General features: G+C 39.0%; 2 protein-coding genes across 2 annotated transcripts; both read left to right on the top strand.

Annotated features, from left to right (window-relative positions):
• The first annotated feature begins 40586 nt into the window (after positions 1 to 40586).
• On the top strand, positions 40587 to 42229 carry LOC136219314 (chaperone protein dnaJ 20, chloroplastic-like). The gene is made up of 2 exons (XM_066006680.1): positions 40587 to 41132; positions 41839 to 42229. The coding sequence occupies exons 1-2, from the start codon at positions 40689 to 40691 to the stop codon at positions 41998 to 42000; spliced, it is 606 nt and encodes a 201-aa protein (XP_065862752.1). The 5' UTR covers positions 40587 to 40688; the 3' UTR covers positions 42001 to 42229.
• A 5984-nt stretch (positions 42230 to 48213) lies between these two features.
• On the top strand, positions 48214 to 49093 carry LOC136220981 (chaperone protein dnaJ 20, chloroplastic-like). Its single transcript, XM_066008855.1, has 2 exons — positions 48214 to 48651; positions 48764 to 49093. The coding sequence occupies exons 1-2, from the start codon at positions 48229 to 48231 to the stop codon at positions 48896 to 48898; spliced, it is 558 nt and encodes a 185-aa protein (XP_065864927.1). The 5' UTR covers positions 48214 to 48228; the 3' UTR covers positions 48899 to 49093.
• The last annotated feature ends 22996 nt before the right edge of the window (positions 49094 to 72089 follow it).

Raw genomic sequence — 72089 nt, 5'->3', positions numbered from 1 at the left:
ATCAGTAACCGCCATTAATGAGGCATTAATGGAGACTTTCTAGTTACCTGGAGTTACGACTACATGATTATAAATAGCTTGCATTCCAAGCTATTGAGGTACACATTCACGCTCTCCTAAACCCTACTTTGTCATTACCGTTTATTCTTTTATTATATACTGACTTTGGCATCAGAGCTTCCCCCCGCCGAACCCAACGGCGCCCCCCGCAGGGAAGGAATCCGATCAAGAGTTCAACACCAGTCATCACATACTATAAAGTATGTAAACATGAACTAGCTTGGTTTATGGACACGTGTAATCCTATATTTATCTGTGTATGTATGAACAAAAAGAAAAAGGGATAATATGCAAAAATACCCCTAACATTTATAGTTAGGAGCAATTTTACCCTTAACGTTTAAAACGATTCAATTTTATCCTTAACGTTTAAAATGATGCAATTTTACTCCTAATGTTGGTAAGTTGGATCAATTTCATACATTATTATAAAATGCAGATATTTTGTTCCTTATTCTACATCAATTGCACGTCTGTTGATTCTAAAAAGGAGATTTTATATTTTTTCTAATTTAATAATAGAATTGAAGATATTTTTTTAATATATATTCTGCACCAATTAAAAATATTCAAATATCTCGCCGAATTTTTTTGTCCAATTCATACAAAATGCAGTATATTTTTTTTAATCTTTTTTCCATATTTAATCATATGCTTGTGATCTGTTACTAATGAATGATAAAATGACGCACATGTGAATTGTAGATGACAAGATTCATGACCGATAAGACAATTTGATGAATTATTTCTCAGATTGATCCAATTTGCCAAACTTAAGGGCAAAATTACACCATTAGACGTTAGGAGTCAAATTGTGTCTAGCTGTAAACGTTAGGGTATTTTTGCACCTTATTCCAAAGGAAAAACCATAAATTTTAATTTACTTTTTTGTTTGATTTATAATTTTAATTAATAACACATTAAGATTCTAAAATAAAATAAATTTCAAAATTTTTATGGAAAATGTCCAAATTTGAGATGATAATTATGTAATGGGAAATCGTAAAAAATATAAGAAACTATTTCTTTTTTTTTTATAAAAATATAAGAAACTATTCAAATGTACTGAAACGGTTATATAAAATGAAAACAATAAAATTTTGTTTTTATAGGAGAAAAGTAAAGATAATGAAAAGATAAGAAAAAAAAACTTTAACAATATACACTTATGCTTCGTAAACTGCTAAAAACGTAATCAAGATGCAATTAATAATAGTTATAAGATTCTTAGTTACTTTTATCTATAAAAATATTGTACTGGGTAAATTAGTCTTTTTTGTTATATTCTAGCCATTCTAACTACAATTTTTCTATCCAAATGTCTTTACCGTATTTATTTTACATTAAGCTTTTATTTTTATTTTCCAGTTTAAGGGTGCAATCTCATGCTCTAAAAAGTAAATAAAGTTATATATATATATATATTCATGCAAGAATTGCTATTTATAGCAATTTGACAATCTAATTTTACTACCTTAATGTGAATTTGGTAATAAAATTCAATCATAAATTGCTTCCCTTTTGAACTGAAGCCCTGTACTAAGAAGCTTTAATATTATGTTAATAAAATAGTTAATCCAAAAATTTGAATTAAATAAGTAAAATTTAAGATAATTTATTCTCTAATTGTAGATAAATATTACCATAGCGTAAACTACAATACAAAGTATCATTGACTCTAAACTTTATACTATAAGGCAAATTGCAAATTATCCAAAAAGAATACTGCGCAATTTGTAGCAACTTAGGAAAAGTCGCTACTTTCAAACTATTAGCAAATTATTAAATGATAAGAGACTTTCAAATTATACATTGACCTTCAACTCTATCCAATTGATTCAAATTAGCTCCCAAATTATTATTATAGATTTTTTTTTCTTTTTTTGAGAATTCCAATCCATTTACCTGACTTTTTTTTATACAATAAATACAACATTAATTTTAATTTTCTAATTTATCTTTATCCCTGTTTAGTAAAGAGCTTTTTGGAATAAAATTAGAGGTTTGAGTCACTTTAGAGATTTTGACTAGTCCAATCTTTAATAGTGATGTTTGATGGAGAGAGGTTTGAAAAAGCTTATTGAGTCTAAAAAGATAATTTTGAAAAAGCTCATAGGAGCCTTTTCAATTAGCTTATTGCTTCATATCTTTTATAGGATATTTTTATCCATATTTGCTACCATCTAACCCCAAATAACCCAAATAAAGACTTTATCGTATCCTTATTTGTCATTTTATACAAACAGCTATTAACAATCAGCTAATTTTTACCAAACAAGTTTACACACTCAGCTAATCAAATCATCTAACCAAAAAAATAATCAACTATCAGCTCTTGCAAAGAACAAAACATTTAACTCAGTTTGATTTGATTCAACCAATCAAATTTAACTAACTAGATTAAACATTTTTGGGAGTCTTGAAAATAAGAGTTAATTTATTCCTTCTCTACCTACCATTAAACAGACCTGTTTTTTTTTTGGGTGGTGAAAGTAAGGGAAGTGGCAAATTTTTAATTGAAGGCGTGGTACATGGGAAAGGGAAGGCATCCCAACTATGTTGGCACCCCTAACCGCAGACCCAAACCAAATTTATTAAAAAGAATAAAAGAATACAAAAGTTGAGTAGTGAAAACAGAAAATTAGGCAAAACGATAAACATGTCGCTTGCTAAAATTACATAAATAAGCTGATGCGCAAAATTCAGGGATTGCTTCCCACCAATGTTCCCCATTACTTGTATGCCAGAAATTAGCCAAACGATCTGCGACCTGGTTACCCTCTATATAGATGTGTGTAACCGCTAAAGTCATGGAGGAAGCTTGTCTTAAACATTTCAACCAGTCCAAGCGAATGGTCCAATGGACTAACCCGGTGCCACCACGTAGAAGTCTAACCACGTAGACCGAATCACTTTCGATGATGCGTCCATCCACGATTATAGGCCACGTTTATGCCATAGATTGCAGCAACAAGCTCAGCAACATATGGGAAGGACTGTGGGATTGGGAAGGCAAACGCACCTAATAAGTGTCCATTCTCGGCTCGAAAAATCCCCCCCGCCACCTGCAGGGCCAGGACTGCCAATGACCGAGGCGTCTGAGTTTAATTTGATCCACCCGGAAGGAGGAGACTACCAGCAGACCGGGATTACTCTAGGGGCTCTATGCAGCCGCTGACTTAGCCCAAGCTCGCTAATAACATGTAATTCAGTCACGGAGTTCCACATTCCTCCCGTGGTGAGCCTGTTTGATTCGCGGATCAGGTCCTAGAGGCGTCGCAGCGCAAGGTGTATATTAGGCTTTTCATCGTCGAATACCGCTTTGTTTCGGAGCCACCAGATTAACCACAATGCACTAACGATAGCAGCCGCCCATAATGTTGCAAACTTTGGACTAAAACGTTGCAACAAGGCTGTGTTAATTAGAGCTGGTAACGTGGAATCAACGCAAACCTGTCGTCCGAAGAGCGAGCCAATCCCAATCCATATCTGCTTGGAGAATTGACAGGTGATAAAAATGTGATCAGCCGTTTCCTGCGAGTTGCCACAAAGACTACACCGGGAGACAATTGAGATTCCTCTCCGACACATCCTATCATGAGTGGGAAGGTAGCCGAGGCACTCCCGCCAGCAGACCATCGACCGTGATGGAGGGATGGCGTGTTGCCATATAAACTGACACCAACGTTGATTTACTTTCGGGGGCCTTAACCAAGCATAGAGGAGCTTAGCAGATAGGCAGCCGGTCACCGATGGCTTCCAAAAACAAGTGTCAACTGGGTCTGAATCCTTCATGACAGTTATAACTCTATCCAAAACGTCATCCGGGGTAGTCCAGACCAACCATTTTCAGTGATGAAATCCCCTGTCGTCTCTTTACATTTTCGTTTTTATGCTTCGCTTAGACCAACCTAATACGCAACCGTGGGGAAGATCCAATTGCCATTCCAGAAGTTCAAGTTCGACTGTGAGCCAATCCGCCAGAAGCAATGATCGCTTAGCAGCTTGTGCACCCAGTTCGACCCCCATATAGTCGAATTAACCACAACACGAGGCAAACCTGCAACGCTAATGAAGCGGGAGCGAAGCAGATTAAAGCAAAGCACATTCTCTTGAATTATGCCCCAAGCAAGTTTGCCAAGAAGTGCAGTATTGAGAGTGCTGATGTAAAAATACTTCAAATCTCTAAGAGCAATTTTATTTTTAAGGTTTAAAATGATACAATTTTACTCTTAAGATTGGTAGTAAAAAGTAAATTTACTCATAATATTGACAAGGTCAATTTGAGAAATAAATAATCAGTATGTCTTCTCAATCATGAATCTTTTCATCTACACTTCATATGTGCGTTATTCTATTACTTATTATAATAACAGATCACAAACATATGAATAGACGTGAAAAAATAAAAAAGAATAGTATATTCTATTTTGTACGAGTTGGATAAAAATTTAAATATTTCATCGAATTTAAAAATATTAATCTTCAATTCTACTATTAAATCATAAAAAAATGTGCTTTTTTAGAACTAACTGTTATGCAACTTGTGCATAATAAGGAACAAAATATTTTTGTTTTATAATAATGCCTGAAATTGTCCAATTTGGCAACATTATGAGTAAAATTGCTATTGACTGCCAATATTAGAGATAAAATTACACAATTTTAGATGTAAGCTTGCTTCCAACTATCAATATTTGAGATATTTTTGCATATTATCCTAATAATATAAAAAATGGAGGAAGGGAGGGGTATTTATCATTTTAAGTTTTCAAAGTATTTTTTAATTTAAACTATATTAATGAGTTTAATATATATATATATATATATATATATATATTTTAAAAAAATTGCGCAATGCGCTTACATTAAAGAAGAAAGAAAAATCCCCACTAGATCTGGATGTGATTCGAACCCATGACCTCCCAAGACATAGGTAAGCTCTCAACCACTAAGCTAAGAGCTTCACCACAAGTTTAATATTTTTTTGTTACTTAATTACTCCTTTAACTTCGCTCTACTTTAATTAAAGTGTATCAATAAATTTTTAAAATCCTTCAACATCCTCTCATACTCTGTTGGATAACACTAGTTAACATATTAAAGAGTACTTTAATTTAATGAATATTATAAAGTAAGGATTCATCAACAAAAAAAAAAGGATAAATGGTATTTAAGTCTAATGTGTATAAAAGGTTATTAAATTGAAGTCTCTTCTGGTAACGGACGCCGCGATTAGGTTTGCTCTGTAACCTTACCACCGCTCGTTTGATTCTAGTGTGAGTTGTCTCTCCATCCGATGAGAGAGAGTCTCAGATGGTACTTTAAGCGGTTGAAGTTGGTTGTGGTCAGGTGGGAGTCGCGATTGAAGGAAAGATGGAGGCAATAATGGAGTCGCTAGCCATTACGCGGGGGGGGGGGGGGAGCTGATGTTCTCAAGTTAGTGGTTCTGTAGGGACTATCGACAGTGATGGATACCGGTTTTGTGTACCTGGGACGATTTGTGATAGACAAGGCTCTTAACTTCACTGTTTTTAAAAATCGGCTTGCCATGCTCTGGAGGACATGTCGGGGGATTAACATCGAGGAGGTGAGTACTAATTTATATTCGTGTGAATTTTTTTATCCGGTGGATAGAGATAGGGTGCTAGCCGTGGGTCTTTGGACCTTCAATGACTATGTGTTGATTATGAATTGTTGGTACTTGGGACTAAGTCCAGAGGTTGTTGAGTTGTTTGAAATGCTAATTTGGATTCAGATTCACAGGTTACCAGCTGAGGTAATATAAAAAAAAAGGTGGGGAAACAACTGGGAGACTTTATTGGTCTTTTTCAGGAATATGATGTGAATAATAATATTGGATTTCACAAACAATATATGAGGATGCAGATTCTAGTTGACAGCCAAAAACCTTTGAAAAGGTTTAAGAAAATTAAGAAAGCTTGAGACGAATGGTCTCTTGTTGTGTTTAAATATGAACGATTGGGAGTATTTTGCTATATTTGTAGATTGTTGGGTCACACTTATATATATTGTGACAAATTGTTTGAATTGCTTGGTAATGTAGTTTCTAGAGAATGAGCCCGGGGGGGGATGGCTGAAGGCTCCAATCCGAAGAGGAGGGGATCTGGATGGGGCACGGTGGCTCTGGGAGGAGCGTGGAGAGGGAGGACTAAATTGGGGTATGAGTGGTAATGGAGGGCAGGGTAATACTAGGCTTGGGATTTTGAGGGATATTTCTGACATTCCCAGGGGTTCTACGGGTAAGGGAAAAATTACTGGGGTGAAACATCTCATTAAGAAGTGGTCATTTCACCATTGTTGGGTCACCAAATTTTGGCGAGCTCTGTAATGCAGGTTCGCTAGACATTATAAATTGTATAAGTTAGAGCTGTCGTGGGTTGGGAAATCATATGACAGTTCGATCCTTGAAAGAGCAGGTACATTTCCAAAAACCAGATTGTATATTTTTGATTGAGATATTAGCCGAAGATCATTATATCACTGCTTTTAAGCAACAGTTACAGTTTAATGGTTGTTTTACGGTTGATAGGAATGGTAGAAGTGGAGGTTTAACATTGTTGCGGAAATCTGGGGTTAATGTACTTGTGACGAGTTATGCTTACTTTCTTTTTAATAAAATAAGTATTATTTTATCCATTTTTATTATTGGGTTAATTTTACATTTCATCATTCAATAATGAAAAGATATAAAGTAATATTTCCTTTATCAAAATAAAAATAATCATAAAAGGCACATGCTTACAAATTGCAAATTATCCAAAAAGAAGACTATATACACATTCGATAACTTTCAAACTATTAGCATAGATATCAAAATAATGAATGATTTATTGTACATTAACCCTTCTAAGTGGATGGGTGGATCCAATTGATTCAAAATACTAGTATGACACCTCACATTATTGGTGCATTAATAATATATTACACTTTAATAAATAAAATACAAATATTATATAGTTAATCAATTTAATATTTTTAATGTATTAAATTATTGATTATATAATATTAAATTATTAAGATGATTCCTAATTTTAATCATTTATTTAACAGATAAGTAGAAAACAAAAAATTCTATAATTTTAGTAAGAGCAATTTTATTTTTAAAGTTTAAAATATTTAAAATTTAAAATAGTGCAATTTTATTTTTAATATTGGTAATAAAGAACAAAATTACTATTAATATTGACAAATTGATTCAATTTAAGAAATAATTCATCAAACTGTATTTTCAGTCATGAATTTTTTCACCTACACTTTATATGTGCATTAATTTATTACTCATTATAGTAACAGATCACAAACATATAAATAGGCATGAAAAATATTAAAAAGAAAAAAATTATATTGTATTTTGTACAAGTTAGATAAAAATATTCAAATATTTTGTCGAATTTAGAATCTCCAATTCTACTATTAAATCATAAAAAATATATTTTTTTTAGAACCAGCTAATAAGTAATTGAAGTAGAATAAAAAATAAAATATTTGTATTTTATAATAATGTTTGAAATTGACCCAATTAACCACATTAGAGGTAAAGTTTACTCTTGACTGCCAATATTAAAAGTAAAATTATACCACTTAAAAAACGTTTGAGATAAAATTACCCCAATCGATATTAGAAGTATTTCTTTTTACCTTATCCTTTCTTTAACCTAATATTGTTCATGTTGTGCGGAATTAACGAAAGATAAATAATAAATTAATCGAAAACACAGATTACGTGGTTCACCAACGTTGTGTTGGCTACTCCACGGGCAGAAGGAGAATAATATTATTAGGAGGCAGAAAAACAGATTACATGATTAGGTTTATATAATGAGGTATTCATAATACCCAATCTAACCTAATCCAACTAGGAACCCATGATCCCAATCCAACTAGGAATCCATGATCCCAATCCAACTAGGAACCCATGCTAGTGCAGTAGGAAGCTTGATGTATGCAATGGTCTGCACTGGACCTGATATTGCATAGTCTGTTAGTGTTGTTAGCAGGTTTATAGGAGAACCTGGAAAGCTATTTGCAGTCTACAGTGACTTTGTCTCTCAGATAAAATTACTATTTAAAACGTTCACAGATAAAATTACTATTGATATTTTTTTACCTTATCCTTTATTTAACCTAATACTGTTCATGTTGAATTAAACATCTTACAACCAAATCAATCTCCCGCAAATCCAAAATTTCAGCTGTTTGTAACACACGGAGGGCACCACAAGTGCCTGATCAGGCGCGTGAATTACACACGCCTGATTTGGCGCTTGAGGTGCCTCAATCAAAAAGCAATTCTGCTTTTTGAAATAGGTTATTTCCTATTCTGATCCATGGCCAATTACATATTTGGTCCCTGCATATAAAATTAATATTTTTTTTCCTCCATAAAAGTTTAAATAACAAGCTCTCTCTAACGGGGTATTACTTATCTTTGTTACTTTTATCCCCAAAACCACAATGGTTATAACTTACCATTATGGATGAGCTTACTACTTTTGAGACACCGACAACACTAGTCATTCTTTATCTTTTACTTTTGGCCTAATGCTTCTCCAGCCTCCTAAACTTGTCCAAATTGGTCACTTTACCCCCCAACTCATCGAATGTCTCATTTACCCCTTTAACTCCATAAAAGTGGTATTTCTCACCCCCTCAACTTATCCATTTATCCCTCCAACTCATAGAATGTTCTATTTACCCCTTTAACTCCATAAAAGTGGTATTTCTCACCCCCTCAACTTATCCATTTATCCCTCCAACTCATAGAATGTTCTATTTACTCCTTTAACTCCATAAAAGTGGTATTTTTCACCCTTTACAATTCGTTATGGAAGCCTAAATTGCTAACTTTTTTTAAACGTTAAACCTATATTTATGATATTTTGTAAGTGGAACCTAAATTGATACTTCCCCAAAAATCATAGGCTTATTTTGGTACATTAACTTGTTTGTATTAATGTTCTTGTTATTTGTATTTTTTATTCGTTCTTTCTCTTTTCAACTTTTTTGACTACTATAAATGGATAAGAAATACCATTTTTATGGAGTTAAGAGGATAAATAGGATCATAAGTGGTGAGAAATACCACTTTTATGGAGTTAAGGGGGTAAATAGGATATTCGATGAGTTGAGAAGGGGTAAACTGACAAATTTGGACAAGTTAAGGGGGTGAGAAATACCATTTTTATGGAGTTAAGGGGGTAAATAGGATATTCGATGAGTTGGAGGGGTAAAATGACCAATTTAGACAAGTTAAGAGGGCTGGAGAAGCATTAAGCCTTTACTTTTTTTGAAACTCAATCTTCGTTCATTGGAGCAAAAATTAACCCAAAATTGAAAAGGAAACAAAAAAGGCAGACATAATTTGCCATATTAAGTAGAAATATTATATACACTTTAAATGCATAAATTGTTAATTAGTTTTCGTAATAATGATGGTGGGGAATAATCTTTGAAAAAACAGGTGAAATTACGTATAGAAAACGATATACATAAATTATAATAGTGAATCTATATATGGATCAAGTCAAAGTCTACCTTGTGTCCACAACTTATACATTTATACTTAAAAAAATAAATCAAAAATTAAACTTAGATTAATTTATAACTATCAACGATAAAAATAAAATAATTCAATGAATATAATTTTAATATTTTTCTTAACAAAATAAGAGAAAATTTAAAGCTAGGAAAGTGATGACGACATCTTGTGCTCGTACGTGGGGCAAAAGATAGAACCCGTGGAGCGTGAGTCTAATGCTAAGAGGGGAGGAAGAGAACTATGCGTAGAAGAGACCACTAATCTAGTCCACGCGAAGCGTGTTATAAGACAAACGGAGCGTGGATGAATGGTTCGAGAAGGGAATGAAGATGCAGCTGACGAGGACCAGTTCCAGAGGCCCACTCACGCGGAGCGTCCTTCAAGGCACGCGAAGGGTGAGATAGTTAAAGCAGTCTTCAACGTCAAGCAAAGAAGAGGGGAAAGACTAGGGTTAAACTTTATCCACTTGACTGCCTTGCCCTTGCCTCTTTTTATTTCCTTAATTTACTCCTTAATTGTCTCCTTCTATTTCCTTAGTTTCACTCCTTAATTTACTTCTTGATTGCCTCTTTCTATTTCCTTATTTTAATTCCTTAAATTACTCTTTTTAATTCCTTAATTTACTCTTTTAAGATTACCCCAATCTACCATTATTTATACCTTTTAATTAATTATGTAGTTGCCCTTTTGTGTAATTTGTTTTAGGGTTTTTGAGATACTATAAATACATCCCTTTCTTTATGATCAAGACAACTTTTATCAATCAATTTTATTATCTTCTTCATTGAAGCTTGTTAGGGTTTTCAACCTCAATAATAGGGGATCTATGATTTCCTACGGATTTTCGACCGTAAAACCGGGATTCACTCCTTCAAGTTCAGCTTGAGAAGAAAACATCTTTGTTAGTTTACGATTAAAACTAACACGTTCCGAAATAATTTGTATCATTTGGTATCAGAGCCGATCGTTTTCCTAACAGAGACTTCTTTCGACTATGGTTCAACCAAGCTTTTCACAATTATTAATGGAGTATACCTCCAAGAGCCTTGAAGAATGGCAAGCCGAAGTAAGAGAGATAGATCTAGAGCTTGCCAAGACGATGAAAAAGACAAGAGAGAACTTGGAGCAAGAGGAGATGGAAAGACTCCAAAGGGGAACCCGAAATAGCCGGAGGCGGCAATGTCGAGCCCAACGAAAAAAGATGAAGAAACCTCCATTTTTCCTTCTAAAGATCCCTCACCAATCTTTTCTCTTTTTTCACATTAAAGAGGTAAATCCCAATCTCCCAATTTCTCATGTTGAAATTGTGGATAGTCCCATTGTTAGGGAGAAATTGGATGTTTGTGATGTTGAAGTGGATTTAGATTCTTCTTGTGAATTTGTTGATCATAAAATTAGGGAGGATGATTTAAATTCGTTCATAGATGGGAAGGAAGGGATGCTTATACGTAAAAACATGGGGAAGGTTGACTTGGTGAGTGGTAATATTGAGGAAACCCATGTTGCAAGGGATGCTCCCTATATGAGTGATAAAATTACCTTTGACCATAACTTCATTGGTATGCTTGAAGGAGGTGAGGGCATTCATCTTGAGAAAGAGGAGAGTGGGTTTAGGTTTGTTAGTCTATTGGGGGAGAATGAGGAAACCACTTGTCGTGTGGAAATTGATGGCTATGGGGATGGGCGAGATGTTGGTGGTTCTACCATGTTGGGTTGTAGCATGTCTTTTGAATCGGGCGACTTGTCACGTGAATTAGTCGGTTTGAATTATAGGGAGAAGCGGATGGAGACGATAGGTCATATGAGAGAACGGATTATGGACGAAGAGGGAAGTGAAATGCCATATGATCATGAAGAAGATGAGCTAGAAGAGGAGATTGGTGAAGATGAAAATCAGTCCGAGAATGAGCTAGAGAGAAGTGTGGATCGAGATTGTTATGAAGGCGAATTCGAGGCTGAAGTTAAAGAGGGAGTGAGCGCTTCCGAAGATGAAATACGTGAGGATGGTGACTCTTATCATCGTACAAATAAGTTTGATTATGATTGGGATGCTAGAGTGTATTATTATGAGGATGAACGTATGAGAATTGAGTGGAACCGATATGGGGCCGCTTGTGAAGAAGATGAAGATGGAGTCTATGACGGTGAGAGTGAGCGTCGGTGTGTTGAGTGGGATCGGCACGGGACTCCTTACAAAGATGATGAAGATCGATTCCATCGTGATGATGAGTTGGAGGATGTTGACCGGTCCTACCACGATGATATTTATGAGTATGATGGAGGTAGGGTCCATCATGAAGATGAGTCGGGAAGTGTTGAGTGGAGCCAAAGTGAAGGCACCTATGAAGGTGATGGTGATGAGCATAATGTGTATTTGGTGACGAGGGTGCCAATGCATAGTGAAGAGGAACATAGCCAACATCATCGATTATTTAGGACTCGATGCTTAGTTCTTGGGAGAAAGTGTGAGATGGTAATCGACGGAGGAAGCCAAGTGAATATCATTAGTCGGTCCATCTTGAGTAAGTTTGGGTTGGTTCCTGAGCCACATCATAGACCTTACTGCATTGGTTGGGTCAACGAGGTGGAAAATGATTCAAGTTACTTACCGGTGTACGGTTCCTTTCACCATTGGAGCTTATGAGGATGAAGCTATGTGTGATGTGGTAGAGATGGATGCTTGCGACGTGCTACTAGGTAGGCCATGTCAATTTGATTGTGATGCCTCACATGCGAAAAGAAGCAACACCTACACCATACGCAAAGGCAAAGTCCGATACATCCTTACACCTTTGAAGAGTTCCCCTAGTGCTAAAAGGAAAACCCTTTTGGAAGATTGTCCAACTTGGGAGTTGAATGTGAATGGGTGCATTGGTGGAACGGGTGAGACATTGAATCGTGTTGACTTGGGTTCCATGGATGAGTTAGCTAGCCACTCCCCTAATAAAGTCAAATCCAAGGAGGAGAGTGAGGTTGAGAAGGGGGTGAGCAAAGTTGAAAGTAAGGAAATTGAGCCGATGTCCGAGGATGAAAAACACATGCCTTTCAACGAGCCACCTAAAGGGCTTCCACCTTTGAGGAAGCTACCACATGACATAGCATGGGATCCGGGAGATAGTGCACCTAGCTCTACACATGATGAGTTGATCTCTAAAGAGGAGGGTGAAGGTTACTCTATGATGCCTATTGATAGCAACGAGACACTTAGCACATGCAATATGCGAAGTAATCAAGTTGTACACTGGTGAGTGTCCGGTAGAGCTCTAAATATATTATGATAAGTGTGTTATGACTATGGATGTGATCTTCCTAAATGCTCTATCTCTACTAGACGCTACTACTTAGGGGCAAGTGTACCCCGTAGTATCAAGTAATAATCCGGTTAAGACCGGGTATCGAATCCATGGGATTTATAACTACAAGTATTAAACGACTCGGTTTTATACGTTATCTAAGCGGTGAATACTTTGAGTTGATTTGGGAAACAACTACAAACTACTCCTAACTATAAGTGAGACAGATTTATATAACGAAAACTCTACGAAGTGATATGGATGATGATAAGTTATAAATATGATAAACAATGACTCCCAATATATACGGTTAATGATTTACTCTTGCAATGACGACTACGTGTAGTGTGACCGACCCGTGAAGTACTTAGACTATGTGGTTCCTAGTCAAGGCGTGTCTAATGCTTGGGATTAGAAATTAGGGCCCGTAAGTTCCGTGGCTTGTCAATTCCTACGGTTTCCGGTGCGTCACTTCCGATAAGGCAACACCTATATGAATCCCTAAAGATAGCCCGAATGGCGTCGGAAATCGCGTTCCCCTACACAATAATCAATTACGAATATCAAAACAAGTAACAAACATCAACACGTATATGGCAAAAGAAATCGTAAATCATATGTTATAAATATGGAAAGTTTAAATATGGAATACAACCAAGCCTAGTACATAGGAAGAGTACAAGCTAATTAGCAAGTGAAAAGGGAAGAATCCACCCTCAGAACTAGCTAACCGGACTCAAGGCCGTCTCTTAGGACTTGGAGGTGGAACTCTCGAGCTTGGTGAATGGAGATGGAACAGAACTTTGACGGAATGCCGGAATAAACGAACAAGCTCTTAAGGTGGAAGAGTTTTTGCTATCTAAAATCTGAATCTAAAATCTAAAACTATATAGCAAGAGCTCAATACATAAAATTCTCGATGTCTAAATGAGTGCTAGTCACTCTTATTTATACACATCAAGCTAGGGGTAGAATTGTAAGTTCATAAGATACAAGCATGGAGATACATTATTTCTACAGAATTCCCATGACACGCCCCACGTATGGTAGGGGACGCCCCGCGTACTGGCCCATTTCGTTAATAATTCCTGCATGTGGACCAAATTCAGATCTTGCTGTCTCAACCACGCCCCGCGTAGACTGGGGTACGCCCCGCGTGGTTGAGCTTCTGAGATTTATTAGCTTGAAGTAGGTCTTTTACGCCACGCGTAGCTTGAAGAACGCCCCGCGTATAGCAGTTGACTTGGGGGACCATGCAGTCTGACTTTCATGATTGATCTTATCATCTCTGACTAGATGTCACACGCCCTGCGTGGAGGTTGATACGCCCCGCGTATCAGTGGGTTAGTCCCACGTAGTGCCTGTGGATTGAGCAATTATTTCTGACTGGATGTCTCACGCCCCGCGTGGAGGGTGATACGCCCCGCGTATGTCGGTGGATTTTTGCTCCTTATTCGTACCTGAAATACAATTCTCGAGAGCCGAGTTAGCTTGACATTTTATTTTCTAAATTTAATCAAAAATAAAGATAATTAACCGAAAGTACGGATTTTATTTTTATTTCGTTATTTTATTAAAAATACTCTATTTTTGTAATTAGACTTATTTATTTAATCCAAAATTAAACCGTAAACCACGCTAAAAGATAGGGACGAAACGCCCCTATCATACACTTGGTAAAATCTAAACTTATTCTTGTATGCTTTGTTGAAATGTATGTGTTGGATTCTTGGTTGTGTGTGTTGAGGGAGAACCTTTCTTATGATGAGCCCATGAGGGGTGATTTTATTATGAAGAATGTGAGCCTCGTTGAGTATTTATTGAATGGGAATGGTTTCTCGCGGTATATAGAGAAGATGGAAGGGAGTCAAGACTTGTGGGATAATGGCCAAGTTAGGAAAGGGGCAAGTCTTGGGATTCTGAAGTTGTTAACCCAAGGCGAGAGAGGAGCTAATACAAGTGTATTTGAGTTCACTATGAGGTGGGTTGACGAGAGTCGTCGGAGTATTCCATTTGATGTTGGCCATAGGCAAGGAGATATTGAGCATGGTAGCCGGGTTAGTGGAATGAGTGAAAGCGAAGTCCGGACATATTCAATTCAAAATCATGTTTGGGTTATGAGGGGTACCCAAGGGATCGCTCCAATTTGGGTTGATATATATCGTCGGGACATACCATTTAAGGCCGGCTATGAGTGAGTGGAGGTTGAGCCTAGCATCTGGGTTGATGGCATGAGGTATATAGGAGTCCAGGAATATTCAACTCAAGCTTATGATGGTGTTTTGAAGGGTGCTCAAGGGATCACTCTAAGTTGGGTTGACATATTTCGTTGGGACGTTTCATCTGAGATAAGCCATGGGCAAGAGAAGATTATGGGGAGTCGTCGAGATAGTGAAGTGAGTGAAATAATGGTCCGGGCATATTCGACTCAAGGTCATGTTGGGGTTTTGAATAATACTTATGGGATTAATCCTAATTGGGTTGATATGTGTCGGTGGGACATTCCATTTGAGGTAGGCTATAGGCGGAGGGTGATTGTGGCGAATCTTCAAGTTTGTGATGGGGAGATCAAGAGGGTCCGGGGTTGGTCAGTTCAACATGTCGTGGGAGTGTGGAGGAGCCTCCAAGACATTATGGAGGATTGGTTTAACCAACTTCGTTGAAATATTCCGTTCGATGTCGGTTGGAGATTGAAGCGAGTAGTACGGAGGATGAGCACCGAGGGCTAAACACGTTGAGATGTGAGGATAGTTCATGAAGAGAAGGAGAATCCGGCAAGAATTGGAGTGGACAACACCTACCGAGCACCATCTTTGTTATATAACCGAGTTGGGGTCCAACTCTTTTGAAGAAAAGGAGTATGATGAGGGCATCTTGTGCTCATACGTGGGGAAAAAGATAGAACCCGTGGAGCGTGAGTCTAATGCTAAGAGGGGAGGAAGAGAACCACGAGTAGAGGAGGCTGTTGAAACACCTTTCCACATAATTTTGATTTGACAAAATGATTTAAGTTAATCCATGATTAAGACAATTAAATTTAAATGCTTTGATTTAATTGTACTAATGGGTTTGTTCAATGTTAAGTATAAAAATATTGATAAGAACAGGAATCAAGTAAGACAGAATTTCGTCTTCATGATAACATAGCACGGGCTGAGTAAAGAATAACTCAGTACGAACGAAGGAAAGTCTTCTTCAGTATCGAAGCTTACAAATGAAGCTGATCACAGAAGCTGAGTAGAAAGCAACTCAGCATGAAAGAAGAGAAGTCTTCCCCAGAACTATATCTTGCAGAACGAAGCTGAGTGAAAAAGCAACTCAGTATCGGAAATAGCAACAATCAAAGACAACGGCTATCAAAGTCAAGCTGTGTGTTTTTCAGGACAACACCAATGATTCGTTTGCTAAAAGACAAGATCCGACAGAGATCTGCGCTAAATCAGAAAGCTTTGGAAATATGCATGGATACAGTTTCGAGATGCATGGGTCAACTGTCTGCTAGCTAAAAGACGAAATCTATGCTAGAAGACAAACCTGCGAGAATAAGACAAGCCTGGTGCCTACCGAATTCAGACGACAGGATTGGCCTGCAAATCTAAAGCTGACCAAAATAATGACGCAAGCAAAGAGCCGTTTGAATTCAATGGATAGATCCGAATTCAAATGATTGTGTCTTCCGATTTCAACTATAAAAGGACAAGTACACTTCTTGGATCCTTTGCCGAAAATACAAGAGAAAAAGAATATACATACAAAGCACATCAAAACAAGAAAAAGATCTTACACCAAATTTCCATTTCTGTGTAAAAGCTAGATTGATTTTGTAATCATCTAAAGTGTTCTTTGTCTGAAAAAGAACAAGTTTGTATCAATTGTAAAATTGAGAGAGTGGAGCTAAGTACTCGGTTTTAAGTACTCAATGGTAGAGAAATCTAGGTGTTCGGTTATACCACTTAGTAGGAGTTGAGTAGACGAATAGAGGAAGGTACTCTTGCATATTCAACTGCCTTGTAAACGGTTTGTGCTCTACCTTTAAAGAGCTCAGTATTGGATTGAAAAAGCCCGGAGGGATTCTGGGGACTGGATGTAGGCGGAGAGGCTGAACCAGGATAAGTCGTGCTGAGTAATTTCTAAGTCTCTCTCAATATATATCTGTATGTGTTGCTTGCTACATTTACTCAGTATATAAATTGTTTAAGCTGACACTGAGTAAATCAGAGTGCTGAGTTGGAAGCTGACCACAAAAGTGTCATTTCCCAACTCTCAAGTAAAACAGTTCTAGTCAGTATCTGACTAAAGCCGTCTTACGCCTCACTCGGCCGTGCTGACCAAAACTGAGTTGTGAAACTCAAAGAATTATATTAAGTCAGCATAATTAAAACGAAAAAGTTATATTAGTTCCTAACCCCCCCTTGCAACTAATTACATGGGACCAACAGAGGCCACTAATCTAGCCCACGCGGATCGTGTTATAAGACAAGCGGAGCGTGGAGGGTGATAGGGGAATTTTGTCCCTATCTTTTAGCGTGAATTACGGTCTAATTGTGGGCTAAATAAGTGATTTTAATTACAAAAATAATGTGTTTTTAATAAAACAACAAAATAAAAATAAATTTTATGCTTTTGATCAATTTCCTTTGTTTTCAGTTAATTTCGGAAAAATAAATGTCAAGCTAACTCGGCCGTCGAGAATTGTATTTCGCAGGTACAAGCAAAGGAGTAAAATCCTCCAACCACGCGGGGCGTCTCTATCAATACGCGGGGCGTACAGGAGAAATTCTTCAATATAAGTTTCAGAAGCTCAGTTACGCGGGGCGTGTTCCAAGCCACGTGAGGCGCCAAAGTCATGATTCGAGCAATTAAACTTCAGAGGCTTAACCACGCGGGGCGTACTCCAACCTACGCGGGGCGTGGCTATGACAAACAGTCTGAATCTGATCAACACGCAGACAATTATCAACGGAATGGGCAAATACGCGGGGCGTCTGCCTGTCCATGCGGGGCGTGTTCATGACATCAGGCCTGAATCTGATCCACACACAGTCAATTATCAACGGAATGGGCAAACACGCGGGGCATACTCCTGGCCACGCGGGGCGTGGTCCGAATAACAAGACTGAACCTGATCCATATGCCAGAAATTGTCAACGGAGTGGGCACCCACGCGGGGCGCCTGCCTGTCCACGCGGGGCATGTCCTGGGGAAATGCAGAAATAATGCAACTTGTGTATTTACAATTTTACCCCCGAGTTTGATGTATAAGTAAGAGTGATTAGCACTCATTTGATTCATTCAATTTTCCATGTATTAGAGTTCCTCACACCTTGAGAGCTTGTATAATCCTCCCGTTACTCCGCCGAAGTGCCGCTCCATCCACATTCACCAAGCTCGAGAGTTCCACCTCCAAGCCCTCAGAGACGACTTTGAGTCCGGTTAGCTAGTCTTAAGGGCCGATTCTTCTTCCCTTTCTACTTGTTAATTAGTTTGTACTCTTTCTATGTACTAGGCTTGGTTGTATCCCGTATTTTCGTATTCCATATTTATAATACATGATTTACGATTCCATTTTCACTATACGTGTTAATGTTCATTGCTTGCTTTGATACTTATAATTGATTGTTGTGTAGGTCGTTTACGAGCTCCAAAATCTATTAGGAATCACATAGGTGTTGCCTCACCGGAGTTGACAAACCGAAAACCGTAGGAATTGACGAGCCACGGAACTTACGGGCCCTAGTTTCTGATCCTAAGAATTAGAGTCGCCTTAAAGGGAAATCACGACTCTAGAACCTCACGGGGTTGTTTGGTCTATAAATAGTCGTCTTTGCAAGAGTGAACTATTAATCGTGTATATTTCGTGTCGTTTATCATAGGTTGTAACTTATCATCTCCCGTATCATTCTAAGAGGACTCGAAATACATGAGAATTGTCTCACCCGTAGTTTAGGAGTAGATTATAGTTGTTACCCAACCAACTAAAGTATTCACCGCTTAGATAACGAGTAAAACCGAATAGTTTAATATTTGTAGATATAAATTCCGTGGATTCGATACCCGGTCTTAACCGGATTATTACTTGATACGACGGGGTACACTTGCCCTTACGTAGTAGCGTCTAGTGGAGTTAAAGTATTTAGAAAGATCACATCCATAGCCTTAGCACATACTTATCATTACACTTTACTACTCTACCAGATACTCATCAGAGGGATGGTTCGAGAAGGGGATGAAGATGCAGCTGACGAGGACCAATTCCAGAGACCCACTCATGCGGAGCGTCCTTCAAGGCACGCGAAGCGTGAGATAGTTAAAGCAGTCTTCAACGTCAAGTACAGAAGAGAGGGAAGACTAGGGTTAAACTTTATCCATTTGACTGCCTTGCCCTTGCCTCTTTCTATTTCCTTAATTTACTCCTTAATTGCCTCCTTCTATTTTCTTAGTGTCATTCCTTAATTTACTCCTTGATTGCCTCTTTCTATTTCCTTATTTTAATTCCTTAAATTACTCTTTTTAATTCCTTAATTTACTCTTTTAAGATTACCCCAATCTACCATTATTTATACCCTTTTAATTAATTATGTAGTTGCCCTTTTGTGTAATTTATTTTAGATTTGTTTTAGGGTTTTTGAGATGCTATAAATACATCTCTTTCTTTGTAATCAAGACAACTTTTATCAATCAATTTTATTATCTTCTTCATTGAAGCTTGTTAGGGTTTTCAACCTCAACAATGGGGGATCTATGATTTTCTACGGATTTTGGGCCGTAAAATCGAGATTCACTCCTTCAAGTTCAGCTTGAGAAGAAACATCTTTGTTAGTTTACGATTAAAACTAACACGTTCCGAAATAATCTGTATCAAAAAGGAAATATATATAATATAAGTGATATCAAGTGAATATAACTCTGTCACGTGATGTCTAAGTCTAAGAGGGTTGAACCAACTCTCGAAGATAGAGAAACGTGGAATCTTTTTAGCGAAATAAAGTAACAACTGCATATCGGATAGCTCGGGAAGTCTCGCTAGACTCAGTTAAAGATCCAATCGTTACCATAATCATGCCCGATCTGAGAATCACGGACCTAGTGGGTTTAAGGGATATTAGACCCTGATATATGGGTACACTTCCTTCTATCAACAGAAGATACGTGACCTATCCAGCTCCACAACTCATAACCGTTTTCTATAGCTTGACATTAGTATAAATAGAGTAAGCTCAGCTCAAGACACATAATAAGTTCGTTCATTCTATTAATCTTATATTACAGCTTTTGTTTACTGATTGTGATCATCCTCCAGTCATTTTATAAACCAACTTAGACATTAGAGCGGGTTCGCCGTACAACGTCCCCTTTTGACATTGCTTCTGTACAGTTGTAGGTTGACACGTGGACTCTCAGTATTCAACCATATTAAAGGTTGGCATGTGGACTTTCGAATAGATGAAGATGTATTTTTAGAATTTAAGTTTAATAAGTTTTTTATTTAGTTGTTATGGAATAAACAAGTTTAGGGAGCTGGTGAGACACTTACAAAGTTCATGGAACTAGTCTACTCTCATGGACAAGTTTAAGGAGCTGGTGATACGAAATAAGCAAGTTTAGAGAGCTGGTGAGACACTAACAAAGTTCAGAGAGCCAATATATTTTTATCGACAAGTTCAGGGAGCTAGTGACACATTAGGCCATTTATTTTTTATTAATTAATCTCTTGATTTTTAAATGGATATATTGAGTTTTTATCAATTATTTTTTAACACATTAAACTTCTAATCATCATATGAAAAAATTAAACTAATGATCATTTATGTTTTAATACATTAACCCATTTTGAACGATCCAGTTATGTATGTGATTCAAATTCTATTGTTAGCGCCCTTGTGTTAACACATCAATTGATATATAGATTGTCACGTTAGATAAGTTTTAATATTTTACTGTAAAGGAGCAACGATATCTTGACAGTTTTACATATACTAAATAGAATTTGAATTATTCAAATAATTGACACGTTAAATAAAGGCTTACTTTGTTAAAAAGAACTGCCCAAATCTTCTCCAGGAAACCGAAAAAAAACTCCTTTCTTCCTCCTTTCTCTTTTCCTTTTTTCCTATCAATCTTCCTATTTTGTTGATATACTTTGAGGATGATGAATGATCTTCCTTCTTCCTCCTCATATCGGGTTAGATTTCTATAATTTTTTTATTGCTTTTTTAGTCACTGTTCATATATTTCATCAGAACTCCTTATCCGTCTGATTGTATCTGCTCTCTATTATTCTGTCGTTTATGCTTTTCTCGGATTTAGCAAGAGCGGAAATGATTTATCTTATCCGTAGATCAATAAATCTACGTGGTTGCAACAAAAAAAAAAGGACTCAGATCCGAATATTCAGAATGTTCTAAAGGATGAAGTTTGGATTGCAGATATCTTTCTACTGATTTAGATTAACGAGAAATATATTGTAGTTTTGTGTTTTTTTGTGCCTTTTATGGGTTCTTTTTGCTCTTTGTAGTCATTTTCATCTCTTGGTGGATATTGTATTTGTTTTAGTCTGTGTGAGGTTTTATTCCTTATATTTTGCTTGTTGTACTTCTTTATTTTTTTATCTAATAAAATTACAAGCATTTTCTCAAAAAAAAAAAAAAAAAAAAAAAAAATTTGTTAAAGAAATTGATTAATGACTTATATCCATTTAGAAGATAAAAATAAATTGATTAGCGGCTAAAATATGCAGCTTACCTAATTATTAGTTGACTTTGGAAAACTATAAACGTCGTTGCATTTTACTCTAAGCTCAAAATGTGGAAGTCAATTAAGGATGTAATTACTTAAATCTATTATGTACTGGTCCAAACCCCGTATTATGTAAAGATATAATTTCTCATTAATTTTATTCATCAATTCTTTTGATTGAAATATTCAAAATAATTAATAAATAAATTAATATAATCAAAACATGTCGTTAAAATAAATAAATTCAATGGAAAATAAATAAAACTTTTTTCTGTTTCGTGTTTAGAAAATGATATATGAATTAATTAGACAGAGTAGTTTTACTTATTTGAATAAGAAGTTACACGCGTCATGTTTCCTCTCATTTTGTTGTAGTGGTCACGGATTCAATGGTTATGGCCCTGTTTGGTAAAGAGCGTTTTGAGATAAAAAGAACGGTTTTGACCAATTTTAGAGGTTTGACCACTGAAACCGCTGATTGGAGTGTTTGGTGGAGAGAGGTTTGGGAGAGAGTTTTGGGATGAAAACGCTAATTTAGGAAAAGCTCTTAAAATGAGTTTTTTCAATTAGCGTTTTGGAATATTAAAATTAATGGACTTTTTTAACCTAATAGATAGACTCTCTCTTCTCATGCGCCAAAATTAATGCCCTTATTCGTCTTTTTACACAAACCGCTATTATCAATCAGCTAATTTTTACCAAACAGGTCTATACAAACAGCTAGTCAAATCATCTAATGTAATCAGCTAACAGCTAATTCCGAAACAGGGCCTATATATGTAATGAGCTTATATCTTTTTATGAATGAAATCAGCTAAGTTTTTCTCTCTCTTAAATCCTCATTTATTCTTCTAGAAATTATCTGGTATCATCTTGTATAGCATCTTTCATTCCCTGTGGAAATTTATCCCGCCATATCCAAACTTCATCTTCTCTCATGGCCGATGGAACTAGGTCTTACGTTATTTATTTATCTATTACATCATCTGGTCCGATCAATTTGAACCATCCGATCCGACCAAATGACATGTGATCCAACTATAAATTTGGTTTGATATCTGGTACTGTTCTAATAATATTGATTTTTACATATAAAGAATATAATTTTATACAAAAGAAAACAAAAGACTATTTTTATTAATTTTTTACAATTTCTTTGAAAATAATAAACTTTTACGTCTAAAGTTAAAGAAAACTAAACGTTTTATTTTCTGAGTTTTATTTTACCGTAACACTCAGAAAATAAAACTTTTATATACCCTATAAGAAAATCATGACTTTATATGCTCAAATGATATTTAAAATGAAAACTACGTTAGATCCACAAGGTTTGACGTTTAAACCACCAATATAACGCTCACCTACCTTGTAATTATTAGATTTAGGTAGATAGGCTTTATTTTAACTGTTCAAAATAATACACAAACAACTAATAGATGGAAAGTAACAAGCCATTAAAAGAGGTTGTTATTTGAAAATTGTGTGGGGTAAAAAATATAATTGAATTAATATATAAGGATCAAAACTGTAAATATCAATAAAGGAAAAAGCAACTAATTGCTGCTTTTAGGAGGTGCCAGACACGCCTCACCTGGCGCGTGTACATCTGGCACCTCCGTGATAGACACTCCCAGCAGTTTGGTTTTTCTTTTAGGTTTATGGAGAGAAGAAAGAGTTTGTAACTCTTTTTGATAACAAACTCCAAAAAGTTACCAATGCTCTAATGGTGGGTTATAACTCTACCTATGAAAGTCACAACCAATCTTTATACAACAGAGATGCTCTAAGTTATGAATATCGTAGATTGGCTCGGTTCGTGGTAACTCCAAAGCCAATCGACTCTGTTTTCAAAATAACATAATCGAGAACTAAAAAAAAAAGGTAAAAAATGAGTAAAAACATAAAATAAAGCATAGTTTTAGGTTTCTCAATTTATTATATTTGCAGCGTGCCTTCTTAATCTTCATAGAGTTTGAATGTTGTTTTTCCTGCTCAAAATTAATAACAAAAGCTCATTGAACCCGAAAAGGACAAAACAAGAATTTTTTCTTGGTGATTTTCAACATAATGACATTAACTTGAAGAGCTATGGAAGCTAATCAAGCTTACTAAGTGTATTTGAGTGGTTTAGTGACCAGTTTTGGTGTTTTTGGGACTGATTCCAACATAATGATGAATTTCTATCTCCTTCCACTCTCTAATATTCAAAACCCTAGTGTGAAAAGCTCTCATACTCACTAAACCTTTTTCTTTATATTGAATTCAATAATTTTCACCCCTCTCTCCCTATCACAACCAAATTGGATTTATAGAGAAAAATATGAGGTGATTGCAATAATTGAAAGCATGGTTCTTAGGTATATGACCCTTTCTGTACAAAAGAGTCGATCAACTTTAAACTTTTGATCCCAAGGTCGATCGTCCTTATCATATGAAAAGTAGTTGATTATGTGTTGCGTGCACGTCACCGTCCAACATTAGATATTTTGGATTTTGGGGAAGGGTTGACCAGTTTTAGAATTGAATTTTAGAGTTGATCGATCTTATTGGACATATTCCATGTTTGAATTTTCTCATTTTCTCTCGAGCTTTGATTTTGATGTTTCGAGACAGATATTAACTAAATCAAACTTACAACTCAAGGTTAACAATAACACATCATAGAAGTCGGAAACATTCGTGCTCATAAATGTTTTGGGTTTTACGCCTTCGAACAACCAAAATTGGTTAAGCGTGAAATAACACAATGAGTGTTAAAAGACTGACTTTTCATAAATGATGGTCGCTCAAAGTTAACAACAACACATCATAGAGGTCGAAAAAATCTGTGCTCATAGGTAACTTAATAGATGTTGAAAGAGTATGTCTAGAGGTCGTGTCTCAAATTTCGGCGAAGAAGTGTAGATATCAGTTTTTCATAAAGGCAATTTTGTTTGAGACTATCTTGTCGACCTAGGATAAGGAAGCAAAAGAATAAACGTTTATGCTGGAAAAGAGAGATGCGAATATATACCTTTTCCTTTTCTCTCTATCTTATATCTGGCTTCTAATGGTGCAGGTAATTAGGCCATGTAAGATCCTTTCCGTGACTATTTTAAGTATGTTTACTTGATAGATCTAGTATGGGATGCGGAACAAGATAAGGAGGGAAAGCTAAAAGAAGAAAAAGTGAATCTGGATTTGGTAACTCAACTCCTTTTCAGCCTCTACCACGAAATTTACCTGGAGAGCCAATTTTTTCAAGAGCCTCTTCTTAGGCTCTTCTACAACCAGAATTCTCTGCTCAAGTTGAGATACAAAGTATTGAAGAGATTGTGAAGCAAAATCTCATGATCTAGGGCCTATTTAGAATCCATAAGAGAATGGCTCTCCCCATGCAGATGTTCCTTAAAACATTGCATATGATTTTAGACCATGGAGTGAGCCTTCATCCAACAAGCATGAAATGTTATCTCCCTTTCCAAATTGCTCTTCAATTGAGAGAGCTCATATTGGCTTTCACTGGCCTCTTCCCTTAACTATCGTACCTCACCATCCTTTAACCTTAAAGCATTAGATAGAGAAGACACAACCTTCTCATCACTCTACAACATGCTCTCTAGGTTGGCTGCATCACCAACACGACTTAAGGCCCATTGATTACGGGCACGAACATCTTCTTCAGCCTTCCATGCCCGATTGGCTGATACGGTAGCCTTAGCCTTCTTCTATTTTTGGAAAAAATTAGCATTTGCACGAGCATCGCCCAACACTTTCTCCAGCTCTTCTACTCGGTGAGAAAAGACCACAAAAACTCTGGTTCCCCTTCTCAAGTTCCTGCACTCAGAGAGTAGAGGCTATAAAATCTTGTTGTGTCTCCTCTATGATTGAAGCCTCACATAGTGCTGAGACAAACAAGTATATTGGTGGTTCATCTCCTCAGATGATGATAGAGCCTAAGCAAAAAATGAAAGGTCACTACTACACATCATACAAAGATAAACTAACCAACCATGACTTACCTTGGCGGAAATATCACACTCAACCTCAACAGGAGTTGACCCCTCTAGAACATTTCCTACGCCCTCCCCCAAAGGGACTTAGGACTTGGGCACAGCCCCATGGGGATCCTCTTCCATAATATCCCCTCGGGATGATTTCGAATCAGATAGAGTGACCACCGAGACATCTTCAGTGGCTACGCACTGTCTTGAGCCAAAGCTTCAACGCTTAGCTCCACAGCAGGCTACCCAACATCCACGTCTGCTTTGGACACACATACCCTAATTAACCTCAACTAGAGGCATATAACCAATAATAACATCGGGCACTAGACTAGCCCATACTGGATTGAGAAGGATGGGCTCGGGTTGACATGTAGTCGCCTCCCTACTTGAAGAAGGTACATCAAGCCCGAACTGGACGTTACCTTCCAGACCCACACCTGTAGATCTTGTACGTGTAGCGTCTTCAAGAGGATTGCCTACACTAGCAGTACCTATATATGTAGGGTCTTCACGAGGATTGCCCATATTAGCAGATCATATACGCGTAACATCTTCACGAGGATGAACCACACCAGCAGATCTAATGTGAGTAGCGTCTTCATACGAAACATCCTAGGGTGGCTTTGACCCCATCACCATATGGGCCGACTCATTCATAGGAACCTTATTTTCCCTTAGGGCAGAAATGCCCCCCGATCACTATGATATCAGTCCTAACTGTGACCTCTCTTTGCTTCCTCACTAACATACGAGCATGAATTGGAAATGATTAAGACCTCCAACACAAAACAAAAGTATAAAAATAAGAAATTCACCTTGGAAGAGACTAGCATACTCATCTATGCTAGTAGTATAAGAACACTCGTACGAGCCTTTTGAAACATAAGGCCAGATACTCCGAAGCATCCCGAGCATGTCCACATAATCCCATTCAAACATCAAAACTCATAAGACGCTCCACCGCCTCCTTTTCTACCTCAGTTAGACCCCCCTCCTTATTCCAACCATAGGATCTTCAGGGGCTGGATTCCAATCCCATCGGAAAGGAAAACCGTCAGAATATGAACTGTTTGCATCCTTCTTATTTGGAGCGATAAGGAACCACTTCATCTTCAAGCCCTTAAAACTATCCTTTTTCTTTGCCAAAAAAGTTGTCCGATATCCTTATGCATTCTCCAAATGATGAGATCGTTTGTGGTTCTCAACCTTGGTATCCAAATACGACAGAAGATAACTCCCTTCAAGGCAATCCCCAAATATTGTGAAATTTTTTCAAAAGCTAAAAGCTCCACCCAGGAATTGGGAGAAACCTAGGAATGTCACAACGAGAAGTCCCTCAAAATGTCTACTACACTATCAAATTGAGAAAATTGCATCCCCAATTCCACATGCTGGGTATAAATACCCAAATAACCGTTGCTACCGGTGTTTACCCTGCAGGAGGCGGAGGGAAGACGAACATCCATTGGTTGCAAGTCAGGACGACTAGAAATAAAAGACTGTAATTTTTCTGCAATCAACAAAATGGTTGTTCCTCAGCTCGAGGTTAACTTTATTCCCAAATGATTTGTCTGCCACTTTCTTCCTAGATGATTTACCCGCCTATGAAGGCTTCTTAGGCACCATAACAAAAGATGAAAGTACTAGAAAAGCAAAAGTAAACAAAAAAACTTATTTTCAAAACCCAACCAAATCACCAGAAAAAGAAGAGCAAGAACTAGTCCGAGAAAACAACAACGAAGAAATGAAAAGTAAAAAGAAACTCACCAACCTCTTCCTCCTTTTATACAGTCGAGGAAGAAACTGAAAGGATGACTACCTTCATTACTAAATAGTAATGATCAAAGAGCATTAACTGCTCCTGGCACGCTCCTAAAAAACATGAAACACGGTGAGCAGGGATAAACCACTGTCAGCTCGAACGACGCCCAATACAGATAAACACGCTCTAACACATCATAAAAAGTAGAGGAAAAGAAAAACAAATCAATCGATAGAACCTCACACAATCTCCTTATCTGTCCTCCCTATTTTCTTAAAAATCTCAAAATATCAAGATCGAGCTCCCTCATACAAGCACCCGGGCTTTTTTTTATTCGGCAAAAACAAACAAGTGAAGCACCACCCGAGGCCACAACTTTCTCGTTCTAAAGAACGATAAACTTTGATCTGGAGGGCATTTGATATCAGACGGATATAAATACATCTATGTGACATCTATGAAGCCTGAGCAATCACTCGGAATCAAGGCTCACATGGAATTGTCACAGATGATCAGTTCACTGAATGACCCAGTCTCACAATCTTGATCCAGGAGATCACCATCGACCCGTTCAAAGATCAACCTATTACAACGTAATCATGCCCAATCTTACCAATCACAGAACAATTGGGCTCGAGGGATACTGAACTCTGATCTATGGGTACATGTTCGCCTATAAAAAATGACACATTACACAACATACTCTAAGACTTACATGATAAATAGAGTAAGACATCCTTCAAGGTACACATTCATTCAAATTCACTAAGCTTATACTCTAGCTTTGATTTATTGTTGTGTATATCCACAAATCGGTCAAAGCTGACTTAGACATTAAATCGAGTTACCTGAACTCCTCCCATATTATAGACTTCTTTGAGGAACTAGATGATTTATTCACACCAATAAGTTTTTTTTTTTTTTTCTGAAAAGTCGACACCAGTAAGTTATGAATGTGTTTTACGCAATTATAAGAAGATCCACTTAAATACACAAACCACAAACTCATTAATTGGATAAGTTAGAAAAAAATACATACACCTCAATAATAAGAAGTATAATTATCAAACGTTTTAAATATATTTTGAAAATTAAATAAAATGAAGGAAAATGTTAAATGTAAACGCCAAACACAATGTCAATTCTCTAGAAGCAAATTGTGGCATTTGATTTTTTTTTTTTTAGCATTTTTCGAATTTATATAAAATAATAAAAGAAAATGAAAGCTTTGATAAACATATAAAGGCTTAAACCATTATTTTGCCCTCAATCTATCTAAAATTTTGTTATTTATCTCATGACCTATTATTTGGTCACATTTGACCCATGACCTATCCCAATTGGTGCAATTTCACACAATCTAACTGGAAACTTGACATAATTATTATTTTATTAGCACGTGACGATATTTTGATACTTAAATTTGATAAATTTTAATCTAGAAATTTATTTATTTTGACATAAGAGTTTATGTGACAAATAAAATTTAAAACGTGTAACGTACCAAGCTCATATGTCAAAATATCATTACATATGAGGGGGGTTAACAGTTTTCTCAAGTTTCCATTTAAATTAGATGAAATTTCACCAATTTGGATAGTTCAGGGGCCAAATATGATCGAATGATAGATCAGGGGCCAAATAACAAAATTTTGAATAGGACAGAGGCTCAATAACACCTTACACCAAATATAAATATAGTAAGGCATTTTTCAAGTACACATTTATTCGTATTCACTGAATTTATACTCTAGATTTGATTTACTATTGTGTATATTCCCATATCGTTTTTAAAAACTGATTTAGACATTGAATCGAGTTAGCCGAACCGAACTCCCTCATATTACAGACTTCTTTGATGACCTAGATGATTTATCCACACCAATAAGTTACGAAGGTGTTTTACACGAGCTCTTATATTAAGTACCGGGTCTTCCATGTCACTTAGAGGACCCCCAATTCACATTTGGACACATGTATTGTGACCCCACGTAATAATTAAAATAGTTAAGCCTCTTTTAATATGCGTGAGTCCATAGATAATCCTGAAGGAACCTTCTCTCTAGGATTTACATACCCACCCCCGCCTCCCACCCACCGCTTTCTTCTTTCTTTTTCTTTTTTCTTCTTTGCTCCAGCCGAATCTGCCGATCTTCCCGTTAGCTGTCTTCCTCTTTGCTGTAGCCTAGTTGAGGAGGAAGAAGGAAGCTTGTCTTCCTTCTTCCTCCTCCCACCATTTTTATATTTTCTTTGCTTTTTGTCTTTGTAGTTGTTTTCTCCTTTTGTTTGTGTTGGTTTTGTTAGTTGGATCCTATATCTTATTAGATCTCTAGATCTGTTGAAATTGCATCTGGTGGCTACAATCTTTATTTTTGTAACTGATAACATCGTGATATTAACCCGAGGACTAAAAGGGATATTCACCTTGAGAACGCCACAAGAAGAACCGGATGGCGGATCTCCACGGTTCAGCTCAGTGAGATCCGCTGGCGAACCTATGAGGCGAATCTCTTCATTCACCTGATTCGCCACTATAACGGCTGGCCGCCGACTCGGCCATAAAGATCATTAATGAGTAATCAATTAGCTAACTGCCAGGTTAGAGATAACTCGTAACCGCCATTAATAGAGCATTAATGGAGACCTTCTAGTTACCTGAAGGTTACGACTTTTTAGCTATATATAGCCTACATCCCTAGGCTATCAAGGTACACATTCTTATAACCTTTGTCAATTCAGTTTGCTTCCTTGAATCATCTTACTGACTTTGGCATCGGAGCTTCCTCTCGTCGAACCCAACGACGCCCCCACAGGGACGGACGTTGACCAGAATTTCGCTACCTGTTATCAATTGGTGCGGTGAACGTGGAATCCTTGACCAAACAAAGGGTTTTTCGTGCACACTAAAAAACTATGACAAACGGAGATCAAAATCCCTCCTTAGGGATTGAAACACCATTAGTTACACCATCTAGTGCTGGCCGCACTGATTCTACTACTCCTGCAACGCACGTCGAAAATAGTATGCCTCCAGATGCTTTCATTAGTATGTGTGCCCAAGCAATTGGAGAACGGTTTGGAACCGAGACAGGGAATCGCCTGCGGTCATTTATGACCCTCCCTCCACACTGGAGCATGGCGTCCACATCGGCCGTATCATCTTGGCCTTTGTTAAGCTTTGGACCGGGCGCCCAAAGTTCTTCATTCCTCCAAGCTCACAACACGGATTCTATGATAACCACCACAACGTCGACTGGCGAACGGCAAATCAATCGTGAGTTATTTCCTGATGGCGCTGAAGGAAGTCAAAGAAATAATTCATCCTTACCGGGTGGATCCGCGAGACCTGGATTAAATCTGGACGGACCCAATATCCCCAGGCATCCACGGACGAATCTTCCCCCTGGCGGATCCAAAGGGCGAACGCACAAAAGGCACAGAAAGGAGAAAGGCAGGCGGTCCAGGTCACTTTCGCCCCGACGACCGAGATCCTCCCATCGTGGTAGATCGCCCCCATCTACTGGTCGTGGACGGAGTAAAAGGCCAAAAGAGACACCCCATCCAAGTGGACCACCACCACCACCACCTTCGGGAACTGTTGGACACATCCCGTTAGGAAGCCAGGGAGGGGGAAACGGGCCGGCTCCCCCTGGCGGAGGAGGCGGAGGTGGAGGTGGCGGAGGAGGAGGTAGTGGAGGAGGTGGCGGATGCGGTAATGGAGGAGGGCATTCGCCATCAGATCATTCGTCTGATTCAAGTTCTTCTTCTTCTTCTCCAAACAGATCGCCACGAAGAGGTCGTCCCAAGGCGGATCCAGAAAATTTTGATGATAGAGTTAGGGCCTTGGTGCTCCATATGAATGAAGAAAATGCTAGGCATAACCCGTTCGCCAATAGGGATTCGCCTTTCGTAGCTTGGATTGAGGCGGAGGAAACAGACAGAGCTTTTAAAATTCCCAAATCTTGCAATATACACAGGAAGTGACAATCCAGAAGCTCACGTTAGAAAATATCGAATACTGCTTAGGCTCAATCGTGCCACCGAGCCCGTGCTCTGCAAAATGTTTGTTACCACGCTGGGGGGCCCAGCCTATTTGTGGTTTCAATCTTTACCTCCAGGTTCGATAAACAACTTTGATCAATTGAGCAGGGAATTTTGCGCTAAGTTCGCCGGCTGTATTCCTCCAGTAGTAAAATCTGGGAAGCTTTTTGAGTTAAAGCAGAAGGCGAATGAATCCCTTCGGGAGTATGTGGACACTTTCAACCAGTTGTGCATACAAATCGTTGATGTGGATATCTCCGTAGCTGTGGAATGTTTCGTAAGAAATACCACCTGTAAGAGTTTGCAGGAAGATCTCATTCGAAAGAAACCCACCAGCATGGCAGAGTTGATGGAGCGTTGTAATTACTTCATAGAAGTGGATGACATTCGCCAAGGTTCACCATCATCGCCGAAAAGAGACAAAGGCGAATCTCGTCCCCGAGATAGAGACAGGGACAAGCGTCAGGACTCTTCCTCTAGAAACCGGCGAAGAGATTCTAAGAGCAAATCAACGTTTGTCACCTCTTTCACACCTCTCAATGCTTCTAAAAGTGAAGTCCTTATGTGGATCGAGAATAGTCAACACAAACGGAGCATTTCATACCCCAAACCAAAGGGAGGGGAGTACACCAATAATGGTAAAAATCCTAAAAACTATTGTAAATATCACAGGAAAAATGGCGACGACACTGACGCATGCTGGGTGTTAGCTCGAGAGATCGAGCGTCTCATAGAGAGGGGCAAATTGGATCGGTTCATCCAAACTGAAGGCAAAAAAGGAGATGGTGATAGACCCAAGGAGGACCCAAAGAAGAAAGGAAAGGGTACCATCAATGTCATAGCAGGCGGACCTGGATACCAGCCAATGCTAAAAAAGGCAAGGACTGCCGCCCTTGACAGGACGTCGTTAAATCGCCCCTTTTCCGATGTAGGTCCTGAGATATCTCCCTATGCGGATGCACTGGTTGTCACTATGATGGTGGAAGGCTGGGAGATGAAAAGAGTAATGATTGATACTGGGAGTTCATGCAATGTCATCACCAGAGGAGCTTTCGCCAAACTCATGATTGATCCCGTTCAATTAGAACCAACTGTGGTCGATATCTTAGGAGTGACGGGACATACTATCCAAACAAAAGGCCAAGTCACTCTGGATTGTGAGCTTACAGACGATGATCAAGTCTGGAAGGGTGATCTGGAATTTTCTGTCTTGGATGGTCAGTTAGCTTACAATATCATCCTCGGACGGCCCTTTATCTCCGAAGTTGCAGCCCTTATCTCCATACGCCACTTAATACTTTACATTCCTACGGCCACGGGAGGTGTAATGATCAGAGGTAGCCAAAAGGTGGCCCAGGAGACATATTCGGCATCACTAATGATTCGCCCACAATCTAAGGAGGAAGATGAAGAGGAGCGCGTCACAATGACCTTGGGCGAGACCGAAATGTACCTTATGGCGGATGAAAAGCAGGTGCGAATGGCTAAAGGGCTCAAAGACGAAATTAAAAATGCAATCACCAAAGTGCTCTGTGAGGCGGAAGATGTCTTCGCATGGAAGGATGAAATTCTCCCAGGAATCAGTCCAGACGTGATCACTCACAAGCTCAACATTCATAAAGATGCAGTTCTCGTGGCTCAGAAGCGGAGAAATCACGGCCCGGAAAGGCAGAAGGTGATAGAAGAAGAGATCACCAAGCTCCAGCGGGCGGACGCCATTGAGGAAGTGCTTTACACACAGTGGTTGGTGAACGTCGTTTTGGTGAAAAAAGCAGACGGATCTTACCGCATGTGCATCGACTTTACGGATCTCAACAAAGCTTGCCCCAAAGACAACTATCCTTTGCCATGTATTGACATGCTTGTAGACGGAACCGCCGGTCACGCCATGTACTCCTTTACTAATGTGAAGTCAAGTTATCATCAGATCCCCATGGAGCCCTCAGATAGAATCAAGACCTCGTTCGTAACATACCAAGCCACTTATTGTTTCAAAGTTATGCCCTTTGGGCTTAAGAACGCGGGTGCAACTTATCAGAGGATGATGAACAAGATATTCGCGGATAGTAAAGGGGATAACTATTCTGTCTATGTGGATGACATGATCATCAAAAGTACGACCATAGAAAAGCATGCGGATGATATAAAAGAGGTACTGGACGTACTCTGATGCCACAACATTAAGCTGAACCCGGAGAAGTGCACTTTTGGTGCGACGTATGGAAAATTCTTAGGGTTCATGATCAGCGAAAAAGGAGTTAGCCCAAATCCTGACAAGGTTAAGGCTGTCCTAGAAATGCAAGCACCATGAAATATCAGAGAAGTACAACGCCTTAATGGGCGTATCATAGCCTTGGGCAGATTTATCTCTTGTTCAGCTCGCAGATGTCAGCCCTTTTACGAGGTCATTAAGAAGCAAAAGGCATTCGAGTGGAATGAGGATTGTGAAAGAGCCTTCGAAGGAATCAAGCGGTTCCTCACAGAGCCACCCATGATGAGTCGACCTTTGAAAGGAGAGGACCTCTACATGTATGTATCAGTTACGGATAAAGCCGTGTGCACGGTCATGATACGAGAGGAGGATGGCCAGCAATTTCCGATTTATTACGTGAGCAAGATTCTGAAAGACGCTGAAACCAGATATTCAAAACTTGATAAAATGGCGATGGCTGTTGTCACCATGGCAATCCGCCTTAGGCCATATTTTCAAACGCATACTGTAGTGGTTCGAACAAATATACCAATGAGAAAGGTGTTGCAGAAACCAGACACTTCGGGAAGATTGATGGAATGGGCAATCCGCCTGGGCGAATTTGATGTAAGATATGAAAGCAGGTCAGCTTTAAAGAGTCAAGTTCTGGCAGACTTTGTGAACGAATTCACTAATGAAGGGATGGATCATCCCAAGCCTCCAATAGAGGAATGGACAATGTACACCGACGGCGCTTCCTCGACGGATGGAGCTGGTGTAGGCGTTGTGATCAAGGGTCCCCAATACATAAAATTACGGTACGCAGCAAAATTAAATTTCCATGCAACTAATAATGCTGCTGAATATGAAGCTCTGATATTGGGATTACGCCTACTCAAAGAAATCACTCCTGAGCGGATTGTGATCTATAGTGATTCCAAGCTAATGGTCAACCAAGTAATCAAGAATTACGAGGTGAAAGACGAGGTTCTGGCCAAATACGTAGCAGAAGTCAAAAAATTGCTGGATCACCTTAAGACTAAAGAAACTAAATGGGAACTGATTCATGTACCAAGGGAGTCCAACACAGAGGCGGATCATTTGGCCAAAATGGCCTCTTGCGAGGAAAACTGGACAGATCCAGATTGTCCCTTCGAAGTTAAAATAGCTCCAGCCTTCGCCTCAGAAGAAGTATCCCTACTCACAACAGTAGAAGATGATTGGAGATCGGTCATCCGCCAATATCTGCTAAATGGAACCTTACCTGAGGACAAAGAAGAGGCACGACGGATAGTTAGGAGAGCGGCTTATTTCTCCATGATCAATGATGGCCTTTACAGAAAATCCTTTAGCCATCCCTGGTTGAAGTGCATTCTGCCGGAAGAAGGACAACAAATCCTCAAAGAGCTACATGAGGGATCATGTGGGGCTCACGAAGCATCCGCCACCATCTTGAAGAAATCCAGATTAGCAGGTTTCTACTGGCCCACGACAGAATTGGATGCCCAAAAGTTGGTAGAATCTTGTCACAGTTGCCAGATTCATGCGAATGAATCACATACTGCCAAACATATCCAGAGGCCCATCATAGAAGGACGGCCATTCGCCCTCTAGGGAATAGACATCGTTGGCCCATTTCCTCCGACTCGCCGACAGAGGAAGTACGTGGTAGTGGTAGTGGACCATTTCACCAAGTGGGTAGAAGCCGAAGCTGTTTCCTCCATCACTGCAGAACGAATGGTGGAATTTGTCAAAGACAACATCGTGGGAAGATACGGTGTTCCACATACCATCATCACCGACAATGGAACACAGTTCAATTGTGACGAATTCAAGGCTTTCTGTGAAGAGTTGGGCATCCTGAACAGATTTGCCTCCGTTTATTATCCCCAGTCCAACGGAATGACTGAAGTTACCAATCGGACGATCGTAAAGGGGATAAAGAAGAGATTGGGAGAGCATGACAAAAAATGGGCGGACCAGCTGACAAGCGTTCTATGGGCTTATCGCACCGCCCCAAGGACAGCCACAGGGGAAACACCATTCGCCCTATCTCATGGTGTCGAAGCCATGATCCCAGTCGAAATACAGGTCCCCAGTGATAGGGTGGCCTTTTATTGTGAAGAGGACAACGATAAACGGCTAAGGGAGCATCTAGATCAGATAGAAGATCGTAGGGACCAATCCTATGTGCGCATGGCGGCATATAAACAGCAGATTGCAGCTTACCATGATAAAAACACCAAGCTTTTGGATCTAAATGTGGGTGATCTTGTGCTCCGAAAGGCTGACAAAGTCTAGTCTCGAGAAGGTAAGGGCAAGTTAGGGCTCAACTGGACGGGTCCATATCAGATAGTGGACAAAATTGGATTCGCCACATTTAAAATCCAAGACATGGAGGGCAACACACTGCCACGCATATGGAACCTCCAAAATCTCCGCAAATATTTTGTCAGAAAATGAAGTGTACACACGGTCTTGAGTACTCTTTTTCCTTTAATAAGCTTTTTTCCCATGTGGTTTTTCTTATTAAAGGTTTTAACGAGGCTCACCTATAAGACCTACTTGCTGTAATAAAGCATTTCTCCCATTAATAAACATCATTTGTTCTATTATCTATATTCTTTTTAAAGTTTATTGCAGCAATATCAATATTTCAGTCTTAAAAAGAAAGGGGGCATCCAACGCTCTCCACATTTACAACGTATCACTATCTTATAGCTACTTTCTTTTCGCCTTAAAGACATAAGAACATCAATCTTATGGGCGGATCCGTCTCTAAGCGGATCCCAATCTCCAATAGAGTTAAAACGATCCTTGGACGCAAGGTCTTTACACTCTCTTATCCTTCCCAGAGAAGGAATCATAAGTCTTACGGGCGGATCACTTCACCTTAAAGATAGGTAGCAAATTGATCCCCTGGGCAGCTTTACTTCCTCTAGAAGGAATAAAACAACTTCTAACCTTCACAAAGGTTCATATGATGGAGTATGGCTGGCCACCTACTCCAAATCCTAGATATATATTTCCTTACGCAAACGTAAAGGTGAAATAACATAGCTTCCATAAAGGATTAAAGCAAATTGTACTTAAAAGTGTTTTTACAATGTCACAAATAAAAACAAGCTAAGTAACAATGGGAGCATCCTCCTTCGCGCTTTCCTTGCTCACGGCGCTTGCTTGGGGATCTTCCTTCTCCACATCCACAGATACGCCGGCCGGAGGTACCTCCTTATCCACAGAGGATGTAGGGCCAAGGGGAAGAGTCTGGTCAAGAATCGGACCTCCATCCGCCTTAGGGGGCACCTCCTCAAGCTCATCTAACGCGACTGTAGTGGACGGCTTGGTTTCCTCCATAGGCCCCTTCATCCATCTCCGAACATAATCACGGAGGTACTCCTTAGCATCTGACATTTTGTCGAATTTCGCCAGATCCTCTGGTTCGGGGATGGCGAATTACGGATCTGTGAAATTAGTCTCAGGATGCGCCAGCGAGAAGTACGCCATGAGCATTTCGCCGTAATAAAAGGCTTGCTCACCCGCCATATATTCAGCTTCTCTAAGGGCGTCCTCGTGGCTTTTGGCATCAGACACTATCTTTGCCTTTAACTTCTCAATTTCTGCGTCCCTAAGAACCAAGGCGGCTGTGGCGGAAGCAAGGTTGGCATTAGCGGAAGCGAGGTTTGCATTAACAGAAGTGATATTTGCATTGGCTTCCGCTACCTCTTTCTCCAATTTCTCGATGGTCGCCTTATCCGCCACGTTTTGGAGGAGTTCTGTTTCCATGGTACGTATGCGAGAATACAACTGTCAAAAACAAACAATTCAGTCAAAAAGCAAAAGGGAATGAATGACCAATATTTTCCGCAAAACGAAATCCTTGCTAAAGGAACTCACCATGAGGAGCTCCGTTTTCCCCTTTTGCGCATGAATGGAACCAGGAATCTGGTTATGGTTCCTCTGCACTTCGCCCACCTGACCCAAGGCCTCATCCAAATCGTTTAGAATGGATTCATTCTCGAAAGAACCTTGTGCTCCAAATTTGGCGGACCAGTATCCACCGATATCGGGCTTCGCCGTCTACACAAACGTTCTAGGGTCAGAACTCAAGTCCAAAACTTAATGAACAAATAAAGATCAAAGGTAACCTACCTGTGTAATCTCCCCAGCAGGCTTGGCGGACCTCAGGGCATCCGCCATAAGCTTAAGACCTCTAGTGGTGTTAGGCTTCCTCCTCTTTAGTGGCGGCTCAACCACTGTTTCTGCAGGACGTTTTCCAGTATCCGCTTGAGGATTCGCCGCTTGATCTTTCTTGTGTGCTTGAGCCTCCAGAAACTTCTTACGCTTCTCTGCAAGAGCGTGATTGGCCTTAGATAAACCCCTGCCAAGGAAAACATTAAAGTAATCAAAGTTCACGAAGAAATGAAAGGTACCTTGGTCAAATTGCGTAATCTTTGAGTAAATGAATTGATCCCCTTCCCGGCGAATCAATGGAATATCACTCATCATGAAAGCTAAGGCATCCGCATATGTCCATGCATCCGCCTTGATCTGCTTCATGAGCTCCGCCACCTTCTCATCACTATCCGTTAAAATTCGCATATCGCCCGCCATATGTAACGGCATGGGATTCCAAAATGAAGGAAAACCCAGTGGTTCGCCATCTTTTATCTTCACGTAGAAGAATCTCTCATCCCAGCAATGAACATTGGACATTTTGTCACTAAAGGGCGAATACACTCCGAATTTGGCGAACGAAAGATAGGATTCGGACTTCCGTTTTGATGGTTTGTGAAAAGCTCTAAAGATACGACCCGTATATACTACTCCTAAATTTGAGGCGAGGTAGCAGTCTAAAGCGATATCCAACCAGCAGTTGAGATGTAGCTGGCTAACCGTAATGTCAAAGTAGGAGAGGATGTCCGCCATCATCTGTGGAAGAGGAAGTCGGAATCCTCTCTCCACGTGACTACAGTATACTGTAAGGAAACCGCTAGGCGGACAGGAAAGACGTTGATGAGATGCGGCAAGCTGAGTTTCATAGTTCTTGATCCAGGGGAAGCGATTCGCCAGATCCACTAGATCCGCGGCGCTCATACGAGACAGAGTAGACTCCGCTCGGGGATTCTTTTTCTTAGGAGGAATTGAAGAAGAGGCCATTGTCTCCGGAAACCACCTAGATGCACCGGCTGGAACGACGTCGGAGACAGAAGGAAAAAGAGTCGGGTTCCTAGTGGAACGAGTTTGATAATGATTACGCGCTGAGTTACTAAACCCAGCTAAATCAGAGTTAATCGTGCCCTCGGAAGAAGAAGAGTTCTCCGATGACGAAGTAGTCCAACTAAAGTCGACTTCTATTTCGGGAGAAGAGGTTGAATTAAAAAGTTCCGAAGTTGATCTAGAAAATGAAGACGAACTTCTAAACATCCAGAGAAAAGTTAAACAAAAGAAAGTAAACTTACATGAGAAATCGGAAGCTTGGTGCGAAACTCTGAAAAATTCTTGGAAAAAGCTTCAAGCAATAGAGAAAAAACGAAGAAGTGAAGAAGAAGGGGAAAGCGAGAGAGGAAGAAGAAAGTTTTCTCCTTCCTAGGACAGTGTGTCCACTACACGTGTCATTCATCCATTGGCATTGAACAGTGTGCTCATTAAATGCATGTGTTTATGACGGCGCGCGGAAGATCAAAAGCCCTAAAGGACTTTAAGGGCATTTTTGGGGGGCTTCTGATAACATCGTGATATTAACCCGAGGACTAAAAGGGATATTCACCTTGAGAACGCCACAAGAAGAACCGGATGGCGGATCTCCACGGTTCAGCTCAGTGAGATCCGCTGGCGAACCTATGAGGCGAATCTCTTCATTCACCTGATTCGCCACTATAACGGCTGGCCGCCGACTCGGCCATAAAGATCATTAATGAGTAATCAATTAGCTAACTGCCAGGTTAGAGATAACTCGTAACCGCCATTAATAGAGCATTAATGGAGACCTTCTAGTTACCTGAAGGTTACGACTTCCTAGCTATATATAGCCTACATCCCTAGGCTATCAAGGTACACATTCTTATAACCTTTGTCAATTCAGTTTGCTTCCTTGAATCATCTTACTGACTTTGGCATCGGAGTTTCCTCCCGTCGAACCCAACGACGCCCCCACAGGGACGGACGTTGACCAGAATTTCGCTACCTGTTATCAGTAACTTTTTCTGCTTTAGCAAGAACAGAAATGGTAGATCTTATCCGTAGATCACTGGATCTACGTGGTTGTATAAGAAAGGACTTAGATCCGAAGTTTCAGAATGGTTCAAATGTTGAAGATTGGTCTACAGTTGCTTTACGGCGCATTTGGAGCTATGATAAATATATGTTTCAACTGTTGTTTATGTTCGATGTGCCTTTGATGGCCCTTTTTGCTTTTAATAGCCATTTTCTTGCCCTAGTGGACTATGTATTAGGCTTAACCTATATGTATGTGAGGTTTTATGCCTTACTGGTCTTATCTTGTACTTGCAATTTTACTACTTAATGAAATATTAGCATTATTATAAAAAAAAAAAATATGCGTGAATCCATGTTACACGTGTCAAAATATATATGGAAGGTCCTCCATTTGACCTAAAGAACCGAATGCTTCTAATAATTTATCGTTTTACACAATTATAAGAAGATCCACTTAAATACACAAACCTCAACCTCATTAATTGGATAAGTTAGAAAAAATATATACACCTCAATAATAATAAGAAGTATAATTATCAAACATTTTAAATATATTTTGAAAATTAAATAAAATGAAGGAAAATGTTAAATGTAAACGCCAAATACAATGTCAATTCTCTAGACGCAAATTGTGGCATTTGTTTTTTTTTAGCATTTTTTGAACTTATTTAAAATAATAATAATAATAAAAGAAAATGAAAGCTTTGAAGTGATCATCAAAAATATAAATATCTCATCCGTATTGAGAGGCTTCAATTCATGCCTACGCCTCCTACGCAACACTCATAGTAATCTCCTACTTTCCCCTACCTTTTTTCCCAAACACCATTTCTGCAGAATGGGTTGCTATGGTTTAACCATTCCGGGAACCGACGCCTCTCTCTTCCACCACTCCACCGCTATCTCCACCCCTCCCATAACACCCAGACCTGACTCAATTCTCCGTTTCAAGCCCCTCACGCGTGTCCCTGTTTCTTCGTTCAAAACTAGGGCTGCTGTTCGTGAAACAATTCCCGCCGATTTTAGCTTCTACGAGCTTCTAGGTATACCGGAATCTGGTTCCTTGATTGAGATTAAGCAGGCGTATAAGCAATTGGCTAGGAAATATCACCCGGACGTTTCGCCACCGGATCGGGTTCAGGAGTATACTCAGAAGTTTATTCAGGTACAGGAAGCTTATGAGATTCTTTCGGATCCAAGAAGTAGAGCTGTTTATGATCGGGATATGGCTCGGGGTCTTCATCTTGCGTTTTCTGCTAGGGGACGGTACCGAAACGACGAGGTATATGTTGAATGTGTTTTTGTGGTTAATTTGATGCATGTTTGTGGATTTTGATGTTAGTTTTTGTTATTTTTATCTGAGAAATCGAAGGTTGAACAGAGCTTCATCTGCTCTTACAAATGTTGCTTTTGAAAATTTGGTTTATGGTTCTTTCCATATATCTTTTTATATTGTTTCCTCCAAATTTTGACATATTTCTTCATTAATTAGAGATTTGGGGCTGCAGACAAAGTTTTCCAATAAAGGAAGACTCAATTGTTGAATCCCTTCGTGTTTTATGGACCCAATTATTATTCTGTCGTCGACTATCTCAAGTAAAAACTAGTATTTAATTACAGAGAGCTAAGAATTCAAGTTCTGATTTCAATTTTTTTTTTAATTAATTGGGGCTGGAGACCATGTTTTCCAACAAAGAAGAAATGTTGAGACTTTTCGTGTCTTATGGACTCTGTCATCGACTATCTCAAGTAAAACTAGTATTTAATTACAGAGAGCTAAGAATTCAAGTTCTGATTTCACAATTCTGTCTTTATAGACCCAGTTTGCATTTGGGCCAATTGCTTTCTTTTTTCTCTTTCTTTTTACATGTTTTATTATTTAAAATTTGATTCCTTGACTCGTTCTATTTAGAATTATCTTCTGGTCTGCTGAAAGAACTTATGATTTGCAATATAATAGATTACTGATTCAGTTTCTGTTTAATCAGGATCTGGAAGTGAGAAGTGATTGGAAGAATCGCTGGGAATCTCAGCTATCAGAATTGAAAAGAAGAAGCATGAACAAGGAAGCAGAAGAAGATGCAGAAGAGAACTTATCGTGGGCAGCTCGAATGCGCAGGCAACGAGAACGATTAGCACAAGAAGTATGACTAGGTTCTTATCTTATCCTGTATGTATAAACACGTCTTTAAACTTTTGACATGGTTGTTCTTGAGAGAGTAATGAAGATGCTGTCTGGTTAGTATAGGCTAATAGCCGAATAGATAGTTGAAAATTTGGAAATCTTGTATAGTTGTTTTTGTGACCATGTCGAAGACATCAACTGGCGGTTTATGCTGTAAATATTTTCTCAGTAATATGATCATCTTTTAGGAAGAAGCTTTTTGTTCTTTGCTGTGCAGGCTGAAACCAGTGCTATGAACTCCTCTGTTTCTCAGTTTTATTTTTCTTTTGGGTTACATTTTACATGGAGATATCAGATTTAAGATTGAAACTTTATGGTCAAAATTGTGGATTGCATATGAAATGATAGACATGGTTACTGGGTGTTTAGTTGCAATCCTGAGTAGATTTGTTGTTTCCTCCATCCACTTGAGGAAGGAAGTAGATGGGATCTGATGTCAAAACTTTTAGTTTGAGATTTGGGTTTGATTTAGTTGGATTGTGCATAATTATTATGATGATGATGATGTGATAGAAAGTATCAATTTAGAGGTTTGAAAATCGAGGTATGCTGTGCGGGGCCATTGAGGAGGATGGGTAGTAGGCCGGTAGTGGGGGGCAGTAAAGGTGCACAAATCATAGGAAAAATTAGAGACTTTTTTCTAATGAAAAAGAAAGTCATTTTTACGAAGAAAATAAGAAGGAAAGAAGAAAGAAAGTAACAAGTAATTGGCATTATTTGCCAATTTCCACTACGGCAAGGATAATAATTTTTAATCAAACTTCCAACAATTTAATGGGTAAGTTTTTTTTTTTTTTTTTTTTTTTTTTTTTGTAAAAATTTCCACTAATTTTAAGGGTTAATTACAATCATGGTAACTGAACTTCTCTCTTTTTACATTTTGGTATCTCGGTTTTATCTTCTCTTTCACACTTTTCGTATATGGATTTTATTTTTGGACAAAAAATTATATAAATATGATTTTATCTTCTCTTTTACACTTTTGGTATATGGATTTTATTTTTGCACAAAAAATTATATAAATATTATTTATTACAATCAGTTAGCCATTAAAAATGTAGGTAAATTACAATCATGGTACTTAAAATTTAGTTGCTTTCACATTTTGGTACCCAAACTTTATTTTTTCATAAGAAAATACTTAAACTTATGATCCGACAATATAATACTTATAACATGATACAATCGTTTAATTACTAAAAATATTTTGACCAAACTTCAATATGAAATCTACTTAAGTTGTAATGACAGTTTAATCTTTTTTTTTTAATTTATAATCTCTAATTTCTCTCTCTTTCATTTTCATTCTTCTCTCCCAAAAACAATTCCGTAGCTCTTTGAATTCCTATGTTCTATTTTTTTAAATATCCACTACTAGGCGTTTTTTCAACTTCAGATAATGAAGTAACCATTGTTTTAATTTCAATCTAGCCATGCATTGGTAGGGAGACCTTAACTTGCAGTGAATACACAAGGGATGTGATGCGAGTATGATATTCATTTGATTCTTTCTCAATCTTAGTCAATAAATAACCAATAATACTTCAGAAATATAGAGGGGCTGCGGTTAGAAGATGATGCGATAGAAATAATACTTCAATCAATTTAGAGACATAGTTGACGAAAAAACAAATCAATTTTGGGATATTATGAGAAAATTTGCATAGTTTTACAGTACGACTCATTTGTTAACATTTTTTATTTCATTGATTCTGAATTCCTTGGATTTTTTTTTTTCAATTTTTAGGGATTCAAAGAGGTAAGCAATTGTTTTAGAGATAGAAGAATAAAAAATGGAAAGAGATAGAAGGAGAAGATTAGAGATGGAAAGAAAAGTCTAAATTGTCTTTATAACTTAAATGAGTCACACATTTGTGCAAAAATGAAATCTATGTATCAAATGGTAAAAGAAGTTGAAGTTCAAGTATCATATTTGTAATTCACCCATGTTTAGATGGTTATCACCCATGTTTAGATGGTTAACCGGTTGTAGAAGGTAATAGGTAATATATTGTTAAGTTCATATTTTTTTTTTATACAAAATCTGAAATCTAGGTAATAAAGTGTGAAAGAGACTGGTTCAAAAAAAAAAAAGTGTGAAAGAGAGTAATGTTCAAGTGCCATAATTTAGGGCAAATTACAAAAGTAGCCCAATTGAGTGGCCGATTATATATTTAGACTCATTACAACATCTTTCACTAAATTAGACACTTTTAAAGTTAACTTTACCGAAATACCCTTAGTATATATATTATTACTTAATATATTTTCTGCGGAACATAATTTGTGCGGGACAACTGTGGAGCGATTTTGTGAGATTTTTGCTATGTTTTTTATGTTTTTTTTTCTTTTTGCGATTTTTACTCGTTGATTCTCCACCTCTCCTTTAACTCATTTTCTTACTTATTTCTTAAGATTTCCCAAATCAGTATATGTTGATAAACTAAAAAAATAATTAAATATGGTGCCAAATTTGCCAAATTTCTTCTATTAGTTGCAGTTGAATTCGAATACCTTAATTAATGTCTGTAAAAGAGATTTACATTTGGCTTTTACATGTCAATCAATAATAAAAATATATTTTTGGTGCGATTTTTACTGCGATTTTTCATTCAATGACAAAGGTCGAAAAGAAAGTATAAGAAAAATATAAAAACAAAACTACTTCACAGTTATAAACTCCTTCACACTAGAAAACAAAATAAGCTTAAAATACTTTGCTGTTGAAGCAATTGCGAAGACAATTATCTTAACAGTTAATGTAATCCTTTCGCAATGAAAGCAACTGCAGAGGAAATTCAAATGACTTATATGAATTTACTTCACAATTGTTTCTACCGCGGAAGGTTTTCATGACTGCGAAATTATCTTCCTAGTAAAATAATAGGATTTTTAACATTCAAACATGCAAATACATATCGAATAAGTTTCCAACAAGTTTCTAACATAATTCTAATCCTAACAAGTTCTTAAATCACTAGAAAAGCTGAACCTAGAATCACACCACATTTGTTTCTGCAGAAATTATATTCCGCACAAAACATGTTAAGTGATAATATATTCTTTCTTTTTTCTTCTTCTTTTGGTGTTGCCAAATTTCAGGCCACCTGCCTTCTCTCCGATCAACCGGTTCACAAAACACATCATCTTCCTCTTCATAGTCATCCTCGTACCTCTCAACTACATTGACACTCATTCTCTTGGGACATTCATTGGAGCGATGACCCGACTCATTGCATCTAAAGCACTTGAATGGAGCCCGCTTAACATAAGGGTTATTACCCCTATGAGGTGGTGCCGCCCTAAAATGCCTTACATCCCCGCTAGGTCCTTTACCCACAATCAGAACCTTGGTGCCACTCGAGCTAGCAACGCACTTTCCTTTATCAATTCCCTTGGAAGCTTCTCTACCACCATCACTTCCCGACCTCCTATACCCATCACGTGCTCTCACACTTAGTTGAGACTCGACTTTCAAAGTAATGTTTCTAGCATCTTGAACCTGAATCACCATTTGTGTTCTGCTTCTATCTTGTATGTTGTACCTTACCTCTTGAAGATAGCTTGAAGTTTTTTGACTTTTGGTTTCTGACAAATTTTCCTTTGCTGAAAGCCGTAAGAACTCCGATACGAGCTAAAGATGTATTGCTCATAATCGGGTGGCAATGACCACTCCCTCAACATCGATTTCATCTGCAACCAAGACCTTATCGGCTCCTTTCCTCCTATTCTTCTCTCTTCCTTCACATGATCCCACCAAACTGAGGCTCCCCCTTTTAACCGGTATGCTACCAACCAAACTTTTCTACCATCCGGTATTCCCACATCTTCAAAGAACCTCTCTACTTTCAAGAGCCAATCAAGAAACCCTTCAATGTCAAGTTCGTCCCAAAGGCCGGTCATCTCTATCAAAGTTTCCCCCATATCTGCCTCTAACATTTACATTCTCCATATAGGGATCCCCTCCACTATAATTCCTTCTTCTATAACCACCTACATCAACATCATTCACAATATCCACATTCCTAGCATTCATAACATCAACATCATTCACAACATCCATATTCCTAGCATTCATATGCCTAGGGCCAACAACATCAATATCATTACGGATACCCGTATTCCTAGCAATCCCGTGGGGTTCAAAATCATCAAAAGCATCCCCATTACTATCACTATCGGCATTTCAGATAATAACGGGATTAGGACGCCTAACCTCATGAACCCAACGAGGGCCCATTGTCTCAGGGGTGGTTTCGGGTGTCGTTCGGGTTGAGGCTGAGTAGCCTCTTCTTGCTTCGGTGAGGACCTCTGGTGGGTTGTGGGTGAGTATTTCGGCTCAAGCTTGAGTTCTTCAATGGAGAGATCTAACTCTCTTATACTTGCTTGATGCCTTTCATTTTGCTCTTGAAGAGTATCACTCAATCTCTTCATAAAGGATTCTATCTCTTCAAATCTTTTACCATTGGACTTTATAGCTTCTAGTTGGGGACGTTGTTGAACCATTACCAAGAAGAAGTCTCCGGAAAGGAAAATGACTCGGTTTTGATACCAACTGATACAGATCGATCTTGAAGTGAAGATTTTGATCTTAAATCCACAAAGAACTTTCTTCTCAAGCCTATGCTTGAAAAAGTTAGCCCCAAATATTTGATAAAACTCTCAATGATGGAGGCTAGAAATTCATATTCATTAAAAGTTATGTTTCATTACAAAATAAGAGGATTATATACCTCCCTTTAGGTTAGGTAAATATACCAACATACCCCCACTAGGGTTACAATTTAGGGCTAATTACAAATCTAGCCCAATTAAGAGGGGCCTTTTACATATCTAACCCACTTTGCTTCCATCTTACCAAATTAGACACTTTCAACTATTTTGGACAAAATTACCCTTAGTTCTATTCAATCATCGATCTTCTTCTTCTTCTTCTTCTTCTTCTTCTTCATTTCAACTTCTTCTTCGGTTCATCTTCTTCAATTTCTGATACCAATCATTAGCAATTTTTGAGATTATTGACGTATTATATTCAATTTCCCGTAAAAAAGGTATGTTTTTAGCTTATACGCTTGCTTTTCTTGTTGGTCTTGCCTCTTTCTTCATCTGTAATGGTATCGTTTCAATTTCCTCTATTTTCCACAATTTTTCTCAATTTTCCCCCATTGCTGTCGCATTTGTGACGAAATTTGTCGCATTTTGTCACAAATGCAACAAGAGTTATCGCATTTCGTCACAAATGCGACAAGAGTTGTCGCATTTCGTCGCAAATGCGACAACTCTTGTCGCAAATGCGACAACAATGGAGGAAAATTGAGAAAAATTGTGGAAAATAGAGGAAATTGAAACAATACCATTACAGATGAAGAAAGAGGTAAGACCAACGAGAAAAGCAAGCGTATAAGATAAAAACATACAATTTCTACGGGAAATTGAACATAATAATAATCTAAAAAATCGTTAATGATTGGTATCAGAAATTGAAAAAGATGAACCGAAGAAGAAATTGAAACAAAGAAGAAGAAGAAGAAGAAGAAGAAGCGGAAGAAGAAGAAGAAGAAGAAGAAGAAGTGGAAGAAGTAGATCGATGATTGAATAGAACTAAGGGTAATTTTGTCCAAAATGGTTGAAAGTGTGTAATTTGATAAGATGGAAGCAAAGTGGATTAGATATGTAAAAGACCCATCTTAATTGGGCTAGATTTGTAATTATCCTTACAATTTAAGAAGATGAGAATAGGGGTAGAATGAGATAATTGGTATAAATGGGAATAAGAAAAATAGAACTAATGACAGAAATAGTAAATAGTGTGGTAGCAAAACAATAAATAAAGTGGTGACAACTCTTGTCTCCTCAAAATTAGTTTGGTGAAGAAGGCATCTCAATGGACCCCGCACGCCGTGCCATATATAACCCACACAACGTATGAGTCCAGTTCCGGGTCTCTCGCAGGTTTTGTGCCTTTCCTCGTTTCAGCTCTCCTTATTGCGTTCGTAGCGGAGATGTGCTCAGACATTAATTGTGGAATCTTTTCAAAATATAAATATATCATCATTTTCTTCATAAAAAAAATAAAAATAATATTATGTCATGGTTTTAGTGTCATGATTTTAGGGTTCTACTTATACATAGTGAAGAGAACAATCATAGTCATCTCCAACTTTCCATTCCTCTTCCAAAAGCTTGTACCAGAATGGGGTGTTATGGTTTAACCTTTCCGGGGAGCGAGGCTTCTCTCTTCCAGCATTCCACCGCAATCTCCTCCACCCCTCCCATAACATCCAGACCCGACACAATTATCCATTTCAAGCCCTTCAGCCGCTTCCCAAATTCATCGTTCAAAACAAAGTCTGCTGATCGTGACACAATTGTTGTCAATTTAAGCTTCTACGAGATTCTGGGTATACCGGAATCCGGTTCCTTGACTGAAATTAAACAGGCCTATAAGAAATTGGCGAGGAAATATAACTCGTACCTTTGGCCACCGCCACCGGATGAGGTTGAGGAGTATAGTCGGATGTTTATTAAGATTAAGGAAGCTTACGATACTCTTTCGGATCCAATAAAGAGAGCTGTTTATGATGAATATATTCATCACGAGTATTCTGATGTTAAGGTATTTGATGTTAATTTATGGTATTTTGATATGAGAAATGAAGCTTGAACTGCTGTTACAAATGTTGAGGTATTTTCAATTATTATTCTGATTTCACAAATTCTGTCTTTAGTGTAATCAGGAAGAGGTGAGCAGGGCTTGGATGAATCACTGGGAAGCTCAGGCATCAGGATTGGAAATAAGAAGCATGAACAATATGGCAGAGGAGAAGAGGTCATGGGCAGCTCAAATACGCAGGGAAAATTAACAAGTTTGAATATAGGTTATTTTGACATGGTTGTTCTTGAAGATTGTATCTATCTAGTGTAGTTGTTTAGGATGAACCTTTTGAACAAATGCACATGAACTCCTCTGGAAGTTTATGGAATCTGATGTCACAACTTTTAGCATGATTATTATGATCATGTGATGTGATGGAAAGTGCCAATATAAAGGTTTCAAAGTTGAGGTATGCTGTGCAAGGCCATTATGGAGGATGAACAAACTTCATTGAAAAAACAAAGATGACACACTCTAATGCTAATATTTAGAGGGTTTAATTCCAACCATACTACCACATTTGATCTCATATTTATATATAAAATATAAAAATAAATAACTATCTCATTCAAACACTATCTATTAATTTTTTTTAGTGCTATAGGTAATCTGTGTTGTTAGGGGTGCACATGGTCGGTTAACCAGTCCATTAACAAAAACCATTAACCAGTCCATTTAATTCGGTTAACCATATTTCGGTTAATTATTATTTCGGTCGATTAACCTATATTTCGGTCGGTTAACCATTAGTGGTTTTTCATAGCAAATATCACTTAAAAATAAACATATAATTATCTTTTTTTTTGGTAGGAAAGGAAAGAAAAACAAACAAACAAAAGCCGCTTAACCCGGGATCAGCCTGGGAAAAGTGACCCCCACCAAATCATCCAAGATCAGAGATGAAATGAACAGCGGAGGAGAAGAAAAGGTTGAGAGACCCAACATCCTTGAATGACCTTCAACCGCAAGACGGTCCGCTACTCGAGTTTGCTCCCTATAAATATGAGCGAAGCTAAGAACATCAAAGGAGGAGCCAATCCTTCTAATGCCTTTGATTAAATTTTGGCTATTCAAGCAAATAGTATTGTTTTCTGATATCATTTTGACCGCTTCAAGGTTATCAGATTGCTAGCTTAAGGCCAGAAAAAATCCCACAAAGCTCTGCAGAGAAAGACGAACCTATACCCAAATTCTGAGAGAAACTAGACACCCAACCACCACCATCATCTCTCAGAACCCCTCCTACGGCAATTCTCCCGTCCTTTCGACAAGAGCCATCAATGTTAAGCTTAACCACACCTTCACTCGGCTTACACCAGCCTAAGAGGTGGACCTCCTTCCTCTGAATAGCCCTAGCCAAGGGATCCTCAACGAAGCTATCAACCAAGGTGCACATCTTTTTGGAAAAGAAATCCAAGACATTAGGTAAAACAACCGTTTCTCCTCCAAAAATCTCCTTATTTCTCCATCTCCAAATCTGATGGCATACCACCACAAATAAGAGAACACACTGATTCAACTCAGCCAAAAGTTTCCCATTAATCCCATCCACAAACCAATCATTCTTAGAGTGGGATAAAAAAGAAGATAGCACATTTATAGGGAGAACTTTCCTCCAAACCTCTTTACTTTTCACACAGTCTCTGAGAGCATGGCACAAAGTTTCTTCAAGACCTCTGCATCTGCCACAAGTTCCAGACTCCACCAAATGCCTCCTTTTCCTATCAGAATTAGTAAGCAACCTATTTTTAACCCCTAGCCACAGGAAGCTTCTAATACGGTACGACACTTTTAAGGCCCAAATCGTCTTCCACACCCCTGGGTGTAAAGTATCCAACTCCTGATAGAAAGCCTGAAAAGCCGATTTACAAGAATAGGCCCCGTTGTTCGTCAAAGACCAACAGTAACTATCACTGTCTTCCATTTTACTACTAATATGAACTCCTCTAATTCTCAGGAGCGATTCCAGACTGAGGTAAGAATCAAATTTTGACCAAATCCAATAACCCTCAGAATCCACCACATCTGCAATCCTCCAGTTCTGAATTTCTAAAGGTGGTAAAGACTCACAAACTTCCAATAAAGGCTTTTTACCAATCCAAATATCATTCTAGAAGCTTATGCATCTACCATTCCCCACATTCCAGCCAATCCCTGAACAAAACTCAGCAAAAACTGCACTAATGCCTTTCCAGAGAAAGGAACAGTTAACCACTCTATCCTTAGAACCCCCAAAGACCTTATCCTTTCGATATTTCCCGCATAAAAGTTGAACCCAAAGAGGTGAAGGGAGTTGCCACATTCGCCACAGAAGTTTCATTAATAAGACTTTATTATTATCTCTGGCTTTCCTAATGCCCAAACCTCCCATATCCTTAGGTTGACAAACCTCATTCCAAGGAACAAGATGAATCTTCCTCCCCTCCTCAGCTTCTCCCCATAGGAACCGACGATTAATTTTATCAAGGTCCTTGAGAATAGGCTCAAGAAGATGACAAGCCTGCATAATGTGATTGGGAGTCGCACAATTGACAGATTGGACCAAAGTAAGGCGGCCAGCGAGAGAGAGAGAGTCTTAGCTTTCCAAGTGGCACACTTCTTATTAGCTTTATCCAAAGTATCCTTAAAAGACACTTTCAACACTCTCTCACTATGGAGGGGAATACCCATATACTTCCCAAGAGAACTAGTCAGAGGAATTCCAGACAAATCACTCATCCTTTTGCAGTCTCTCTGGTTCATATTCTTAGAGCACATCATCCTGGACTTCTGGATATTGAGCTTCTGACCAGAGGCAGAATAGAAACACTCAAGAATATCCATAGTGACACTTAACTGCTCCTCATTACCTTCCAGAAAGATTAGAACATCATCTGCAAAGAACAAATTAGTAACCTGGGGATAGAACTTATTAATGGCCACCGGGTGGAAATTCCTATTATCAACAGCATCTTGGATTAGGTGAGACAATCTTTCCATTTCAATAACAAATAAGAAAGGGCTCATTGGGTCCTCTTGACGGGTACCCCGGCAAGGAGAAAATTCCCCCGACATATCCCCATTGATCAAAACTTGAAAAACAGGAGAAGCGATACAAACCTTAATTAACCTCCTCCAATTGTCCGGGATCCTTGCTCTCTCCATAATCTCAAGAAGGAAACTCCAGTTAATGCGATCATAGGCTTTCTCCATATCCAACTTAAGAGCCACAATACCTCTCTTCCCCTTTTTGATTTTCATAGTGTGGACCATCTCTTAGGCAATAACCACATTATCCATCATTTGTCTTCCAGGCACAAAGCTACCCTGATTCTGACTAATGATCTCAGGAAGAATGCAACGGAGTCTATTTGCCACAATCTTTGTAATAGTCTTATAGAGAACATTACAAAGACTAATAGGCCTCATATGTAAGAAAGAGGAAGGCTTCTCAACTTTAGGAATCAGAACAAGAAGGGTTCTGTTCACCAGCCCAATATCCTGAGAGCCATTAAAAACACCTTTGATAAAATTATAAATGCCTTCCTTCACAACCTCCCAGTGTTTATGGTAAAAACCAGCAGGCAGACCATCAACCCCAGGAGCTTTAGTAGCCCCAATACTAAAAATGGCTTGATCAATATCTTTTAGGGAAATAGGGTGGAAGGCTTCCAGAATTCTATCCTCTCCCACCATGGGAAAGGTAGCAACAGTTTGAGCCTTATCCAGATCAACAAGTTCCTCTTTAAAAAGGTCTTTATAGAAGTCAAGGGCCAAGTGACGAATATCTTCATCCTCATAGACCCAATCACCATTAGAGTCTTTAATAGCATCTATCCTATTGCTCTGTCTTCTAATGATGGTAGAGAGATGAAAATACCTGGTATTCCAATCCCCATCTTTGATCCAGGCTTTCCTAGACTTCTGAAACCAAAGAAGCTCTTCCTGTCGAAGCACAACTTCTAACTCCTTCTGAAGGGTTCTGAGAAGACCATCCAAACTGTGATCGCAACTAACCTCCAACCTACGATGAATGCCCTCAATTCTACTCAATAATTTATTCTTTCTCCTAATAATATGCCCAAAGACGTTTTTATTCCACCCCAGCACATTCTTTCTGAAACCCTCAGCAGCTTGAAGGACATTAGAGTGAGGCTTCCAATTGTCTTGAACGAAGTCTTTAAACTTAGTGTGAGACTCCCAAGCCACCTGATACCTAAACGGTCTCTCCCCCCTAGGCCGAATGCCTCTCACCAGCCTGAATAAGATAGGACAGTGATCCAAATGACGGAAGGGGAGATTTAACACAGATACTTCAGGAAATCTAGTTTGAGCTGAAACATTAGCATAAACTTTGTCCAAATGAACAAAGGTACTGTTGCGCTTCCAAGTGAACTTATGACCAGTGGCACCCAGATCAGAAAGCCCACATAAATCCATACTATTCTTATGATTGAGGCACCGGTTAACATAGTGATGCGCACCCCCTCTCTGATCACTCATAAGGGCAATATCGTTAAAGTCACCAGCCACAAAGCAGGAATCAGTCATGCTAACACTCATAGAGTAAAGAACCTCCCGAAGCCGTTTCCGATTAGCCAGGACAGGATCAGCATACACCAGGGTAATAAAGAAGGGTTTATTACTAGAAAAGCTCACTTTACTATGAATAAACTGTTTATCCATACTAACGATATCGAAATGAACACGATCTGGCTTCCAGAAAAGCCAAATCCCGCCAGCCCGGCCAGTAGCCTCCGATCTAACACAATTCTAGTTCCTAAACTTTTTAACCACCTCATCTGCTTTAACTCCACTAATATTAGTTTCTATTAAAACAAAACAAGAAGGATTAAATTGTTTAATTAAATCTTTAACATGGATACGGGTAGCCTTGCTAGCCGCTCCTCTAACATTCCAAATCAACAAATCCATAGACGGGAGGACAAACTGACCACACCCACAACCCTAAACCAGGTATTTATTAGGGGCTCCTGAGAGCCTTGTCGAGGTACCAGCAGGTCCCCTCTTATCTGACAAAACCATAGGATTATGGACATTTTTTTGCTTACCCTTAGGCTTTTTCATACTAATTTTGTTAACACTCGTAGCCTTCCCAATACTAGGTTCACCACAGTGATTAGGAATACTAACCTCATTTAACTTCTCCTTCCCTTGAGAAGCCAGAGCATGGGACCCAACCTGGGATTCACCTTTGGACACAAAAAGGGGGTTAACAGATTCAACCACCTTATTTGATGGTTCAGCAGATTCTAAGCCTGACATGCTTTGCTCAATGTGATCGTCAGCCTGGTCAGAATCTTGGACTTCCTCAATAGTCAGGGCCCCAAATCTGGACCCTGAAGTGATGCCTGAAGCAACCCCAGAATCCAACCTAATTTTAGGGCTAGGCTTCTCCTTGACAACAAGATTAGCAATAGGATGGGGCAGGGTAGACTCTATATCCCCCCATCTCCTTGGATCCCTTCATCTAGGGGCAAAAATTCCCCCCATCTCCTTGGATCCCTTCATCTCTTCCACTAACACCCTCAATTACCTCCTCTAACACCTTCTCCCTTTTGGGGCAGCCCTAATGAGTATGACCATACATACCACAATCAAAACAAATATTATGTAAACCTTCATACTCAATAAAGTATACCTTATTATGAACACGGAATTTTGACAACAGAGGTTTGGCAAGATCAATATCAATACAAACTCTTGCAAACTTACCTCTAATAGCCCCAATTGTAGTTTTGTCCACATGGTGAACCTTCCTAACAAAACCTCCTATCTTATTAAGAAAACTTTCACTATAATATTCGATGGGTAGGCCCGGGAACCTAACCCATGTCAAAATCCTGTTTACCGAGCAATCATAAGGATTAAAATTAGGAACCCAAGGCCTTAAGGCCAGAACATGATTAGAAATAATGTATAGACCCCCATGGATCACAGCGTTATAATCCTCAACTCGAGTAAATTTAATGACATAGTAGTCATTTTCTAAGTCAGTAATGCTGACTTTCCCTTTCTTAGCCCACTGAGCTTGGATCCACTGAGCAAAATAGTTAAAACTAATTCTTTTCCCAAGCACCATTACTATTAATGAAATCTTCCACTTATCCCTAAGCGCCCGCTTATCCGTTGAGGAAAGCCGGATTACAGGACATAACGGATCATCCTGGTCCTCATCCTCTTCATCAGACTCAGAATCGACTTCAACCGATTCTCCCTCCATAATTACTTCATCTAAATAAGTCTCCTCTTCAACCACACCCATAACAGTATCCTTCCACGAAGCTCTCCCAATTTCATGGTTAGAATTGTTTTTATTTACCATATCACCAAAGGACCTAGGCGACACAAATGGCACGGCAGGGTTCACGGAGGCATCCGCGCCCCAAAGTTTTTGACCAACCCTAGAAAAACCTACCCTTCCTGAATTCTCACCTCCCGCCTGAGCCAGGCCCGCGCCCACAGCCCCTGCCTGGCACAGAACGACGCTCGCCCCGCCTCCAGCACCCTTCTTCGTATCCCCTAAACCAACCCTCAGAACGACGCCCGCTCCGCCTCTAGCACCCTTCTTCCTATCCCATAAACATATAATTATCTAAATATTAAATAAAAATATTGAACTTTAAATTTAATTAATACAATTGCCAAAACAAATAAATTTTAAGTTATTTTAATATTTTTAACTTAAAAATTAAATATAAAGATGTATATTTATATATTGATAATTAAATTTTTACATATATTTGTACTAGTTTTATGTATATCAATATATAATCGGTTTATTTTTCGGTTTCGGTTAACCATCGGTTTTTGAAATGAAAAACCGTAAACTAGTCCATTGATTATGGTTAACCTATTTTTCGGTTCGGTTTCGATTTTGGATATCGGTTTTTCGGTTAGTTTTGTGCAGCCCTATGTGTTTTTTTAGAAATGCACTCTAATGAGTCATCAGACACGTGTCGGCTTTCGGTTAGCGATGCCAAGTTCAGATTGTGACACCATCAGGTAATGCAATCTGCTATATAGCAAACGTGCTGCTAGATATCCTGGTTTCATTGGGTGCACAGACTTCAGACCTCTAAAGTGTCAAGCAGGACGCTCTATCCCTTGCGTAGTTGTCTATATTTATGATTATTGAGATATACGATTGATAACAACCCAAATTATTCTAGAATAAGAAATAAAGGAAAATTAATAGAAATAATGGCAAACCATTATTCCTTCTAGAAGAGATATTTATGCATGATTAATGTAGAATTAATGACAATTATTGCAGGATTAATGCAGGGGTGAAAATGCAAATAATGGAGAAAAGGAAGGAGTCTCTAGCATTATGCCACACCACGTGGACCATGGCGAGATACGCCATAACGAGATACGCCCGATAAGAGCAAGTAGTGGAGACCCGCCATAGCTCTCAAGGAGAGCGTACATACGCCTTGACGGATCTAAAAATACCAAAAGGCGCCTTTATTACCATCCATGAATGAGAGTAAATACAATTAAATGGCAATTAATAGTCATTAAAGGGGAATAAAGACTTGACTGTTCGAATACTCCAACTCTGAGGGTTTCAAGGATAAATGCTGGGATTAATGGAGAATTGATAGCAACTATAGATAAGTAATGACATGCATATTCATCTACATCTCCATAACATCCAAATATCATACATGGGGAAAAAGGATAATTAGATAAAGAATGAAGGATCCGCCATCAATACTCTTATGGATGAGGATCCACCGACGAATCTCCAGATGGCGTATAAAGCAAGACTCATAGGTGGCGGATCTATGGATTCCTCAACACGCCATTGATAGTCAAACACTTGGGAGACCCGCCATCTCACCTCGATACACCCACAGAACGGCAGAGCCGTTTCCCAATAAAGCCAACTAATAACCCATTAATGTGCTAACGGTCATACTTGAATAAGATCAGTAACCGCCATTAATGAGGCATTAATGGAGACTTCCTAGTTACCAAGAGTTACAACTACATGAGTATAAATAGCTTGCATCCCAAGCTATTGAGGTACACTTACTAATTCTCTACTTTTGTGCTTACAGTTTATTCTCAGAAATATTACTGACTTTGGCATCGGAGTGTCCCCGACCGATCCCAACGGCGCCTCACAGGGAAGTGCTCCAATCAAGGATTTTTCCACAAGTTATCAATTGGTGCGGTGATCATAGAATCTCTAACAAACAGAAGATCACAAAATCTTGATTGTATAGAGTTTCACAAAGAACAAAACAATGAAGTCAACGGAACAGAAATCTCAATCTCAAACCTTGGCTCAATCAATTTAAACAAATCTATCCAAAGGCAGGGTTCTCTACAGATTGGTGGGAAGAGTTTTCTACATGAAATCTGGAATTTTATGATAAACAAGATAAGTTTCTTCTCCTTTCTTGTTCCATTTTTAATTAAAGAAATTTGAGATTCTCCACCCTTATAAAGTGCTATGAATATCATATATGTTATTATGATAAATCTTATGAATTATGAAAGATAAAGTCATAGACACAAATCTTTCATTAAATCTTGCATGCTTACTATGCCCTCATATTTTTATGCATGACAAGTGTGATATGCCATTATCATTGAATTAGTATAAAATGCACTTATAAGACCTATAATCTTGGGATTTTATAGAAAGATATCTCATCCATTCAAGGTGATTTTGTCATTTGATATTAAAATATCATAAAAGGCTCGTGTAATTACAGATGATTTAGGTCTGATCAGTCTTTTGGATGAACATGCATATAACTATCAAAATAGATTACAAAAAAAAAAAAATCATATTTGGTTTTTCTTGTACAATTCACCATCTATGTATGGCTTTTCTCATATATAGTACTTTTAATATCAGAAATTCATATTTTTGAATATTGTTTTGTCAAACAGTTATTTCATTCCCTTTTTTACAAGGATGTGTTTATTCATATAAAAACTGTTTATCTGAATTGTTAGAATTTCTTTTACCAACGTAAGAGACTTGAACATATCGAATCTATTTGTGATTATCATGTAATTGTCCCTAACTATTAAAGCCATTATGGGCTGATGAATTACAAATTTGGATAAACAAAACTTTCATGTCCTTAACTAACTACAAAATAGTGCAAGTGTTAGTTTCGGATCAGAACATTAATTTATGCAAAATTCTTAGGATATACATGATAGTTCCTTAGAGATTGTTTGGATGATGGTATATGAAGGTAGGTGATGATGAATTTTGAGCAATTTTCCTTACATCCCAAATTGGAGGAGAATCATGGTACATGTATTTTTTCCAAAATTACTCTTTGTATTTATTTTATTTATACAAATGAAATGATATAAGAGTAATTTCATATATAACTATATTAGTTTAATTACACTTCATCCAAACAAGGCATTAATGATCTACGAATGCCATTAATGCATGGATGCACAATATTGATTGCAAGTAAATAGCAACTATGTAAGATATCTTACCCAATATAAAATTTCATAACTTTTATGATGTTTAAAATAAATATGCTATCTTGGATATTAATGTGCATTGAAATGCAAAATGACATTGTTCTTAAACCATTTTCATTATGGTTATTTATTAAGAATTCATTATAATATTTATGTGCAGTAGTAATCTTTATGGTTATGACCGTTATATGTGGTATTATTAACACAAGCATGAATAAAATTCTATTATGAATTTATTTGACATATAATATTTACTTGGTTTTATCCTTTGACCAAGCTCATTATAGAGTCAGGGACCAACGTGAACGAATTACTAAATTGATTCCAAGATGAACTAAGAATTCCATAAAGAGACATTGCATCATACATGATATTTGCCAACAAAGGTCAATGCAAATAGTCTTTCACTATGAAGTCAGTTCCATAGATCAAGGCATTGATCCCCCAAGGTAAGTGAATATAGCTTTTATGCCTTACCACAGTCTTTTAATAATAGACAGGATATGCCCCACTTCTGGAGTTCTTTATGTACTAACCCACAAGTAAAAGGGAATCGCTAATACTGCAACCAGCGCCTAACACTGGCATGAAAAGTAAAGCTCAATCCAGAGAGGTGTACATTCAGAGTAATTTCAGAAAAATTCCTTGACTACGTCTTTAGCCAAAAAGGAGTTAGAGCAAATCTAGATAAAGTAAAAGCCCTACGAGGCAAATGGCGAAAAGAGCGCCTAAATAAAAGCCCTACGAGGAGAAAGGTGAAAAGAACGCCTAAATGAAAGCCCCACAAAGGGTGAGAAAGATCCACAGGTTGAACGGGCGGATCATCATACTAGGAAGATTGTCAACAAGCATTTCAAGGTACAAAACAATTCCTAGCAGAACCACCCTTGATGAGCAGACCAATTTGAAAGGGAGACCTACATTTGTATCTATTTGTCATGGATAAAGCTATGTGCACCGTGGTTATTCAAGAAGAAGAAGGTCAATAGTTCCCCATCTATTCTGTTAGAAAAATGTTGAAGGATGCGGAGACAAGATATTCGAAGCTAAATAAAATGGCTCCAGCGGTTGTGACAACATCCATCCACGTCAAACCATAGTTCCAAGCATAACCTCAACATGATCGAGATCAAAATCAAGAGCCGACTTCGCCACCATTGAACACATGGATGATGAGATTGAAAGGCGAGTGCATGCCGCTCTAGATAGATGAGAGAACAATGCAAAAAGGTACGCCCGTCTAATTAACAGGAATTCGCCATTCACAGCACGGATCATGTGGTACGAGGCGGACAGAAGGTTTAAAGCTTCCAACTTGCCACAATATAAAGGAGAAGAGTGCAATATAAATGGGACATTACATATCCCAAACCCAAAGGAGGGGAGCATGTAACCATTGAAAGGAATGACAAGACGTATTACAGGTTCCATAGAAGAAATGGCCACCACATTTTGAAGCTTGCTGGGAGCTGGAAAACTAGATAGATTGGTCCAGAATAACAAATAACAAGACGACAAGCAGAAGACAGATCCCAGAAAGAAATTCAAACGTGTCATTAATGTCATAGCAGATGGAACAGTGTATCAGCCACCCGTGAAAAAAGCAAAAAATATCCGCTCTGGATAAAACATCCCTCAATTGCCCCTTTTGCAGAAACAGGTCCAGTAATCTCTCCACATACAGATGCGTTGGTAGTAACAATGACGATTGAAGGATGGAAGATGAAATGAAGCGAGTAATGGTAGACACGGGCAGTTCTTGTAATGTCATCACCAGAGGTGGATTCGCCAAACTAAAGGTTGATCCGATCCAAATAGAAACAACCATTGTTGACATCATGGGAGTGACAGGTCACACTATCCAGACCAAGGGCCAGGTAACTTTGGAATGCAAGTTGGCGGATGATGATCAAGCGTGGATTGGTGATCTGGAGTTCTTTATTATGAATGGGCAATTAGCTTATAACATCATTCTTGGGCGGTCGTTCATCTCAGAGGTTGCAGCCCTAATTTCCACAGGCCGTCTAGCAATGTACATTCCCACCAGCAAAGGAGGAGTAATGATTAGCGGGAACCAAAAGGTGGATCAAGAGACCTACTCGGTGTCACTATCGATCCGCCCACAATCCAAAGATGACAAAGGTGAGGAAGATGAACTTGTCACTACAGCTTTGGGCGACACGGAAATGTTCCTTATTGCTGATGGAAAGCGGGTGCGGATCGCCAAAGGATTAAAACCTGAGATCAAGGAGGATGTTACGAAAGTTCTTATTGAGTCTAAAAGCGTGTTTGCATGGAAGAATGAGATCCTCACAGGAGTAAGCCCAGATGTGATTACTCATAAGTTAAACATCATGGAAAATGCAAATGCAGTTGCTCAGAAAAGACGGAACCATGGGTCTAAAAATCAGTATTTTTACGTATTCTTATATGTTCATTAAACTGTTATAGTATCCTATATTTTATAATTTATTCTTTCTTGCCACACTTCTTATATTCATTTGCCGAGTTTTGTTCTATATCTTTCCAAATTCTATAGAAGAAAAATAGTAAAGCTGAAGAAGGCGGATGTAATCAAAGAGGTGATATACGCCCAGTGGCTGGCGAATGAAAAGTTCCACAAGCGGATCAATTACCTCAAAGATAGGACAATTGATCCCCATCACGGGCGGATCCCTTTTCCACAAAGATAAGAAACACAGACCCTCAAGAGCTTTCAAATGAGCTCAACTCTCTCCTTAAAGACAGGAAAAATATTGGTCACCATCAAAAGCGGGTTAAAATTATCTCAAACATGAGAAAATTACACCCTAAACTTTCTCCTCAAAGATAGGAGAACAATAATCTCAGCGGCGGATCGATCTACCTCAAAGATAGGAAACTATTGATCGCCGTAAGGGACGGGTTAAAAATTTCTCAAACGTGAGATCTTTACACCCTCAAGTATTCTTCTCAAAAGGAGAGTATTAAGACCCGCTGGCAGATCGATTTACCTCAAAGATAGGAAACAATCGATCACTTGGGGCAGCTTAACTTCCTCACCAGGAATAAAAGCTTCTAGCCTTAAAAAGGGCTCATACTCCGAGGTATGGCTGGCCACCTACCTTGAACAAACCAAACAAATCCTAAACCAGATTCTAGAAAATTACTTGCTAAAAGATATAATGCATTAGTAAAAATAGTTCTGGAAAGAAAAAGGTTCATCTCCAAACAATGAAGCCTCGTCTTCATCCAAACAATGAAGCCTCGTCTTCATTAAAAACAATGAAGCCCCGTCTTCATTAAAAACAATGAAGCCTCATCTTCATCAAAGATAATAAAGCCTCGCCTTCATCAAAACAATGAAGCCTCGTCTTCATCCAAATAATGAAGCCTCGTCTTCATCCAAAGCAATGAAGCCTCGTCTTCATCAAAGATAATGAAGCCTCGTCTTCATCAAAACAATGAAGCCTCGTCTTCATCAAAGATAATGAAGCCTCGTCTTCATCAAAGCAATGAAGTCTCGCTCTCACAAATGCAAAGTAAAAACACTTTGGAAAATGAGTAAAGGCTAAAAAGGCAAATGCCTAGAGTGCCAAAACTCTCCACAAAATGCGCAAAAGTCCCTAAATGGCTGATCATTCTTACTGATCCTTAAGGGCGGGTCATTCTCCTCAATATGGCAGAACTGAAGAAAAAAAGTCCCTAAGGCGAATCATAATCCTATGCGGTAGGAACAAATGGTCCCAAAAAGGGCGGGTTATTCCCTTTCTAAAAGAAATATAACTCTCAAGAAATCCCTAGAGGCTAACAATGGATACAATTGACCACCTATCCACGAAGAAGAAAAAACCACTAAAAGTGCATCATATCCATATATGATCCCATCTAGTGCGAGTCCACTTTCCTCCAACATAGAAAAATAAAACACCATTTAGACAGCCCTAAAGAGCTTTTTATACCTTTAGGGGGGCTTCCGATAACAACCCAAATTATTCTAGAATAAGAAATAAATGAAAATTAATAGAAATAATGGCAAACAATTATTCCTTCTAAAAGAGATATTTATGCATGATTAATATGGAATTAATGACAATTATTGCAGGATTAATGCAGGGGTGAATATGCAAATAATGGATAAAAGGAAGGAGTTTCTAGCATTATGCCACACCACGTGGACCATGGCGAGATACGCCCGATAATAGCGAATAGTGGAGACCCGTCATAGCTCTCAAGGAGAGCGTACATACGCATTGACGGATCTAAGAATACCAAAAGGCGCCTTTATTACCATCCATGAATGGGAGTAAATACAATTAAATGGCAATTAATAGCCATTAAAGGGGAATAAAGACTTGACTATTCGAATACTCCAACTCTGAGGGTTTCAAGGATAAATGCTGGGATTAATGGAGAACTGATAGCAATTAAAGATAAGTAATGACATGACTATTCATCTACATCTCCATAACATCCAAATATCATACATGGGGAAAAAGGATAATTAGATAAAGAATGAAGGATCCGCCATCAATACTCTTATGGATGAGGATCCACCGACGAATCTCCAGATGGCGTATAAAGCAAGACTCATAGGTGGCGGATCTATGGATTCCTCAACACGCCATTGATAGTCAAACACTTGGGAGACCCGCCATCTCACCTCGATACGCCCACAGAACGGCAGAGCCGTTTCATAATAAAGCCAACTAATAACCCATTAATGTGCTAACGGTCATACTTGAATAAGATCAGTAACCGCCATTAATGAGGCATTAATGGAGACTTCATAGTTACCAAGAGTTACAACTACATGAGTATAAATAGCTTGCATCCCAAGCTATTGAGGTACACTATCAAAATAGATTACAAAAAAAATCATATTTGGTTTTTCTTGTACAATTCACCATCTATGTATGACTTTTCTCATATATAGTGTTGAAACACCTTTCCACAGGATTTTGATTTGACAAAATTAATTAAGTGAAATTAAATATTCTACAACACACTAAGTTTAAATGCTTTGACTTATTGTTACTAATGTGTTTGTTCAATGTTGAGTTTATAATTTATTATAAGACATAAAGATCATAAGGCTCAAGCCCTATATGGAAGTCAAGGCCCAAGTCAAACAAGCCCAAGATCACTCAGCCCGCGTATTTCAAAACGCTGCCGTTGAAGTGATGAAACGCATGCTGAGCAAAGAAGGATCCAGAAGATCCACGTAGACAACTTCGGCTAGAAGCTGCTGAGCTGTCTCGACAAAACGTACAAGACAGCCGCTGACCACAAGACAGCTTCCAGACAAAGTATTTCCTCTTTTAGTAAAGATCAGAAGACGCAGCAAGCTGTCTGGTTGACGTTACCTAAAATGGAGGAACATACTGTCACACTGACCGAAGAACAGAAGATGCTGGAATCTGATTGGCCAAGAGAACTGCCGACAGACTGAGTGAAAACGACCTGTAGCCGTTTCCCTCCAACGGTTATTTCGAAATTTGAAATAACCAGAAGCTCTCACAGCTCTCTATAAATAGAGCATTCAGAATCCACATTCAATAGAGAACTTTGAGCTAAAGCCGTTACGCTGACCAAACGTGTATAAAAGTTCTCCATCAAAAGCAAAGCAAATTCTTACACTACAAGCTTATTCATTTGTGTAAAAGTCTAGAGTGATTGATCCTCAATCATCTAAGGTGTTCTAGCAATTGTTGTTTAGGACAAATCTTAATCATTTCTAGGAATAGAAAGGAGAAGCTAAGTACTCGATTTTAGTACTTAGTGAATTAGAATAGAAGTGAGTAGAGGTATAGAGGAAGGTACTCTTGTTATACTCAGCTTCTGACTTGTAAAGGGTTTTCGAGTCTCTACCTTTAAAGAGCTCAGTAGTGAATTGGAAATCTCGGAACGTGTTCCGGGGACAGGACGTAGGCTTAGAAGAAGCCGAACCTGGATAACTCCGCTGAGTGAAGTATTTCTAACCCTTAACTCCTTAATATATTGCTTGCTTAAAACAAACTAAAACTGACCAAGTAAAAGAGGTCAAGCTGAGTTGTGCACTACCAACGAGTTAGTTCAGGAATAGACTCTAAGTGCTATTTCCTGACCTAAGCAACGAAGCTGACCTAGTCACTAGTTGACTAAGCCAGTGTCTTGCTGATTGCTAAGTGCCGCTGTTACATAATCTTTTCTCAAAGGAAAGAAATCTGCCCTAATCATTTTAAAAAGGTAAAATAGTTCCTAACCCCCCCTTGGAACTATATTTGCAACCTTACAAGGGACCAACAAGTGGTATAAGAGCTTAAAAGCTCATTACTAAAGGTCTAACAACCTTGAGTTGATCCATACCATGGGTGAAAACAGCACTCGGTTTCTCCCTGGAAACCAGACAGCTCAGATATTACCTGAGGGGCTGTCCAGTACTAGGCCTCCCATATTCTTCGGGTCAAACTATACCTTTTGGAAGAATAGGATGAAGAACTTCATTCAAGCTACAAACATGAGTGCCTGGCTATCTATAGTCCAAGGCCCATTTGTACCTGTGAAAGTTGTTGCTGGCCAGTCAGTTGTCAAAGCTGAGATTAAATGGACAGAGGATGATCTCAAGAAGCTACAAAATCATGCTTCGGCTATAAATATGCTTCACTGTGCGCTGGATGCTGCAGAGTACAACAAAATATCAGGTTGTGAGTCAGCACAGGAGATCTGGAAGAAGCTGGAGGTGACCTACGAAGGAACCAACAAGGTGAAGGAGTCCAAGGTCAACCAGCAAATGAGATTGTATGAGCTGTTCGAAATGAACAATGATGAGGGGATTTCTGAGATGAATGCAAGATTCACCAACATCATAAATGAGCTCAAAAGACTTGGAAAAATCTTCACTGAGGAAGAACAAGTCAAGAAGATACTCAGAAGTCTTCCTAAGGACTGGCAAGCCAAGAAGACAGCCGTTGAAGAAGCTCAGGATTTAACCACCTATAAATATGATGAACTCATAGGCTCACTGCTGACCCATGAGATATCCATGAAGAATTTCGAGGTGAAGGAAAAATCCGAAGACAAGAAGCAAAAATCACTTGTCATGAAAGCTGACTCAACTGATGATGGCTCAACTGACGATGAGGAGATGGCTATGTTCACGAGGAAAATGAAGAGGCTGTTCAAAAGAAATGACAAATATTCTAAAAAGCCTTACAAAAAGTTTGATAAGTATAAGGCTGACTCAAGCGACAGCAAATACAGAAAGGACAGCTCAAAGCCCATTACATGCTTTGAGTGCCATCAAGCTGGCCATATTAAGTCAAACTGCCCCACGCTGAGGAAAGACAAGAAGAGTGGGAAGAAGGCAATGGTGGCTACCTGGAGTGACAGTGATGAATCTTCATCAACAGAAACTGAGGCCATCGAGTCAGCGAAGATATGCTTTATGGCTGACGAACTTGCTGAGCCATGCGTCTCTGAGCATGCTGACCCATCCGTCGCATCAGATGATGAAGAGAAATCAAATGAGGTAATTTCTCTTCCCCAGCTCAGAAACGATATGGTTAATGCCCTGAGTGATCTCTATACACTTGTTAAGAAGTGTAATAAAAAGGTTAGAGCACTCAGCAGGCGCTGTGACGAAGTGGAAGAGGTCAAACTGAGTGACCTCAGATACCTTCTTCAGGACAATTCGACTCTGCATGATAACATGAAGATCATGCATGAGTATGTGTCTGAAGTCCAGTCAGTTTCAAAAAAACTGAGGAAGGACGTCACAACCATCCAGAACCAACTAAAGGTTCCTAAGAAAAATAACATCCCTCTGAGAACTCAGTACCAAGGTACTCAGCAGAGATGGAATCCCCAGCGAAAAGTCCAGTGTGACTTTTGTGGGAAGTTAGGACACACTACTAAAGTGTGCTGGCACGCTCAGCACTGGGGTGCTGACAAGTCAGTAAAAAATCCTAAACAGAAGGTCAGTTGTGACTTCTGTGGAAAGAATGGCCATACTGTCCATATATGTCGCCATAAAATAAAATATGATGCTATACCTGTTGCACCTAACAAGTCAGGACCCAAAAGGAATTGGGTACCTAAAAGTAACTAGTTACAATGCAGGTAAGCCTGAGATGTGCCGAGAAGTCAAAGATGTGGTATATTGACAGCGCATGCTCAAGGCATATGACGGGTGATGAAACTCAGTTCATCACGTTTGAACGTAAACGAGGAGGGAGTGTAAGTTTTGGAGACAACAAGAAGGGTAAGATAGTAGGCTCAGGAACCATCAGAGGTAATCCTACTATTGAATCTGTCTCCCTAGTCAGCGGACTCAAATATAACCTACTCAGCGTAGCTCAGCTATGTGACAATGGGAGAAAAGTTGTATTTGATGCTACTGGATGTAAAATATATGAGGGAAAAACAAATGAGTTAATCTTAACTGCCCCTCGGATAGACAATGTCTTCATGCTGAACCTAGAAAAGAAGTTTTCAAAAACTGTATGCTTAGTCACAAAGGAAGAAAATTCCTGGCTATGGCACAGGAGACTTGGTCATGTAAGCATGGACCTCCTGGCCAAATTAGCAAGAAAGCAATTGGTTGAGGGACTGCCTGAACTTAAATTTCAAAAAGATCAACTATGCCATGCTTGCCAAGCTGGAAAACAAACCAAACAATTTTTCATAGTAAAAATATTGTCTCAACTAAGCGTCCGTTAGAGTTACTACACTTGGATCTCTTCGGTCCAGTCCAGCCGCTGAGTCTGGGTGGAAGAAGATTTTCCTTGGTCATTGTAGATGACTTCTCTCGGTACACGTGGATCATCTTGCTGAGTAGCAAGGATGAGACCTTTGAGACATTTTCAAATTTGGTTAGAAAACTTGAAAATGATAAAGACCTAAAACTGGCTCACATCCGAAGTGATAATGGTGGAGAATTCAAAAATCAACAGTTTGTTGAATTCTGTGAAGCCAGCGGCATTGACCACAACTTCTCTGCTCCTAGAACGCCTCAGCAAAATGGGGTTGTTGAAAGGAAGAACAGAACTCTGGTTGAGATTGCCAGGACAATGCTGGATAAGCATAGGCTTCCAAAGTATTTTTGGGGAGAAGCTGTTAACACAGCATGCTATATTCTGAATAGGGCTCTAGTTAGACCTATACTTAAGAAAACCCCTTATGAACTTTGGAAAGGACGAAAGCCCAACATTGGATACTTTCGTGCCTTTGGCTGTAGATATTTTATTTTAAATACCAAAGATAGCTTAGCCAAATTTGATTCAAAAGCTGATGAGGCTATCTTTCTAGGCTACTCAACAAACAGCAAAGCATACAGAGTTTTTAATAAGAGAACTCAAGTATTAGAAGAATCTATACATGTGCAATTCGATGAAACTGACCCTGCAGGAAGATACCAGCCGCTGATAGAAGATGAACCAAACTCAGCACCTGCTGATCAAGAACCAGCTACTGAGTCCTTCACAAAACGGCTGACCAAGAGTAAGAGTGAACCTAAAATTACTGTCACTAACCCATCTACTTCTGCAGAGAATGTTGAAACACAAATAGAACAAGACACGAATCTACCCAAGGAGATAAGAGTCCCAAGAGGGCATTCAGAAAATGCAATTCTTGACTCAGCTGGAAATACGCTGATGACAAGGAATCAACTAAGGAAGTATCTCGGCAATGTAGCTTTCGTCTCAGTTCAGGAGCCGAAGAACTTTGCCGAAGCTGAGCATGACGAATTCTGGATGAATGCCATGCAAGAGGAACTCAACCAATTCAGGAGGAATAATGTATGGGAGCTAGTGCCACATCCAAGGAGCCAAAAGACCATTGGAACGAGATGGGTCTTCAGGAACAAGCTGGATGAACAAGGAAACGTAGTCAGAAACAAGGCAAGACTTGTAGCTCAGGGCTACAGTCAGTAAGAAGGTATTGACTACGGTGAGACCTTTGCCCCAGTGGCAAGGCTAGAAGCAATTAGGATTTTATGTGCATATGCATTTTATATGAATTTTAAACTGTTTCAAATGGATGTTAAAAGTGCATTTCTTAATGGAGTAATAAACGAGGAGGTCTATGTCAATCAGCCTCCAGGGTTTGAGGATTCTAAGTTCCCAAACCACGTTTACAAACTCAAAAAGGCTCTGTATGGTCTCAAGCAAGCACCACGTGCTTGGTATGAGAGGCTGACCAACTTCTTACTGACTAGAAATTATGTCAGAGGTCAAGCTGATACAACCTTATTCATTAAGAGAAAGGGTAAAGATACCCTGCTGGCACAAATATATGTAGATGACATCATATTTGGTGCTACTAATGAATCTATGTGCAAGGAATTTAGCAAGCAAATGCAGATTGAATTCGAAATGTCAATGATGGGAGAACTCAACTTCTTCCTTGGACTTCAAATTAAACAAGGAAAGAATGGCATATTCATCAGTCAAGCTAAATATGCCAAGGAGATATTGAAGAAATATGAACTAGAACATTGTAAGCCAATATCCACTCCTATGGGCACTGACACTGTCCTCTGTGCTGATGAGAATGGTAAGTCAGTAGACAGCAAGTTGTACCGAGGTATGATTGGCTCTTTACTTTACTTAACAGCAAGTAGGCCGGACATTCAGTTCTCAGTATGTTATTGTGCTAGATATCATGCTAACCCTAAGGAATCCCATTACATAGCTGTAAAAAGGATCCTTAGATATTTGCAAAGCTCAGTAAATGCAGGTTTGTGGTATCCAAATACTCATGACTTTACACTCATTGGATACACTGACGCTGACTATGGACGGGACAAGCTCGAAAGAAAAAGCACCTCTGGAGGATGCCATTTCCTAGGAAGCTGTCTTGTATCTTGGTTCAGCAAGAAGCAGGCGTTAGTAGCCCTGTCCACAACTGAAGCTGAGTACATTCCTGCTGGAAGCTGTGTTGCTCAAGTCCTATGGATTAAACAGCAGCTTGAAGATTATGGTGTTCAAACAAAGACAATTGAAGTCAAATTCGACAACAAAAGTGCACTTGACCTCTCAAAGAACCCAATTCAGCATAGCAAGATGAAGCATGTCAGCATAAGACATCACTTCATCAGAGATCATGCACTCAAGAAAGAAATTAAGCTGACTTATGTGCCAACAGATGAGCAGCTTGCTGATATCTTTACAAAGCCTCTAGCACGAGAGCAATTCAGCATACTGAGAGAAGCCATTGGTATGTTTAATCCACTGTCTTAAAATTCCTAAGTAAAAATGTGATATGATGCATGCTGAATGAGTGATGCCATGCTGAGTGCCTAAAGATTTTCATTCAAAATCACATGCCCAGAAATAAATGCACACTGAGTGAGTTATCTCATGCCGAGTAACTAATCTCTATAACTATCCGTTGAACAAAACTGACTACTCAGAAAATGAAACGTTTATAACAACACACGCTGAGTAAAAGTAATTATTAGCATTTAATGCCACCACACGCGTAATGACACCTATACTGCGCATGCGCCGAATACGTCTTAAAGTGTCATAAATATCAGGGTTTCTGCCGATTGGACAACCCAAGGGCAAAATCGACCTAAATTCAAACGGAAACCTAAATTTAAAAAAAAAATCTATAAATAGTGGGTATTTCCCCACTACTTTCTCTCTACGCGTACTGAACTATAGAAAGCTTCAAAATTTCCTTAAGCACTTACGAACTTCAGAACCTCCCAAGATGACAAAACCCTCTTTCAACGTCTCCGGTGCCGGTCGTTCCAAGAACACCACCGATGAACCATCTAACAGTAATCCATCAACTCAGCCTTCACCATCCAAAGCTGTTGGTAAAGAACAAGCCATTCAACCTCAGGGAAAACCAGCTAAACCTAGGCAGTACATTCGCGTATTCGAGAATGTACGAGAATGGAAAGTAGAACCTTCACGATGGGTTTCTCAGACCTTCATCGACTCAGAACAACCGTTCTGTGATTGGATAAAGAACAACGGCTGGACCGAGCTGTTCTCCCTGCGTTTTCCCACCTACCCTGACTTGGTTATGGAATTCTACCATAACCTCAAAGCTGACGTAAAAGACCATGACTACTTAGTCACCGAAGTCAGAGGAAAAACCATCTTCATCAACCCAACGTACTTGGGATCCCTACTCAGTCTCAAAACTGAAGGTGCTGAGTTAAGAAAAACTGGTGACTAGGAGGACATCTACTATGATGAAACCTTCTGTAAGCCTGCTGGGTACATTGGAGAAGTATCCAGTTCATCCATGGGTCAGCATTAGAAGATGGCCCACTTCCTGCTGGTTCAACTGATCTACCAGAAGATCCACTGCACCAGCTCAGCGTCTCACTTCGAGATGTGCTTTATATGGCACATGCTGACCTACAAACCGATCAACATGCCAGTGTTTCTAATAGGTGGATTCCTGCGCAGCACAAACAATCTAAGGCTAGGCTCCCTAATTACCAAAATCCTAGTTGACCACCAGGTTGACCTACAAGGAGAAACCTGGATGAACGGATCTGAGATCACAGCAGCAGCACTACGTGCCCTAAAATTCAACCAACCATTAAAGAAAGGGAAATTTATTGAGCAGCCAGAAGGGCAAGCTGAGGAAGTGCTACCTGCTGAGGTAATCATCCCAGCAAAAGGAAAACGGACAAAAGCTCCAGCGACTCGAAAAAGGAAGCCTACTGGTACTCCATCTAAAGAAGCTGAGCCAAAGTCCAAAAAGACCAAATCAGCTGCTGAGTCACACCAAGACAAAACTCAGTCAGCTGAACAGCACTGCCGGCAAGATGAGCCTGCACCTGAGGATACAACTGATCCTCCTCAGAAGAAGCAGAAAACTTCTACTCTTTCACCCATCAATGCCCTTCCACTTGACTTTGTAGTCACTTCGGATTCACACTATGCTCAGCATCATGCTGAAGAAACTGAGCAACAAGAGGATGAGGTAGACCTGGACGAACACTTCATCGCTCAGCTCGAGGAAGAGCTTGAAAACGACGATACTGAGGATGAAGGGAATGCACAGGAGCAAGCGGAGGAAGCTGACTCTGAAAGGACAGCCAGTGAAAATGCTCAAGCTGATCAAGCTACTACTGAGTCAGTCGATGGAGTTGAACAACATCAAGAACAAACTGACCAGCAACCTGCCGATCAGAACATACAAGGCTCTCCATCTCAAGCTGATGAGAATCAAGCTGATCTTCCCCATGTACAAAAGCCCAGAAGAACAAGACTGGTAAAGGCCAGCATCTTAGACCAACCAGTCAGCGCACCGGTACATGATCCTTCCAAGGTAAAGATGACCTTCTTTAGGAAGCCAGTTCCTTCTGCACCAACTCCTCAGCCTTCCCAGGCCTTAGAAAAACAAGCCTCTGTTTCTACACAGGAACATGCCGAACAACCTAACCCTGTAAATCCAACAATCCACACCGAGCAAACTCAAGAAGAAAACATAGCACCCGTCAGCTCTGAACCTATCCAACCTGACCATTCCACTGAAGCTGACCCTACTCACCAAATATCTGGACAACAAACACTTGAGCAGAACCCAACACTAACTCCAGTCCCTGACCCAGCAACCTCTTCTTTACCTGGTCAAACTGATATCTCTCTGGCCACAACAAATGTCACTGAGTCCAGTCAAAGAATCATTGACTCAGTGCAGGCCCTGATTCGAGACATTCAACACTCAACTCCTCCTGCTGCTGCCATTTCTCCAATTGAGTCTACTCAGCCTTCTCAAGTAACTCAACTTCTCAATGAAGTTAAGGAACTTAAAGATCTGCTAAGTCTTCTCCTATCTTCGCAAGCACAGCATGCTAGGCAGGATTCGATAGCTAAACTGGCTGAGATCCAGCTGACCACTGTTCAATGCCTCACTACTCTATCTACCCAGATCCAGAACCTGTCAGCTGTGAATCCCAATCTCGCCACGTCTTCTGAGTTAAAGATGTT

This window comes from Euphorbia lathyris, chromosome 2 (genome assembly GCF_963576675.1).
Source record: "Euphorbia lathyris chromosome 2, ddEupLath1.1, whole genome shotgun sequence".
In the NCBI taxonomy this organism is placed as follows: domain Eukaryota; kingdom Viridiplantae; phylum Streptophyta; class Magnoliopsida; order Malpighiales; family Euphorbiaceae; genus Euphorbia; species Euphorbia lathyris.
Note: the sequence above shows the minus strand (reverse complement) of the source record. Positions and strands in the feature narration are given on the sequence as shown.

Excerpts from the sequence above, each read along its gene's own strand:
- LOC136220981 (XM_066008855.1), top strand. The coding sequence starts at position 48,229 with ATGGGGTGTTATGGTTTAACCTTTCCGGGGAGCGAGGCTTCTCTCTTC. Across the intron at positions 48,652-48,763 it reads ACGAGTATTCTGATGTTAAG|TGTAATCAGGAAGAGGTGAG; the intron begins GTATTTGATGTT and ends TTCTGTCTTTAG.
- LOC136219314 (XM_066006680.1), top strand. The coding sequence starts at position 40,689 with ATGGGTTGCTATGGTTTAACCATTCCGGGAACCGACGCCTCTCTCTTC. Across the intron at positions 41,133-41,838 it reads GACGGTACCGAAACGACGAG|GATCTGGAAGTGAGAAGTGA; the intron begins GTATATGTTGAA and ends CTGTTTAATCAG.